Raw genomic sequence first — 72,089 nt, forward strand, 5'->3', positions numbered from 1 at the left:
CAATCTTTGCTTACCTGTGAAAACTTCTGCTGGCAGGGGAATCCAGGCGACCTTCCAATTGGTTCAGAAGGTGTCCTTCCACCCTCCTCAGTCAGCAAGGTGACTGGATCTTCTTTTTTTGGGTCTTCTCCCTACCAGCACCTTGAACAGATGTATCTTGCCAACTGCACCCATACATCTTGCAGCAATAGGAAAAGCATGTGCAGTCTAAAGTAAAGAAGAAAAAAAAAAAGTCATCATTTACACATCAAGGGAACTCTCATTCCCTCCTAAACCTTTCCCAAGTGAATTGCTCCCTCATGTTTGAGGAGATTTATTTTTATTTTGCATATCAACTGGTAGTGGTTCCAGAGGACCTGATTTCTTTCATAAGTTAATTTGTAGTGAGAATTTATGATCTTCTGACTGCATCAGTAATACACGCAGTAGGGCACTGCTATAATTTTAGGACAGAAAGGAATTAAAAATACAGACTTGTTTGAGCTGAATGGTGCATTTCAGTTCAAACAGTAGAAAAGAGCACATCCTCAGTGAAAAACACTTAGCTTGCAAGCTCATGTTAGTAGCAAAAAGGAGAGAAAAACATACCAGTGTTCAAAGTCAAGTGACATTCATACATACTTCTGCTCCCCTCTTTTCTCCAGAGTGTGAAAACATCATACTGGGAATACTGATATACTAATATTAATAAATCTGAATGTGAAGCAACACTCCTTTCATAAAGCATTTTATGCATCAAATACCATTCCATTGCTGGAAGTATGGCTGTGAAACAAAAAAAAAACCCCAAACCCTCCCCCAAAGCAGTTTTGATTTATTACTAAGAAAATCAGACTCTTAAAAGGGTTGACAGAGCTCAGCTGGTGAGCAGCTGTCTGGGTTTAGACAGAACAGTTCAGAATCTGTAAGGTTTGCCAATATCCAAAGATATTTAAGGGGACCTAACAAGAAACAAAAACTCCACGTCCTTCAGAGTGAAGTGCCATTCAATGTGAACAGGACACACCTGCTCATCTATAGGGAAAGGAGCCCACACAGACAGCAGGGATTTAAACTAGGTAGATCCCAGATGATACTTCTATGGCAGCCTGGAGTTACAGTGGAGAGACAACAGCACCAACATGAAGAAAAATGTAACTATCTTCCCAAAGCTCAGTTGTGCAGGCAGGTTCATTTAGGTAAAGAACAATATGTCAGCAAGCCTGATGGAAGATTTACACTGCATGCCTCCAACAGACTCCATTTCCTCTCCTCCACAGCCCAGCTGAGCTGTTTAAGAAGCTGAAGTGCATCTCTTCTGGCTAAACAGGCTCTTACAACAAAGCACAGAGCTGCTCACTTGGTCCCATTTCTTACTGTCACTTTGGTGACTTCCCCTGCATAGTATATGAATTCCCGGAGAAACATGCACCCAAGTTCAAAGCAACTTTCTGAACCCAAAGTCTCAGCTCTTAATTTTCTACCTGTCTCGATGGCTAAGTTTATGGTAAGAATTATTATTATGACAGGAGCGGGGCCTCTCCCAGAGCCTGACACTGCTTTCTCCCAATGCGTGGACATTTGGAGAAGACTGCATTGCCCAAAACCACACAAAATTTCAAATGAGCTTCCAGTCCAAAAACCTGCTGGTACCCCTTACCATGGCTACTCCTGGATTCTGCCAAATAGCTTTGAATTTGCAAGTTTATCCAACTCTTCAAAGCCCCTTCTGCTGAAGGGATATTGACACTGGGCAGAATCACCAGATTACTGGGTTGTTTTCTAAACTCGGCATTTGGCAAAAAGCTGAAGATCAGAATTTGAGGAGGAATATTTTGTGACATCTGTCACAATGCTGCCATATTACTGAAGGACCTTTCATGTTCAGGAATCGTCTAGGAAAAAATGCTGTCAAACAGCAGCAAACACGGTCACATAACGCCTTGACAATACTCCCTGAAATCATACACCATGTATTCCTTAGATTAGACCTCAAAAGGGTTGTTTACAGTTCAAAGTTTATAAAGAAAGGTTAAGAACTAGACAATGCTGTAAGTTGATCTCAGTTTCAATACCCTAAAACAAAAACATTCCCACCTGGAATATTTTACAAAATTGTCATCAATGGAAGGCATTCCTGCTAGTTCTCAGAGATGAGAGGCAAAAGAAAGGCTTCGCAGCAGCATCTTCAGGAACTTCGCATAGTTGGAGAAATATCAACTTTTTCCAAGAAACTGAGTTGGCCTTTAAGTGCCTGGTATGGACCAATTTCTTCATTGTCCTATAGGAATCCTCATCTAGAGCTGCTGCAAAGGAAAAATGTCTGAAAACAGAGAACAAAGTAAGTTATTTGATACACATAATAATTACTTCAAATTCCATCATGAAGAACGAAATTTGGTTAACTCTTCATTTCCTATTCTAGGTAATAGCTACAGAATTTTATTGTGAGCAAATGCTTAAAGCAGGGGCTTTTAAAATCTCTTCAAAGATTTACCATGACCAAGTGAAGTCAAAAAATATGCAACACTTCACAGGTGACAGTTCAGTCAACCAAAGAGTAAGTTCACTTCCAATTTGTTTTAGAATTTTATTTTATTAGAAGTTTACTTTTAAGTTTTTAGTTTACTTTCATTTTTTTTTTTCTGCTCTCCATGCTTCGCCTAGATTTCAAAGAAGTGGACAGAACTGCTGAAATTTGGTATCACAATTTGAAAGCTCCTTTCAGGCTTTTGCTGCCTTTTTTTTTTTTTTTTTGCTTTTTCACATCCTTTGTTTTGTTTCTGCTTTTCTGGAGAGGCAGCAGGAAATTAAATACCCGTTTTCCCTAGAGAAAGCAAGAACAAGCCAAAAGACTAAAGAGGGTAATCTTTGAAACAAGAGAAATCTTGATGAACCTCAGACATCACCTGAATTTTCAACAACTTTTTAAGCTTTCCTTTTTGGTCCAGACTTGACCCTTTTGGGGATCCCTCCTCTTTGCGCCCCAGTTTTTCCAAGGTACGGTCATTAAATTCCTAACACATCAGTGTCAGTTTAGTAATGTTTGCCATAACACTATCTAGAATGTGCAAGACCCTGTTGTCAACCAGGAAAGCAAGCAGTAGCATCCAGGAATGGGCTCTCACTAGACAGATGTTAAGTCGCTGTGGATCATTTATGTAAGTCCTGTATAGGAAACCTGATGGAACTAATCAGAAGGCTAATTTTGCCCTTTCTGGTCTTCCCTGGTCTGTAAAACATGTAGCCTGTGTTCTCATTCTTAAGCTTTTCCTCTGTTACCAGCACAAATCTGTTTGCATAGGCTGGATGTGACTGGGCTGGCTAATAACAAATCAGGGAGGTGGGCTGGGGCACAACACACATCATGTGGCTGGTGAGTGTTAGCACAACAATCAGGAATCTGAGGAAGACTAAACTCACTTTACTAAATATTTTGCCAATACAGGTAAAAAAAGCCCACCGTCAGTGGGCATCATTTACAGCAAGCACTAAAGTTACTTTGAAAATTCATATTTTTAACGTAACTGAGTTGTGGCAATAAAAATGGATCCTGCAGCTGTTTGCAATGAATATGCAACAAACACTTCAAGACAGAAGTAGTTTAACCAGAAAGTCTCTGAGGTCATAACTTCACAGAAAACATGAACTGTTGAACAGGGAAGACAGGCAGCTTGAAGGGTACAACTGAACTGGATCGGATCCATTAGAGTAGTGCCAGTGTTAATCAAGGACAAGAAAAAAAGAACAACAGTCTGCCACCACGCTTTTTCTTGTTGTATTGTGTAAGATGGCACAAAGCACAGAGAGCAGCAGGAAAGAAGTGTTCCATTTGAGTTATCTCCACCTTCCTTCTGACACAACAGGCTGCTACTTGCATTTGTAAAAGTTAACACCAAACTTTTGAGACAGAGACATCACGAAGTGGTGGACTAGCTTCCAGGACTATTTAATTTTTTTTTTGTTGGAGAATATTGTATTTCATAAGTGCTGGCAAATAGCCCTGTTGTACCAGCAGCTGGATGACCTGCAGAAGCTTTTATCAGTAGAACATTTATATAAACACTTGAAACGAGGAACACATTCCACTCAAAGCAAAAGAAATGCATGTGTTGTACGAAGCAAGGGTCCTACTACTTAAATAATTTAGTAAGAGTTGCTTCAAATTAAAAGTCTTTGTAAAGTATGCAGCATTTATAATCAATACCCTCGTCAGCAGTTGTAGTAACTTTCCTTAGAGTATTACAGGGCCACTAAAAATGTCATGTTGACTTAAATTCACTTATGTACATGAGTCACATGCTGAAGACTAGTATATAAAATATGAAATCAGATGTTTTATTAGCTTTCTGCATTTTTGCTTGCTTTTTAGAGTGGCCTTACAAGTATAAAAAGTTCTCCTTGTCTCCATTCAGGTCTCAGAGCAGGATGTTAGTCAAAACCAGAAAATAGCAGAGTACTTACAAGGTAACACAGTGACGCACCAGACTTCATAGCATAAAGTTAGGCAACCTCTTAACCCACTGGAGTAACTCACGTTGCTTTGAAGATAGCTGAAAGTTTAAATTGCTTCCTTTATTTTAGTCATAGTTAGTAGGAGTATGGGCAACAAGTCGAGCTTTTCAGATTAAAACTTCCCTTCACCCCAAGAGCAGACTTCCCACACAGTATCACAGTGTACCTGTTCCACCTCCTCCCACCAAAAGACCTAATCTCTCCTCCCCCAGCTTTGTTTTAAGCTGGTTGGCCCAGATGACCTCTCATGTGCCAGCACATCTGCTGGCCCAAAGCATTAGTCATCACAGCAGTGGTTTTGTTGGCAGGTGCCCCTACAGCAAAGTCTAATTAGGAATTTTTCAGTGTAAGAACAGGTGCATTCTTCTTGAAGATGCACATATTGAAATGCTGAAGTCCAAACACCACAACCAGGCAGACCTAGGCCCAATGTAAAGGAAGGTGCAAGCACAGCTGGATCAACAGTGCTGACAGGGATGCAATAGCATAACCCCCAGCTATTATTTTACTCATGATGGGAGTGTATCTGAAATTGTGTTCATTTCTCAAACTGTTACAGAAAAAAAACCCCAAGATACTCTCCGCTAGTCTTAAAATAAAGCTACAAATTATTTGATAGTAAGTCCCAATTAGTTGTTGCTTCTCAAGATTTAACTCAAGTCAGCATTCCTATATGTTTAATCACCTTCATGCAGTGTTTGAAATGACAATACAAAGGGAAATAGATTTTAAGCATCAAGTCAGGCCTGCTCAGCACTACAGGTAAGAGTACCCCACTTACTAATACTTGATGACCCCTATAATACACAGTGAATACACACCACATACAACCCCAAAAGACAGCCACCCCATCCACTCTAAAAAAAATTGCACCTTTTTCCTTTTACACTGGGAGGACACTCTCTTGCCAAAGGCAGGCTCTTCTAGATGCAGGTAGGATGTTCACCTGTTGTGATTGATTTCACTGCATACAGCTTTCACAGAAGAGGCTACACAAACCTCAGTCATCTTCCTGCACTAACGAACCCCTTCCGCAAGTGCTAACTCTCATGTTCCCCAGTTACAGCTCACCCTCTGCCAGGGTCACACTTCCAGCTTGTCTGATCTACCACTGTTAGTCTCACACAGGTTTATAGACGGTCCTGGAACTCTTATTATTTAGGTACAAAAGGAACTAGACCACCTCCACCTTATCACATGAAGCAGTTTCCCATTTTCTCCCTTAGCTTTATCATAAAACTTTAATATAGTAAGAAAAGTACTATCTCTGTATAAATTTGCACAAGGTTCCCTTACTTGTGAGCTCTGACTACCTAGGGGTGCTCAGCTACATATAATCACATTTGTATTCTTCAGCACTAACCTCTCCTCTGGGCAGCTGCACTCATGACTGATAATTCTGAGTGTTGCTCCTCGACTGCCTGCTTATCTGCAGCTAATCCTCAAAATAGAAGCAGTTCTGATTTTAAACTGAAGGCAATTACATAAATACATATCGTCCTCATTTCCATATAACAAATTAATTCAACCATGGCCAGTTACACTATACTCAAACTGGTATAGGTTGAGGACTAAAACTATCCTTCCGTGAAAGAGTGCAAGCTGAACACACAGATGTCCCCGCTGGAATAGGAACTCCAAATATAGCTCTTCAATTGCTGCCAAGCACTGTCTTGCATCCTTTCATTACTCCAGCTGCCAAAGAACATAACTACATAAAAAGTCATCAGTACACACCGTAAGCAAATATAAGGAGTCAGTTTGTTAACACTGGTTATGACTGGCATCTTGAGATACTGCTATCTCTGTGTGTTGTTCACAGACTTATGACCCCATCATCCAAGTAAACTCAAGACCATCACGCTGCAGTCATTGGAAATGCTCCAAACCACAACACATCCTAAAGTTTTCTATCAAAAAAATCTCACATTAAAGACGTATGAGATAAGGTGAAAGAAAACAATTAGAAATAAAAGCTATACTGCAGAAGCCACACCTAGAATTGTATCCTCATGGATGGAAATTCACTCTCATTCAATTGAGCAAAGCAAACAAATTTAGGAGTATATGTTCTTTAAAAAGGGCAAGAGACAGTTGACTAATTTTTAAAGAACTTCTTCAAGAGCCGCTAAGGGAAAAGAACAACAAACTAAGGTTAACTGAATATCCACTCAATTAACTGAGTCAAGAAACTAATGCAGTAATTAAACAGCAAATGGACATTCCAATAAAGAGTAAATCCTTCCCTCTCCTCTGTTATTTACCCTAACACACTAGGACATTAACTTAGCTACAATGGATAGCAGTCTGCTAGACAGACAGCATATTAATTTTTACTGAATGTTTTAATGACCCTCATTTATTATATCACCTTAAGTACTGAGTGGTTCATATAAAACCAAAGTGGAAAAATTCGACGCTAATTCTAACATAGCAGAACTGGTACACAGCTCCACTGCCTTACCTCCTTCTTGGTAACTAAGACCCCACACTAAGTTAAAAGGAGCTCAAGAACTTTGAGGAAACCTTTCACTCAGGTGGCTTATCCATGAAAGAGACAACAATATGGTAAAGGACCTGCTCATGACACTATTTTCCCTTCAACTTTGTTTATTGATGTACTGAACATGAAAAAGTACAAAGGATCCAAACACAAAAGAAAACATGTACAACCTCTTAAATACTCAACAGAATATATTTTCTATTCCAACAGATGTGAATTAAGTCATACTATACAACTTCAAATAAATACGAGCCTTATATTTTACTAAGTGCTCTGATAAACACTGTAAAGTGAAGCCCAATTTACATGCCTTCTCATCAATGCTGTTAGTTGCTACAGTAGTATAGGAAAGAAGCATGTAGCTACTGTTTTCCCCACATTGGAAAGTTTGTGATTTCTATAGTATATACAATTTTTAATGCAGAGGATTAGCTTTAACAATCTAAATGCACCTAAGAATGAGGAAGTGCTCAGGAAGCCAATTGATTTTTGAATAGCATTGAGTGGGTCAGCATGAAAACTCGCTTATTCACTTTAGCACGCGCTTCACTGTATATGTACTGTACTATACTGAAAAATTTATAACTACAGTTTTAAAAGAATAAGAACCAAAAGCAACTGCAAAGATAGTGTACAACTATGTTATGCATAGAACATTGCTTTTTCTAAGGGGAAGCATATGAGCATCTCAGTTTATACAAAAAGCAGGACGTAACTACGTAGTTGTCAGTGCATCCTGGTGAAGGCATCAAACCCTCAGCTTTTTTTTAAAAATTTAATTATAAGCTAGATGCTAATCAGAAAATATTCTGTATTTTTTCCTTAAATTTCTTCAATACATGGTAAAGACTTTTCTATTTCCCCAAATAGTGATTTAAGCATCATACAAAGTTAAATTTCAATAGCATACAGGTATTTATGGTTTTTGTATGAAAAATGTAAGGAAATTTGTTCAAAACCTATGATTATACTTGTTTTTTACCACAAACATATTTATAAACAAAAATGTAGCATCACCATAAACAGCTGAAGCTAGACTATCTACAGACAAAAATAGCAACAGATCTGATGCACTGTAAATTCAAGTCCCCCGGACAACAAAAATGAATAAGCAGACCTCAAGTAACAATGTTAATGCCATTTACAAAGAAAAAACTCATACAAAAACATTCAAAATTTAACATCACTTGGCATGTAACTTAAAAAATAAACTGAAATCAAAATTAGCTGAAAGGTTCGTAACTCAAGGTCTTATTTACATTACACAAAGCTCAGGTGTTAGCCTTGAACATAACTTTCAAAATACCTCCAAATATACCCAACTCAGGCCACTTCTGCTGATTTGCTACTGCGCAAACCATGCTCAATGTCTTTTATTAAGACAAAACAATTCTTCAAACAATAGCAAGTACATCACTAAACACCATGAGCTCTATCTGAAGGGAATTCTTTAGGAAGAACAGATTTTTTTTTTCCCCCATCTCAGTATTTTAAGTTTCCTGCTTGCTCTTATATTCTTTTTTTTTTAAATTTTCATTTGTTTCAAAATCACAAATTAATGTGAGCCACCCATCACTTAATAACCAGGATGATCAAAGACTCCACTGATGATTACAGAAATGAAACCAACAGTGCATCCCATTGACTCTACCTCTTAATACAAAGGTCTCAAAAGTATTTCTACATCATAAATCTTTCTAAATTTTCCCCAACAACTGCAAATTTCCTGGTAAGTTTTAAAAGCTCACTAGGTGTCATATGAAGAGATTTCTCAAAGTATTCAAGTCAAAATATTTGTTCCAGGACCAGTAAAAAGTTTCTCCAAATTTTTTTTTTTTTTTTATAAAAATAGATGCTTTTTTTTAAACCCACATCAAAGAGGCTCTTATCTCTTTGGCAAGGTACTGCTTTACGAAAAGTTCTCCAGTATTCTTACAATAAGCTTTTATAATGTGTTCCCATTCCCCAACCCAAATGATAATTATAAAATAAATACTGCTTATAACTTCATAAATTAAATGTAAACTTCAAATACTTTTCTTGAACAACAAAACAACAATGCATTCAAATGTAAATAAAGCACAAGGCAAATCAAGAAGTAACATAAAAAACCCAACTTAGAATATAACACAAAGCCTCAATATTTACTCATAGGATAAAGGCAGTCACGTAAAAAGAAAAAACTTCTTCCCTTAGCTGAAACATTTTAAAAGGTCCACCTTCTTCAAAGAAGGCAATAGAATATGTATTGTGACAGGTAAAAACCCTGTACCTCTTGTCAATATTCAAACACAAAAGATATTTAAGAAGTTTTAATTCAAATATTAGCAATAAAAAATCTCACATATTCTTAGGATGCTAAGTAGTCATTTTATCCCCATTTCCACACTGTCATACAACAAAGGCATTTACTAATGAATAAAGCTTCTTGTAAATTGCCTTTGTTGTATAATTTTCATGTATTAATGCACTGAGAATAACTTGTTAGGCCTTGTGCGTTTTGTTTGTTTTGAAAGAGACCTGCAATACTCTGTCCCCAAGGCGGTATCCATTCAGGCTGGCTATTGCCATCGCTGCCTCATCGTAGTTTGTCATAGTCACAAATCCAAACCCTTTGCACTTGTTGGTGTTAAAGTCACGGATGACCTTCACATTGGTTACTGCTCCAAAGGGTCCAAACATTTGCCAGAGGATACTCTCATCAGCATCAGGGGCCAAGTTGTACACAAAAATGCACCATCCAGTTCCTGCATGTCCGGGGATATTAATTCCAGCCAAACTGGTCATTCCATCAATGGTCATTGGAGGAAACCTACTAAAGAATGAGGGAGATGGAATCATGAAGTAGCTGTTCACAGCAAAGAAATTTCAAAATGAAAAAGAAAGTGATACAGGGCTTTCCACAGCATGAACATGTTGGCAAGACTAATAAGGTAATATCACAAATACTTTTTTTCTTCAACTGCCCAAATACTATGTACAATACTATACACAAGTAGGGGGAACAGTGCTAGGTCTGTCTGAAATGAAGTAACAGAAAAACAGAACAAAAACATGCTATAAAATCACTGCGGTCATTTGAAACATAATTCCATGGAATTGCTACAAAATGTATGTCTTTCATGCACAGTGCACCAAAATGAGCAATTTCAGCTGGTCTCATCATGCAAAAATCCAAAGTCTTACTGAAAAAGTAAGAATACGCAAAATATTTAAAAATAATTTGGTTATCATGAACCTCATAGTCCTTTATTACCTCTTTACTCCATAAGCCATGTTGAGCAGATTGTCCAACCTGCAAAACATTTAGCAAGGTATTTAGTCTTCAGACTTTTCCACCCTTTAATCTTAAGGAAACTTGGTGTATTACTGCCACGTCCCTTGCACTGTACAGAACCTTATGCAAAGTTAGTGTCACCACTGAAAGAGCTATGGCTCCTTATTACACCTGATACAGTCAGTGAATACAAAATAGAGCTTCTTGTGTAGTATCCACAACATTAATAGTTCAGTTCACAAAGTGCACCGCTTCCACAAGTTTAGCCTAAGTCAAATACTTAGCATAAATTTACAGTCAGTGACCACCTCAGTGAAATTTTCAAGATTACTAACTTGCTTTGTTTGAATTTATTGCCATTTTTAGCAGTTTCCTGACACGAATACTCAGAATCACTCAGGATTCTGGAGCCGTAACAAACGTCAGAAGAGCAACTGCAAAAAAGATTTTTCAATTTCCTACTCTTTCCCAGAATAAAATGTTTTTAGAATATACACACAGATATAATAAGTAGACTGCAAGCTTTCTCCATGCATTTCTTTGCTCACTTTTTCCCCAAACTGCTAGCATGTAGTATGTGAACACAATTCTAAGTTTATGCTGATTCTGTTCTCAGCCTTTAACAGAGACAGGGAAACTGCATCAGGAAATCTTGTCTGAAATATCAGCAGCTAAGATTTCTTGCATGTAAAAGACATGAAAGATATGATGCATCAGTGAAATCTGAACTACGAAATCTGAGCTTGAATGCTGCAACAACAGCAAAGACCTAAAAACTAAAAAAAAAAAAGACAGATTTCCCTTTAGAGTTATTAAAATTTGAAATTTGGCAGGGTGTCTTTTAGAGAAGAAACTGAAGCCTGAAGGCTTTCCCCAAAAAATTCTATATTACAAAAATTTAATTTTGTCAGCAACCCCAGATTACTTTTTTTTAATAGTCCATTCAACCTTCTTCTTCCTTCCACATGGATAGAAGTAAGAAACATTTTACTCTCCCTGCTATTCACTAAAGACTTAGTACCTTAGTGCTTTTTGTTACCATTACAGGTTTAAGTGCAGCAAATCACAACATTCTCTTATTGTTGTTTCAGTCATCACTTCACACTTAGTATCTCAGAAAAGTAACAACTTTCTGGTGAAATTTAAGTGAGCATTCATAAAAATACACTTCCCTTTTAAGCAAATCACAGTCAATCAAAATTTTTAAGGTTCAAAGCCTGATGTTGCAGGACCGGGTAGTCTATTTAAATTACTCTACTGCAAAGAACTTCAGGTCCTATCCAAATAAAAAACTCCAGAAGTTCAAGATTTTTTTACAAATCATGGCAGATCTAGCTGGAGTTCTATCCCAGCCAGTATCAGAGTAACACTGAACACTGCTGAGTATCTGAGAACAAGTGCACTCAGAAGAACTCAAGGTGTCAGCAGGCCAGACTGGCCAGAATACGCTGAATGTCCTAACACAGGCTACACAGTAACTCCTCATGATCATATTTCATGTAATTCACTTGGGTCCACCCTGCAAGTGCAACTTCTGCCCCTATGGTCTGCCTATGGAACAATGGCAAGCCAAGTTTTATTCAATATTCAGCATGCTGTTTACATTAACCCTTTTATTCCCTAAGAAATGGTAAGAAAATCCACTAAAAAAAAATAAGATTGGTTATCCCTTCCTTCAGGGCAGAAAACCTACTCTAGTGCTGACCTTCACACCTTCAAGACCCTTGCAGCACATAAGGCTGAAACGTGGAAGAAAAGAATTCAGAAGTTCTGCCAGAAATGCAGTCCATGAACTCTGAATGTTTGGCCTAAAAGCAAGGGTGGCCAATGCAGAGCTTTTGAAATTTGGTAATTATCTTTGAAGGAAACTGCCAGTTATTTTATTTCTTGAAAAATAAAATAGAAACTGTTTAAGTATATTACTGTTTAACACATTCCAGTCACACAGACCAGGGGCACAGGGTGGGAAGAAACAATCAAAATCACTGAAAAAAATCCGAGGTACTTATGAATGTAGATAATACAATATTTGTTTCCCTTTGTTCTCACCATCTGTCCTCTGTATTGAAGATCCCATATCACAGGGAACTATATGGCTGTAGTTTCAATATGATGGACAAAAATACACACGCAAAAAGTATCTGAATAACCTTAATTACACAAGTTCATAATAAGCAAAGACAAAGTGTGGTATGCAGGATTTAGACAACTAACTAGGAAAAAAACTGAAAGCCAGAAAACAGGGAGGAAAGCTAGGGGGTAGGGAAGAAGAGGCTGGCTGTGGCATGCCATATGGCTAAAAAGAAAATTGAATTTCCTAGATCAATGTTAACTGAATCAACTGGCACATTAATCAACAATAATATAGGAAATTAAAAATAACCTTTAAAAAAGGAATTTTTTCAATGACTGTGTAGAATAAAAAGATGTCATCTTGGTTTAAGTAGATTTATTAGATACTAAAATGCTGTGAATAAGACAAAATGCTCTTTCGCTTTTGGCTGCACTGTAGGAGTATAGCTGTAGTTCAACATTTTCATGTGTTTCCTTCATACACAGAAATCAGACAAGCTGGGATGGTAAAGAGTGGAAGGACACAAACAGGTCCCATGGGAAATGTGGCTTCCAGCACAGTTGCACACGGTTATATATTTGACTTACCTAAAACGTTGAGCCTGCTGAGCTAGAGGTGCCGGATACCTTCTGTTTGGAGAATGGTACAGCTGGGAAAGGATGGCCTGATTGGTTTTTTGGCTTGGATTGTTTGCAAACTTTACAGTGATGGGCTCTGTTGCACTTGGAGGTTTTTGGCCATTCAAGCCCTTGATAGCCTCTTCTGCTTCAATTCGCTTGTCAAACCGGATAAACCCCACGCCCCTTGATACTCCTGCAAAGGGTGAAGAAAGTATATAATTCAGAGACTCTGGAATATTAGATGTTAACATTTGGTTTTCATAGCCAATTGCTAGTTAATGGCCAATTGCTGTGAACACATCATTTTGAGCTTATTAGAACTGAACTCATACTTTGATACTGTAAATGTTTTTTGGGTTTTTTTGTTTGTTTTGTTTTTTTTTTTAATTTTTAACTGACATAAGATACATTCTGTAGAAAGCTTGGCAGGTTGAGAGAAAACCACAGTGGAGACTACTTAAACATAGTGAGCCAGTGGGTAATTCTGAAACAATGCAACTTGTGGTAAGGGTGGAACTGAACCCAGAACCAGGCACACTATAACCTCTTTTCAGTTTGTGCTACTCTGCAGAAATTCTGTAAGTAGCTTAGTCATCTGCTCCCTAGCAGCAAGAAATGGTGTATGCTCTCCTGCATACACCATGAATGTTCCCTTTGGAGTAAATATACTGAGAGGACAAAGAATGGAGTGCAAGTTCTAGATTGACGGAATGGGAATTATAGGCTTGTTTTAACAGTCCGTAGTTATCACTAAGTAAGAGACTCAGTTTAAGCATACCACCACACTTTCATAGGTATTAAAGTAAACTTTTCTTGGGCCATAGATTCTTCCTTGGTATAGAAAAAACAAAGATAACATGCAAAGGGATCAGAAAGTGTTTATGGAAGGTCTCAGGAACATCCCACCTCAAATGTTTGTACTGTGGCTTAAACACATTGAGGTGTCAAATCTTGAACCAATTAACACCAATTAACACAAGTTAGCTGCATGCTTTGCTGTAATATTCTTAAATCCATTTAGAGGCCCTTTATTTTTTGGTTCAGAAATAAACAGACACTTACAGGCACTTGTCCTCACTTGAGAAAGACATCAGCAACAAGGAAGGTATTCTGTTCATAAACAATGACAATTTAAACCATCGAGTGCCAATAAGCAGGCATAAGAGATCTTTAAAGAAGCAAGTGTCACAGGCTCAACTTTGCATTTTTCGTCTGTCCGTGTGACAACCTTATTATTCATACCATTTTGATTCTACCTCTTCCAAATTACTAAGGAGAAGGGGGGAAGCAACCTTAAACCTGAAGAACAGCCTATGCCTGAGAACTACTGTGCACTTACTAGGATCTATGAGTACTTTAACTTTTACATGTGTACTGTAATTCTACTTACATTTACTTCTTTGGCCCATTTGTAAAATCCCACCATTTCTATGTACATAGAAATGTACATACTGAACATACTGAAAACAGCTATTTATTGCACAGAGACTGGAAATTCGACCTGCAAATTTGCTGCTTCTACAAGTCACTTTAGCTTTCCTTCCCTTCCTCTCCACACTCTCACCAGCTCACACTATAAAAACGCTTTTAGTATTACATGTCAATATTGAGATTTCTGCTAACAAAATGGAATTGCAATATAGTACATAGGAGATCCACTACAGGTCAGCCAAGTGCCAAACACTGGCATGCATAATCCTTTCCAAGTAAGGCCATTTGAAAACTTTATGACCTCCTACAGCTGAAAGCGTTGTGTCACCCACAATGATATGTGCCTTTGAAAAGGTACAACTATGAAAGAACCCAAGCTAGCTTATTATTCAGGGAATAATTATGTGAGTACATGAATTCTTCTGCCTCACACCCCTAGTTTGTTTTTGTTTTTTTTTTTTTTTTTTGAAAGATCAGAGCCATGCTGCTTTGTATTTTCCTTTGCACGTTCAATATTTCTGTCATGTACTTGGCATTTCAATTGATTGCTTATTTTTGGAACAGGCCTGTTAGAAGCAGGTGAGGCAAATTACAAAGCTGCCAAATTATAAAAGCAGGAAGTTATGAAGATCAGCCATTTGAGCCAGCAAAAACACATGCACTGCTGCCCAAGTCCAAAGAGTTACTACACAGTGTGACTGACACTCACTAGTTTAGACACTAACACCACCAACTAACCTGCTAGAGCTTAGCTCTTCAGGGCACTGCTGAGCACAGAACCTATCTGGCTCCCAAGGAACTCAAAGTTCATGTTCTTCAGAGTGCCCAAAGTTAATGAGGCAACCTTGAAAACAGTCTTACCAGCAATTACCACTCTGGGTCCTTTGTAATCCTAGCCTCAGAGAACCAGCTGTGCATTTCTGCATAAAATTTTATTTTTATAAAAAAAGTGTTTAATAGCATTTCATAAGGCACATAGGGACTATTTTCGTGCAGCAGCTTGGAAAGGAAGATTATAGCAGCTGTAAATTTATTACAAGCCATGAAACAGGCTTCAAACCTGCACCTTCAGGGTGGAAATGACTCAAGCTGGCTCAGTACACTCCACAATCTATTTTTGTCCATGCATATTTATGAACAATTCCAGCAGAAAATTGCATTTTCTGGCCTACATACACCTTTCATACATTCTAGAGACAAGACTATTGTACTGAACGATGAAATATTTCTTAAACTGCCAGTCCAAAAATGAGATGAAGTACAAAACTGCCTACTTACCAGTGACTTGGTCAACCAAAATACGAGAAGTAATAATGCGTCCGTATTGGGAAAAGAGCTGTTCCAATTCCTTCTGGGTCATTGTTTTCGGAAGTCCACTAACATACAAATTTGCATCTCTAATAGAAGCTGAACTTGGTCGCGCATAGGAAACCTTAGGAAAAAGAAAGTAAAAAAAACCCTAGGAATCAAACACTTTAAAAACAGCTGGAATAGCACAGTGCAATTTGTTCTGCAACACTGAAATGTTTTTGAGGGCCATCAGAAAAGTGACCTAGCAAAGCCAGTTAAGTGGGCTTTTTGGTGTAAAAACACTGAAGGAACACAACATAGACCACACAGCGCAGGCTGACTACATAAACTCATATATAATTAAGGACAGCTTCAAATAAAGGAAAAAAGCTAGCAAACCTTGGTGGAGAAAAAGTTCTCAGTTTACTGTAAGATTAAGAAGACAAATTTAAGAAGATCCAAGCATGTTTTTATTACCATTTTAAAAAAAGCACTAAAAAGCATTAAAAATACAAAAAATAAAGATTCCACTTTGATTCCTAGGTGAAAAACACAAAGACAAACCAGAGCACATAGAGGTTTGCAAGTGTTTTTCAAGTGCTGTGCCCTTTGTACGTGTGTTGAGTTTGCTATCAAATTATCCCCTATCCTTCTTGAGGTCAAGATAAATTCTGCTACATCACTTTTATAGGCGGAAGAATGAATGGCAGAAGTAGGAATGCAACTTGCATTTTGGCTGTCCAGCAGCTTGCCAATTTCTGCAACAGAGGTCTTACAACCAAGAGCCTAGTAACACTGAGCTTCTCAGGTCCTCTTGGACAGAAGTTTTTACCTGTTGCCTCAAAATGTCCATCAAAAATATTTTACGATTATCAATTAGATTCTTCAATCCTTACATGCATGCTACAAAAACAGCATGTTGAAGAGCTCAGTACTTTCCACTGAAGTCTGTGCAAGTGGCTTATCCTTATTACAGGAAAGATTAGAACAGATTAGATTCCATGTCTGTGGAACAGGACAAGACAAAAAACTTTGAGGTTTTCACTGTAGAAAATATAAAGGTAAAAAGGAGCCTCAGGAAGTGGTTAGATTTATACTTTTTCCTTCCCTTCCTGCAATGCAGGAATCAACCAGCTCTGGGCAGCTGGAACTTAACTCTGTAAATGTATATTTTGCCTAATCCTTTGACATTTATTTTCATATTGTCCCCCCTCCCCATCTCATTTCCATGCAGATCAGCAGACTCTTAAGGGTCCTGTGGAAGCCAAACAAAAAAGGCAATTGAAATAGAGCACTCTGGACACTAAACAAGGAGTACCCTGAACACTAATGTGATCATTTGATGTTCTACCCAGAGGCTTTGTACAAGCTGTCTTCCAAAGCTGGCTGACCTACAAAACCTGTAGCTGTCCACGATAACACACTGTCCAGAGAGTTCTGGGAGCCACAGTGCCTTGCTCTTTTAACACAAGGACTAGAGACCTGTGTTCAAAGCACTTGTTCTCCTGATCTCCTACACAGGCAAGCTGGGAATAACATCAGTCTTTTCTACTAATTTACTTTTTTGTGTGAAGATGCACAAATTTAGTTGTGACAGAAAAGCTGGCAGTGTCCAGTTTTATCACAGGCATGACATAAATTCCCAGTTTCCATACCATTTGAATTTCAAAGCTGCACTGAAGAACAGTTTGTTTTCCAGTAGAGCTGAGTCCGCTGAACTACAGATTACTTGTGTTCTTTCTTGTACATTCCCTGTCATTTTTTATATTATTAGAAATATGCACTAGGGAACCGTCCAGAGGAACTAATGAAAATTGCCACCATCAAGGTGCCAGGTAGAAAGTCGCAGACACTTTAGTAAAAATGGATTCAGTGTCTATGATGCTAAGTGTTAAAAAGCAACCAACCAAAAAAAGACTGCACCAGATACTAGAACATATTCCTAACATCTAGTCACAACAGGAAACCTGCTATGTGACGGAAGAAATATTTCCACTTCAGCTTCTTCCATCACAGGGACCTCTTCTATAATACAATCACATAACACTGACAATGGGTATTTTCCAATCAGTTAATAGTTTTCTTTTTATTTAAAGAGATATGTTTGATATCTTTCAACTTTTCAAGATACAGTTTGAACAGGAAGTAGTAGTTAATTTTGTAGACTGTGAATTGATAGATTAGATTTTCTATTTTGTCTTGATTCTTGTAATTTAGAATAGTCAACATAGGATTACTCCTAGAAGACAGTGTCAACTACTAGCTAGAGTCAGATTCACACAGTAGGAGTGTTTAGGATTTAAGTGCCTGTAACCTGCCACAGAAAGTCCCTCTGATTATCAGAGCTGTAGAAGTAAAAAGTGATTATGGCCATTTTGCAGCACCATTAAGTAATTTATCCATATACTATTCAGCACCACTTTAAATTATAGGAATGATGAAATCTTGTAAACTACTGGAAACAGGACACTGGACAAAAGATGTCACAAGGACAGCAGTCATGTTCCTGCACATGACAGAATACTTCATTTCCAAGAGCCTTTAACAAGGTAGATGATAAATTTAACAGGTCCTTCAGTAAAGATAAATACGTAATTCTGATTTCTTAAAACTTGCTGGAGTAGATTCAATACTCAAGTCCAAATCTCATCAGCAACATTAGCCCTTTCAGAGGAAGAAAGGAAAGGAGAGGCACTACTATGGTATCATTTTGCTCTTACTGTTTAATTAACCATGCTTTTCTCTAGATGAGGATTTGGAAAGGACAATGAGCACCAGTGGAACTACAGAAATAAAGATGAGCAGAAAGCACAGTCTTTCAAGTCAAACAAAAAGAAGAGGAATCAGACTTCAGCTAGCAGCTGTATAGCCGATTCTGAAACATCTGGGTCAAGTGACTGATTTTGCCAGTTCTGTGCTGAAGAGTTTAACACTACAGTTTTGTAAAAACAGGGTTTTTTCTCCTGAAGTGGTAAATCTGCTACCATTACATGGCTGTGCAGCCAAATCCCACTTGCAACTTGTGTTTAAAATGGAAATATTTTTTTATTCTGTATATTCAACCCTCACAATACATATAACCATATTTGAAAAAACAGCTTCTAGACCTTGAGTCATTTTCCTACTTTTCTATAGGAAAAAGTATACACTAATGATATTCCCAAGTGCAAAGAGAGCCTAAGAGGTAAGCTACACCAGAGACAGGGAAACGGAGAGTAAAGCTTGCCTGCATCCAGCCAAAGCAGCAGTACCAATAGTGATGGCTACACAAGAGGCAGAAAAATACAACAGCTACGAAATGAAAGAACTCGCCCTACTTGCCTACTTATCTATGCACTTCTGTAAGAAATAAAGCTCCATGCCACATTTGACAGGATGACCTTAAGGAGACCCGAGGCCAGAGAATGGAGATAAGACTGCAGACTGCCTGAAGGACAGGGCTAGACAACAAAATCCTGAATTCTCAAAACCAAGCAGTTCTGAACAGCAGAGTAAACGTTTGGTTTCTGAAAGAAACCCTTCCACCCACCCAGATTTAACTCTACTTGGTAAGAGGGCACAGCAACAAATTCCATTTTCTGACTGATCACAATGAACCATTATTAATGTAAATTTTGACACCAACGGAAGTAGGTGAGGACAGGCACTACTTATACATAAACTACATGTAAAACTACATGCATTTCTGACACATCTCAATTTTATCTGCCAGTTTTTAATTCTGTCTGGAATTGAGATACACTGAAAACTGTCCTATCTTATTTAAGGATACTATTATCTTATACTATTAAGGATACCACTATTTTAGGTGTCAGACAAGATTTTCTTCCATATGCACTGGGTCATATGGATAAAAGTCAGAATTCCTGGTAGTGACCATCAGCTAAGGAAGGAAGGAAAACAGTGCCTTAGCTTTCTTGTTAAATATTAAGATATGCAACTGCTGGTCAAACAACATTTCACTGAGAAACTCAAAAAGACCCACCCCCCATGGCTTCCTGAAAATTAAGGCAGTATTGTGGGCTTTATGTTAGCTTTGAACTGAGATAAATAGCTGTTACTAATCTGTTTTCTAAGCATGCATACTTGCAAGCATTCAGAACAGAGGTTGCAGAATGTGAGCTTCACAAACTCCTTTCAAACAGGATAAAAGAAATCTGTATGAACAGAAGATACTGAAGGCCTGCCAAAACCCCTAAGCCATACTTTATGATGCTACATTTTCCCAGTTTCCAAACTATCTAGACTTTGCTCTAGAAGTAGTTCTATACATGTCAATAAATAGATCCATTTTCCAAGCAATCTAATGCAGTAATTGGACTTTGCCTCCAGCCACCCACTGCTAACTGTCAAAGTCATTCTGACTGGACACATTAGATAGCATAAAACCAAGGAAGTACAATGTAAGCAGAAATAAGAGACTTGTGTTCTTTATGAAGATAGGAGGACACACACATAAAAAGCAAAGAAAAAACAAAGAAAAAACCTTAAATCAAATAAGTGACCTGCAAGGCAATGCTTAATACCTAAAACTTCTTTTCTTCTTGGTCAGTGACACTAAGGTAGGCTAGAAGAAAATAACTCACTCACATGATCTGCCTGATCTGCAGTTCAAGTTCAGCAGCGCTGAGAATTGACTTGACACTCTTTTCCATAATATCCTCACAAAGTACACGTTAAATACACCTATGTGTATTTAAGTGCTGATTAATATTAAGTATAGTGGACTTACATGTATTAAGGACATCGACTGAAAACTGGCTGAACTGCTAGGGGCAGTGGGCTGCGATCAGTGGCAAGTCCAGTTGGAGGCCAATCACCAGCATCCACTGATACTGGATCCAATATTGGTTAAGATCTTCACTAGCGACCTGGGTGACGGGGTAGAGCGTTCCCTCAGAAACTTTACAGATCACACGAAACTTGGAGGAGTGGTTGTTAGGTCATTGCTGTTGTGCTGTCACCCAGAGGGACCTCAACAAACTGGAGAAACGAGCAAACCAGAACCTCAAAGAAGTTCAGTATCAGGAAAAGCAGAGTCCTCTCCCTGGGGAAGAATAATCCCATGTACATGCTGGGACCCAACTAGCTGAAAAGCATCTTGATAGACACCAAGCTGATCATAAGTCAGCAGAATGTACCCTTGCAACACAGATGGCCAACAACCACCTGGACTACATTAGTGGAAGCATTACTAGCAGGTCAAGGGAGGTGATCATCATTCTCAGCACTGGCGAGACACTGGGAGGGCTGTCTCCAGATCTGGGCTCCCCAGTATAAGACAGACATTTACAATTAGAATGAGTCCAGTAAAAGGCCACAAAAGTGATTAAGGGACTAGAGCATCTCAGCAGGATCTCAGCCGTAAAAATCTGATGAAGGGAGTAAAAAAGATAGAGCCAGACTCTATTATCAAGTGAAAGGACAAGAGGCAATGAACATAAACTGAAACACAGAAAAGTTATTTTGGAAATTCCATACAGACTTCACTCCAAAAAAAAACCAAAAAACACCTTTCCATGGCACAGAGTAGTCAAGTATTAGAAGAAGTGACTGAGATTGTAGGGTCTAACCCTTGAGATGTTCAAGACCCCATTGGACATAGGCCTGAGCAACCTGTTAATGGCAAACCTGCTCTGAGCAGGTGGTTGTACTGGAGGCCTCCAGAGGTGTGACAAACTTCAGCCATTCTATGATTCTGTAACAACACATAACAAACCTTAAGGAAATTCTTTGAAATGGACTTCTACCCAGACTCTGGAAGTAACTTGAAACAAGTGAGGGTAATAAAGACAAGACTGAGGTTTCCCACTCACCTTTATGCATAAAATCAGTGATAAAGTCACTTCCCCTTTACTCCTTCCAAGAGGAACTCAAAAGAGACACATTGTCTTCCAAAGAGGAATTCACACTGGACACATGCTGTCACGTATCAAGGATATGAACCCACTCTGAGCCCCTCAGAAGAGGGCAAAATAAAAAGAAAATATGTTTACTAACCTACGGCAAGTTTGCCTTATGCTACAGAACTGGTATCTGTCAAGAAATAAAACACTATCTGGAAAACTCCTCTCACTTTTCCTCTGTCAAATGAGTACGAGTTCTTTCATGGTGACAACTGATCCAGTAACATTCATTGCCCATGCTCCAGCTGGTAAATGCTACTCGGAATAGAGCTTGACATAGCAGTGAAGGCCTATATTGAATGCAATTTAAAGAAAGCAAGTAAATGAAAGCAGTAAGCTCTAACCAGCTCTAACCATTATAAGTTCAGTTTCAGTATCATTCCCTTTAAATTCTTGAACTGTGTTTACAAAGTATTTTTAACATCTAAGAACATATGCTGATCACAGATTACCCTACATGGAAAGTATCACAGTGACAACCACTGTATCCTGGCTGATGCATACTGGAATCTTAGCAGATCAGTCACAGGACTAACATACATCAAACTAAAAATCAGTACTTCACTATTAATATCCAAACTCTAACTCTAGTCATCTTGCTAAGCATCCGAAGTTCTGACCAGGCAAGAAATCTGAAATAAACATAGAACTTCAGAAAACCAACTGTAATCGAAGTTTTACTTTCTTTGGCAAAACATTACTAGTGATCTGTGATTATTGCAAGTCAGCATCACTAGAGACAAGCAAGGACACCACAAAATGTTATGGGGATAAGGCAAGTCATCCTCATGCAGAAGCAGCTTGGCTGGATATGGGGATATACAGTTTCTATTCGTTACTGATGTCAAAGTCCAGATATCTCACTTCTGATGCAGATTTAAAGCAGAGATGCTCCAGACTAATCTCCCTACCTGTATCCTGTCAGTTTGCTCCTTCAGTAATTACTTGGCAATAGGTCTAGATTCAATCTCTTCAAACAACATACATATGCACTGGATTAATAGCTGTGCTAAAACATTACTTCTACAGTCACTTCAACAGGTGAATATTTAATAGATAAACATTAAGGTTATGCAATGTCAAAACCATTGAACACAATGCAAGTTTTAAGTGTCCAGAAAGCCTACAGTTTTAAATATTTAATGATGACACACACTGTACAACACTGAACACAGCTACTCAGGAAACACCAATTTAGAAACAGTTTTACTGGAATTTTCCACTGCAGTTAATAGGAAAGACACTTGTTTCTAGAAATGCAAACATTACACCACCAAATCCAAGTATTTTCACTGCTTTAATATTTCATTTCTGAACAACAAGATTAACTGATTTAAAATTTTCAAGTCAAAACTGTAACAGTTAATAGGTTAAACAAAGAAATTGCCAAAAAGAATAGAGACCCAGTCCCTAAAACCTGACTATTTCAGTTTCTTACTATCTGGTACTATCTTTAGACACCTCAGCACCATTCATCCACATTTTCATCTTACAGCTGCTTAGCAGCATAGAGCGCAAACAGTGTTTGTATAACCTGCAAGAACTTCAGGAAAAAAGTTGCATTAAATTCTAAACACCTCTACTTAAGGTTTTCTTGCAAGTCTTTAAATCTGAAGTCTTTGAATGTTAAAATCAGGATTTTAGTAAGTGTTTGCATTCAGTAACTTCCAGTGTAAACTTTCAGCTTAGAACATTAACACTGTCTTATGGACAGTATCTGGTTCTTTTAAAATGCATGTTTCAGTGTAGGGGGGGGAAATCCAACAAAAAATCCCAAGTAAATTACCACCCAGTCTGTGCAGATCAAATTAGGTTAAACCTTCCTGCAAACAAGGCAGATTTATATTGGGAAGAGACATACATTAGGAATGTGTAAGCCTCCTTGGCAAGCACAATAGGAAGAAGGATGTGTTTCTTTGTTTTCACTACAGAGATGTTCTGAGACCATTGTGCCAGGCAAGCGTTCTTAACTTGTACTTAAATTAGTATATGAGACACCATGACTCAAGAACTGTTCTTCTTAATTTGATTTCGAGTAACAAGATGCTGCAGCACACAGCAGAGACCGGGTCTCAGCTGTCACTAGCCAGTGATAGGTTACTGTCTGGAACAGGAGAGTGCATTGCTGTATATTCAAAGTTTACTTTCTGTCTCCCCTCAAATGAAAGATAGTTCCCTTCCAAACAAAGCTTGACGGTCACTTTTCCCAGTATACACAAGACTGCCTTGTTAAACATGTACATGCTGTGCTGACTTTAACTTTGCAGTGCAAGCTTGCAACTGCATTTCTGTGGGCCCAGCAAATTGGAAACACGGTAGACTTCCCTCTGTGAAGGCAATTTAGACTCAACTCCGTGGATCTACAGAAACATACTACTCAACACAGCTTCACTTGTGTGTGCACATCAAGCTAATACATAGAAATGTATCCCATACAGACTTTGCTTCTGCAGCCTGCCCTGCAATAGGTAACACATTCCAAAAAACGGACACAGAAGCAGCAGCCTCTCAGCACCACCATCAGCAAAGCTTTTGCTATTTCAGTCCACGTCCCATGAAGAATGCCAGCTCTGACAGCTAGTGCCAGAGTTGCAGCCCTGCAACAAAGCTAAGAAAACTGACCTAGTTGCTCAGGTTATTTGGATCAGCATTAAATCTCAGGAAAAATCTGGTTTCAATTCTGGCTTTACGCCATAGGCTCAGCATTTTACTCCAATCCCTCTCACCTTTGGCATTTCCTCAGAATGGGACACTACCTAATCATTATTAAAGCGTAAGAATCAGCAAGTTCAGCAAAGCAAAGCAAGTTTTAAGAGGAACTCAGACCATGAGCAGGTCTCATCTGGATGGGCAGGACTGATGAAGGCCTAGAACAGCAAGTGAGACATTAAAGACAAGCAGACTTAGAAGCTGAGAAAACTCATAATTAATTCTTCTTGAGAAGAAACATTATGTAAGCAAGCATGGGATTCTCCAGACTGTGAAGCATTTTTCCCCAGTATTATTCCCAAGGTTATCTTAAGATGAAGTACCAAATTACCTCTTTGTGAAGACATTTTCCCATTTGCTGAAAACTCACTATGTAAAGCACCTGAGCGTCCATGTTGAGACAGTTGAGATGAGACATTGGCCTTTCATCAGTAAGTCATCAACTTACCTTCCCTGTCATCATCAAGCCAGCCATTATGCCATGCATTTTCTAATAAAATACAGCCAGTTCTTGTCACCAGGCAGGAGTGATACTGATCAATAACGGTATCAGATCCAACACACATAGCAGTAACAGGCCTGACCAGAGCTACAGTTTTAAAGGAGAATTTAATGGGCCCTTCCCCTGCTTCACCCTATGCTGAGAGTACCCAGCTAGATGGGTGCCCTTTGCTTTGGATTCAAGGACCCTTGATTCTAACTCAGTCTTACACCTTTGGATAACACTGCATTATCTAAAAGAACCATCTTTCATTTGGAAAAGCAGCAGTCATAATGTTGGAAAGTGACATCCTTATGGGATTTCAGGCATCACTGTGTAGTAGTTCCAAGCAGCTAAACCTGCTCCAGAAGGATTTATACCATCGTTTGTCTTACAAGCTACAGAAAACTAGCAACCAGAGTTCACTGCATGTCTGACAAGGCTGTCTGTGAAGAACAGAAGGTTTCTTTAGGTACTGAGGGTGCTTCAATTAGATCAGCAGGCCTGTTCTGACTTTCAGTAGCTACCAGAAAACAATCCCTTGGTTCCGCAGTGCTCAGGAGTAACATGGCTACTAAAAGAAGTTTCTTCAGATTTGTACAAGAATTTTCTGCAGGCAACTATTTCACAGGTATCTGAATTTATTTCATGTAAGAGTGATAAGTTTGTGACTCAGCAAGCAAGGACAGATCAAGCCAATCTTGCTCTTAAGAAATGCACTGTCTTGGTATGTTGTATGTTTGTATGGTTCTACTAGCTCTCTGAAAAGATTCCTCAAACATCAGGGGCACAGATTAAGAATATGCCCTGAGAGTCTTAAAACACAGTATCTCTAAAGTCCTTACAATTTTTCATGGCTAGACTTTAAAAAAAAAGCCAAAGGCATGACCAAAGTTAGCAAAAAGATCATTACAGATTACATCACAGTACCAGATGAGGACTTTCCAATGTTACAGAAAAAAGCAGTCGTCTTAAATTTGGTTTTGGCCTTGCTTATGCAACTGTAAAATGGTAGCACAATGTATTTCAAATACGGCCAGCTTATCCAAAAAGCTGCATTTGTGTTCTCAGAGAGGCAGTGAGAGACAGAAAGAGCAACCAAGCCAGAGGACACCTCTAAGCAATGATTACCATGTTCTGCAAGGATGGTTCGATGAATTTTAAATTTAAGTGGCCACCTTGCAAAGGGTGAACTACCTTTCCTTCTGTGTTTCCTGCTATAGGCACTCATGAGGACAAAAGCGGCTGCTTGCTGCAAAGGTTAAGAACAGACAGGACAAGTACAATGACTAGGTTGGATAGGCTCTAAACAGCATTGTTTCTACTAGAATGGTATTGTTTCTATTAGAATTTAAATTAATTCTGTCATCTTCGGGAAATTCCAAACACATTTTCTACTATAAGAAGAGAGTGGATGAGGAGAATAACTGAAATATAGAATTCACCACATTTGTTAGTTAGTGCTTCTCCAACTTTAATTTGAAATTGCACTGCATCCCCAGTTGGTAGCTTAAGTTCCTAGCTCTCGTTTGTGTTCTTTTCCTGTATTTTGTTTCTGTTTAAGTGTGGTTTTTTTCTCTTCTATTTCTCTTTACTAGATTTAAGGTCTACATGTTTCCAATATGCTAGCAATCTCTTATGACAGCTTTCTTCCAGGAAGAATTTAGACTTAAGACCAGTCTCTACATGACTGAGAGAAAGAGGACCGTAAGTCTTCCTTAGGATATAACTGTTTAAAGGACAGCAAACTAGTGAAAGAGGAAGACCTTGTAAAACTGCTGCCAAACATAACACAAAATAACAGCAGAAATAGGATTTCACAAGATTCAGTTTTAAGCTGATACATGAGACCTGAATTTGGGAAACAGAAGCAAATGTAATAGTACATACATGATAACCACAGCAACCAACTGGAAATCCTGCTACAGATGAAAACACAACCAGAGGTTTCCTCAGAAATGTTGGAGATAGTACAGCAGTTTACCAATATTATCAGAAGTTTACCATACTACTTTAAGACAAAAATTAAGTTCAGTGGCCTCTTTCTACACTAAAACAGGAGACTGAATTATGCATTACAATCACAGAATAGCAATTCTTCTGTTTTGCCTTTAAAAGGACTAATATAGAAGAACATTTTAAAATTTACAGCCACAACTATCAACATCTCTTTAAAAATAAGACATATTTAGAATTTAAATACAAAGAAAAGAAACAAAAGGAGATCCAGTCTCCAACCATTTCCAGTTTCTTACTTCAGATAGTCCCAAAGTCCTTCTGCCATACTTTGCGTTCCTGATTCTGTTCTGACGAACGCTCAACCAGTGAGCATGAGTACCTCAAATTTCAGACACTTCCAATTAAAAAAATTATACCATTTCATACTTTAGAGGATAAGAGTACACAGGATAATGTCCAGCCCTCCACAGGAATAATACAAACAAGAACAAAGTCTCAAAACAGCAGACCCCAATTCTTCTGTTTTTGGAGTTGAGGTGAATCTGTTCACTAGTTTCCCTTCTTTTGAACTAAAAAAAGTATATCCCAGCTTCCCCATCCTTGCATCTAGGGAGCTACTGCTGCTGACAGAGACAATGGCAAGCACATCCCTTGGGTCTCTCTTGTATTATTCATTCCACAGACACATCTTATGGAAATGCACAAAACACCCATTGCCACTTACAGTTATCACTTCACTGCAATATCTTGCAACCTTTCAGGAAAAACAACTGCTGCACAGATGAAAGACACCCAGAGTCAATACTTAATTAATCTGTCAAAAAACTTCAAAGCCACTAGCTTAGAGGTCAATTTATCTCAAGACTTCCATAATTTGAAGACTATGTGCAGCCATATTTTACAACAGTAAAAGCATTTTTACGGAGAAAAGAACTATTTGAATTTAAAAAAAAACAACACAACAAACCAGACAGATCTCCACACCTAGCATTTGCAGCATTTTAGACCCATGCACAGGACAGGAAGATGCATCATCAGTCTCAGTAGTAACAAGCAATTTTTTGTTGGTATCCTTTGCTTTTTTTCCACCTGCTTAGAGCTTGGATTTTGAGGAATGCTCGCAGTCTTCCTTCAACTCTATACGGTACTGTTGGCCCCTTCTAACATCTCCGTGTCTGTCAGAAAGCAGCTATGCAGCTTGAGAAAGGACCTTACTGCAGCCACTGAAGTTTCTGGCTGCAAACCTGCTCAGCAGCCTTAGGGTGAGCTGCATCAGTCTAAGGATCCTCTGCCCCAGAGAAAGGAGGGAGGGACTCCCACAAGCAACCCTAATCAGCTGCAACGCAGCAGCTTGGGGTCCGATGAGAAAAAAAAGCTACTATTGCAGTTACTGAAGGTGAGATTAGCACAATTTATAGCTCAGGCTGACACGCTTCGTTATTTTCCTCACTAATGAACAACCATGTGGCTGTAATGTGTTTTACAGGAAGTGACAGCAATATGCATTTAGAAGTGAATCTTCTTCTCAATATTATTCAGCAACATGAAAAACAAGCAGCCAGCTTAAGCTGGTTAAGTAACATTCAAAGTCTGAGGGGATTTGAATTTCAGTGAAGAACAAATTTTACCCGGGGGTGAAAAGGCATGTGTGGGGTGGGGAGGGGGTTTAAAATGGAAATGCTGTCAAAGCTTTAAATGTAACATAGCTAAAAGATTGTATAATTACCATTTATATAACTCCTGCAGAAATTTAAGGAAAAAAACCACCACCCTTACCTTTGTTCCAAGACAAATTGTTCTTCTGCTTCCGATCTGCTAGAGCACTTCAATTTTACCTTGAGAATACAATCCTGAGGTATTTAATTACCCTGTCAAGACCACTAAATGGTCTGGCACCATTCCCCCCTCTCTCAATCTCTGCTGATTGATAGCACCAGTAAAACTCACTAGCTTTAATTAAACCTCCAAATAGGATCCCCTTTTGCTACTCACTAGATCAATGTTCTTTAGTGCTGGAAGAAAAAAAATCCAGAAGGTAAGGAGGGTTTCTCTCACCTTCACAGCTCACTTGCCTCTGGTATTTTAATAGGCTTTTTACACAACTCATATTCCATTGCTCCCCAGGGACATTAGTTAATGAAAAGATTACTATAAAAACTGACACTACCAGAATATTCCTCTACAAGTATCAACGGTGAAGACAGGAAGAATCTCTATCTTGTACCTGCTGCACAAACCCAGAAATCAAACTAGATTTTTTCTGTTTTCAGCATTGTTATTTTCCATTAAGTTTACACAGTGTTTTCAAGAGTACTATCAGTTTCATAAGGGTGGAGATCTTGAGCAGTTAGGTTAAAGGTTAATTCCTTTAAAATTCACCTCATTGTAAATCTCAGTAATGGTTCAAGGCACCAGGGGAAACTGCATTGCCAAGTTTTACGGACACTGTGTCTCAGAGGCCACTAATGAAGTGGTGGCACATCCCTTGCTTCCAGTCTTCCCTTGCTGTACTGCGCTTCTTTAGGCATTTGTAAAGCTGATAGTTCAGTATCCACCCTTCAGTTGAAGTCAGAACTAGCTCTGCTCATTACACAGCTTTCTACAGTAGGGCAGTTAACTAGGTGATGATGGCAAAGGAGGACATCTGTGCTTGTAGCCAAAGAATTTGTCAAACTTCATTCCAACAGGAAGTTGGCAGAATGTTACACGTTAAGCCTGATTTTTTTTAAAATATGCAAAGCTATAGAGTGGGAAGAAAACCCACAGATTTAATACTTTAGATAAAATATTTCTTAAATGTCTATTCCCCTGACAGGTGATAATTACCCATGTAAACACCCTGATAGTCCAAAGAATTTAAAAGAGGAAGAAACCTTACTAAATCTGATTTTTAAGCAGCACTTGTTAGGTAAAATACAACTAAATAATCGATGCTATTTATACAGAAGGATAACTCCTGGGCCTCTAAGCTGGACAACCTATTTTCATCCCCCTTTCCAATGCATATTTGCATACACGTCTATGCATGCATCACCAGCATTAATGACTAATAAAACCCATCTGCCAGCTCCTGCATGCACAGGCTCTGCCAGTTCAGGCCCTCTCACAGTGGAGGGCTGGGGACAGGACAGCAGGAAGCTCCTCAGCCTCAGTTCACCTGGCAATGGAGGAAGGAGCACTCCAGTACTGCCATCTGCAGTGTCCCCTTGGCAGCTACAGCCTGCAAAAGACCATGTCCATCATTCAAGCAGTCTAGCATCCAGAGAAAAGCCATTCCTGTGTCCTCCTGCTACCCCTGACAACCCAGGTAAAAAGCTGCCTCCTATTCAGGATCTTAAAAAAAACTCTACACCACTTCAAGGACAGACCATTTGTTTGCCCACTTCTCTTTAGATAGAGAATCTTACTACACTTTCTTGTTAATGGGGAAGTCTTTTACACCACACTGAAAGATATTCCTATTCAAATAATCTGTTTGTTTGTTTTTGAAGCAGTTTTCCCAGGAGCAATGGGAGGGTAAGCCTGTCCCCTTAGGGGGGTTCTCCCCTGTCCTAAGCAGAAGCCAAGCCAGCAAAACACACACTGAATTTTCTTACTGCTGTGTGCAAATCAATGACTCGTACATGCTGTTTGCTCCTCTGCATTTTCCACATTTGGCAATAACTTTCCAGGACAACTCAAATGAAAGAAACCATGGACAAAGAAGTGGATAAAGCAGAAAAGTCACCCCAGGCACAGAAATACACATTTTTTCACTGGCTCTTAAATAGAACTGATCCAAAGTGTTTCCCAGGAGCAGCTTCTTCCAAAAGAGAAGCCACAGAAAATTGTAAAATACAACTGGTTTTCATGAAGTTGCATAATTAAATTAATCCCAAACTTCAGAGGCTACCTACAATAGAGGTAAGCCTGTTTACATTGCAAATAAACCATAACTTTTGCCACAGAGGGCACCATCTAATATATGTAGTTATATATTGCCTAGCAGAGTGGGCTTCAGGTATCCAACACACCTAGACATGTTTTCAATATCAATGCATACCTCCCCCCCTCAAGTTTTAATGTTCTGGTCTAATCAGAAGGCACAACTGACACCAGGTTAGACAAGACCAAGACTGCCATCTTATTTTTGTCTCAGTCATCTTAAAGTGATCAGCTAGCAAACCCTGCCGATTGGAACATGGATTGCCTTCAGGAACCAACACATGTGAAACGTGCAAATATCTGCATTCTCCCAAAAAAAATTACTTCATTTCCACTCTGAATACTTCAGAGCTGAAACAATGAATATCCTTACTCTTCTGATAATGGATTAAGACAGAAGATGAGAAAAAGTAACTCAAAATTTCTGCTTCTAGACATTTAAGAAACTGAATTTAGTAAACAAGAGGTGCAGGATTTAAAACACAAACAAAACTAACAGGAATCCCAAACAGTAGAGACCTAGAGACTAAAGCCCTAGGGGTCCAGTAATTCATAGACAGCCAAAATAGTTATTTCAGCATTTCATTTTAAGAATTCGTAAAAGAAACAAGACACTAGCAACCTGAAAAAAGGAATATTAATAAGCAAGTTATACTAGCTTCTTTGAGAAAATAAGAAGGAAGCACACAGTGCAGTGTTTAGACTATATGCAATATTGCATTTCTGCAGCTAGAGCATACCACAATTTCTCAGTTAAAACAATTCAAGCTCACATCTAAAATGTTATCAAGTGCATAAAAATATAAAAATTTTCTATACTTAATAATAATCTAACTCTCTAAATCTAAACAGACCACGAAGGACTACCCATCTGCTACATGGTGAAATCCTGCTCTATTCTATTGACAATAGTAGAACATTTAAGTTACACTTGGAAAGGGAAAACAAATCACACATCTGATCAACATGTAAAAATACTTCGTTTTCTTTAAATCATAATTAGCACTACGTACTTTTATGGTTTTAGTTTGAAGTCTCAATCCGTTCAGAGTGTTGATAGCTTTTTCGGCATCCTTGGGCTCAACATAGTTCACAAAACCATAACCCAAGCTCTGTCCTGATTAAAGAGAAAAAGAAGAGGGATCATTAGTACTGCAGTGCTATGCAATGGATAACTTATCACACTATGAAAAAATTGCTTCAAGAACAGTATCTGCCCCAGATAAAGCTTCAAAGGCTCACACCACCTATTTTTTTCCAGTAAGGTGTTTTTTAACTAGCTTCCTCTACTCCCATGGACTGCCCTAAGTTCAGTGCAGAAATGGCTACAGTCAGTTTAATTAAAGACTTAAAAAATTGCTATGAAAAATAAGTTCAGGCATTTGTTATGATCTGTTAGAGACTAGCGGAAGCGCAGGAGCTTCAAGGTTGAAATGACATCAAAAATCTAGTACTCACTCTGGAACTTTTTAATTTAACAGAGAAAATATAGTGGCAAAATTGTGGACCAGTGCTTGAAAATAAGTGTGTTTCAGATACTTCAAAATCAGAATTTGAGTAAAATTCAAAGCAAAACATTTCTACAAGTGTTATTCACACACTAAATAGAGCTCCTCAGCAACAAGGAGTTTGAAGGTTCATTTTGTTCCTATACGCGTAACAATTGGTACAAGTAACTGGTCATTAGCTAAATACCATTCAAAAATGCAGCATTTTCAGATTCTTTTAGCACTGGTAATTCAGATGACAGATGGACATGAAGCATTTTTAATTAGCTCTTAATCACTGAACCACAGCCCATTTTAACAGTGTATTTTGTCTAAGCATTTATTAAACACAGAACGTAGCATAGTCATCTCTTGACAACTTCAAACCTGAAGTATACCATCCTTAACTAGCATACCCCTTTAAAAATATTTAAGTGCATAAGAATCCAAACAGGTACAAAAATGTAACATTAGCAAAAGGACACCACTTAGTAATAATACCATCCTTCACTAGCACAGACCTTTTCAGAAACTCTCCCATACTTCTTGGCCATTCTTTTTTCAGAGTCAGGGACGCTCAAAAACCAGTCAACAAGCCAAAGGGAAGCATCCAGTATTATCTAATTCACAAAATGCTAGCTTGAAGGATTAGCTTGGAGATACAAACTTATAAAAGGATAAACAATACTACATAAAGCACAAATGGCAAATTCATTTATTGCCAAAGACATAAAAGAACCTATGCTTTTAATTCTTGCACGGTATCTATACAGCACGTATTAAATGGTATATAAAGCAAAAAACTGACGGAAAGGTTCTAACTGGTTAAATAAGACAAAAGAGGGTTTAGCAACAAGCCCACCACTGCTGGCATTCATAATTTTGTACAAATTAGCCCATCGTCGCACCAGAAGTTAGAGGACACTCCCAGCCCTGACCCACCAAAGCTAACCCCCACTCTTCCCAAGCTCCTCCTCAAAACAGCACACACAAAAGACAAACTGGCTAGCTGAAGCCATGAACAGGTTAATATATGCAAAACTATTAACAAAAACATCCAAACCCCAACTGGAGAAAGTCCAGAGCAACCTGCTCTAGACAGCCGTGCTCTGAACAGAAAGTTGGACTACATGATCTCTAGAAGTGCCTCCAACCCCAGCGACTCTGCGTTTTTGCAACAAACAATATGGAGATATGCAGAAGAATTTCTGTATTCTTTTACAGCTTTACCTAGATATAGACACATTCCTTATCCTAGAAGCACCTTTTTCTGTATTAGTTTGATACAGTAGAGTGATTTCTGTGCTTGTCACTTCCATCACTCCCACTGTCTGCAGAAACTCTTCCCAGCAATGTCTCCAAAAAAGAGCAACTTAAAGAAATGTCTCTTTGTGCAGGGCTTTTGTTTTAGTCTTATCTCCTAATACAAAAATTCTGATTTTTGGTGTTATTATTAATCTCCTAGGAAGGAACCTACTTAAACCACAACCTTAAAATATGTTAGAATCTCAAAGAGAAAGCCATTTCATCTATGACATTCCCAATACACTACTCACTAATTCCAGAATGAAAAGGAAAAGATAGGCAGAAATTATTTCTAGTCTGTTCATGTGATCTGTTTTTCTCATTATGAATACTTAGACCAGGCACAGAGCATACCCAGCTGTTATGAAGAATATTGTTCATGATCAGTTCATCTGGAAACATTATATTAAGTTTGAGGAGTACTAGTAGACTAGCCAAGGAAGTTGCACAAACAAAATCCAATAATTTATTCAGGGCGAGCTTGAACTCATTCCTGCAGGTTTATTCTGCAATTTTGCAATTAAAAAGAGCTTTCACTGGGAGAGTGGCAAAATACTAAAGCAGGCCACCTGGAGAGGTTGTGAAGTCCTGGAGATACTCGAAGTCTGACTGGACACAGTCTCAAATAACCTGCTAAGTGAACATGCTTGAGGAAGGGGATTTGACTAGATTACCTCCAGAAGTATGTTCAGCCCTCAATGATTCTGTGAATGATTCCTTTCATTTAATTCAGTTTTGTTTCATTTGGGCTATCATCTAGAATTCAAAAGGTGTTCAGATCTGACATTCCAGAGGCCTTATATATTTGAAAAGGTTAAGAAAAGGTAAAAACTTCTTAAGAGATCAAAATTTTGCCTGAAGATTAGTGGTTCAGTTACACATTATCAATAATTCAGAGCCAAAAACCACTTTCTTCACAGAAGGACATAAGAAAGATGAATCTTGGCTCTCAACAAGCAATATAAATAATTGGAAGTTGAACCTGATTTCTGGAGTCAGGCGCTCAAGGGACCACTTTTAAGTTTTCCTGCTTGTGTTAAGGGAAGATGCTTGTTTAAGAGGTTTGCTAGTTCATATAGAGATAGTTTGGTTAAATCCAGGCAACAATTTCACAAAATGCAGTAGAAGCAGCTATTTCAACAACCCATCAGACACTCCAATTATTGCAAAATATGTTTGACAGCTGATGGTATTTCTCACTCAGTGAGAAAGCATCAACTGGGTTACAAGAACTTAGAAGCTCAGTTCTTCCTAAGAGCAGAATAAGGAAATTACATGCTCAAACTATCACTTGAGGAGCTTCTCCTTAATAGTGCTCGTAGCTATCTCCTAGCCCTGTTTAAAACTGTTTCTGTACACTTTCTACTAGATTTTATGCTTAGGATACTATGAAAATTAGACAGTATAGAATAAAACAGCAGTTAAATAAATGATTGGTAAGAGAAGAATTCACCCGAAGTAGAGAAAGGCAAAGTGATAAAGTGATCTAGAAGGAATGACAAAATGACTGAGGAAAAGCAGTTTGACTTGCATTTTTGTTCAACAAAATCTGATAAAAAACAAACCCCACATAGCAGTAGCAGTGCCATCTTGCAAGCCTGTAAGACAGCAAAGGACTTAAAGCAAAGGTTATAATTTGAAAACTCATCTTCATTAATTACATTCTGTGTTTTATGTAACTGACACTTGCAACAAAGTCAAATTCAAGCACAAGTGGAAAAAATCCAGTCAGGCATCTCTTTCAACCTAGATATATTATATCCACCACTAAGTGGGTCCCTGACAAATGCTCAATCTCTAAGGATGTGGCCTTTGAGAAGACATGAATGTGAAAGCACTATACTACTCACTTTAATATCGGAAACTGTTCCACTTAGGTTTCAAGTTTATGAGCTTCATAAATATCACTTGACCACCACATACCATGATGATGTAAATTAAATAGTAATTTATTAGATAATGGCAAGTTACTTTTTGGCATTACAGTCAATATACAGAATGGATTTTGAGAAGAGAGAGGCAAAAAGTAATTTAAAACAATTTGATTCTAATCAGTACTTGAAAGGACTGCTCAAGAGACTGAGTAGATATCCACATGCACACTAGAGAAGTGTAAGCAAAGTAATTTAACATTAAATAAGAAGCAAGTATAGAACATATTGATTCTGTATTTAGGAAAGTCAAGTAGAAAGACTTCACAGGCACCGGTCAGCAAAAGACCAAAAAAAGTCGTAAGAGGGAAATAAACAAGTAGGAAGGCAGTCATGGTCACAGTGCTCCTGAATTTACTACTGTGCCTTGAAAAATGTAACTTTTTTTTTCTTTAAAAAGACACAAGCTCCAGTTCACAATACCTACCAGAGGAAGAATCACATAGAAACTAGCTCTATCCTGCCTCGGTTGTTTCACAAGTGTTTATTCATTTCCTGTAAACAAAGCCAATTTAAATACTGCACACACCTATAAAAGCCCAAAGAAAAACCTCTGCTACAAAACATTCAGAGAAGGACCTAAATGGATGCTATCTCCACAGAGGAAGTGGTCATACAAAGATGTGCGAATGATGCCTGTTTGACATTTTGTGTTTAAAGGTAACAGTGATATTCTGTAAAGCAGAATAGAGCCCTTTTAATAGAATTGGTTAAACAACATTTTCTTCCTTCTGACAACAAAAAAAATCCAACTTTCTGAATAGGAATAATCTCACTCTAGAACTCTATTTATGTGAAAGGACTCCTTGGTTATAACTGCTGTAACATTTTTAAGTAGACAGGTTGCTGTACAAACTTTATTTTGGAAGTAAAAATCACAATGAAGACCTAGGTTGGACTACCAGAGATGTTACACAACTGAAATGACAAAGATCAAGAAACTTAACGGGTTGTTTAGCACAATCCAAGACGAGTCTATTTTTCCCTTGGTAACTCAGAACGATTGTGGGATTAAAAAAACCGCATCACAACACTGTACTGTGTATTTCCATGAGGCACAGCTATTTACACCAACTAAAAGAGGGTATTGCTGAATTACTGAATCCTCAAAAAGCAATTACAAGCCAGATCATTTGATCACCATTAATTGCTTTTGCAAAGCTCTTATGAACTTGGGGAGCAAAAAGAGATCGAGAGACAATGCGATTTTTCCTATTGCCCTGTTACTACCCAGATTATTCATAATGGAAAGAGAAGTAATACAGTTGGTAACATGAAAAAGAAGTGCTGACGCATGAGACACTTGGTTGCATGAAAGAGCCTAGGTGTCCTGAGGCATCTCCCAGTTCAGTGTTGGGAGACTAGGTAGCGCGACTGGTCACATAAGACTAGAGATTGCTCTAGTTAGGGCAATTAATAGGACATTATCAAGGAAGGGTGTGGAGCAACAGGTCACATTTTCCTGCGAGTTGCTTTAGTCTAAAGGTTTCAAAGTTTCAAGTCCACTTCCCCAGTAAATACAGTTCATGTCCCCTACTTGAGTGGGGAACCTAGCATCACTTTTTTTTTTGCAGTGTCTGCTGACATTCTCAGTTGCATACACATTCCTCTCTATTTTGTTATCAATTTAGAGGTCACATATTCTGATTATAATCTGAGACAACTCTTTTTCTAGATTCAAACAAAGTGTTTGCACTCTAAAAGCTGCTTGTGCCTCCTTGCTATTGTCTGTCTAATGACTGACAGTTTTAAGGGCTGGACTGCTAGTGCCTGTCCAAGGCAGCAATTTATGCCTCAATTGGGATGGAGGGCAGCACCTGTACATAGTAATGAACAGTTAAAGACAAGTGCATAGTAACATGACAAGGGTTTTACTCTCCCTAGATAATCTATACATAATTACCATCTCTGAGGAGTTTGTTGTTCTCAATTTTTACCGTGTCTAAGCTTCCTGTTTCTCTGGAAAATGCAGAGCTTATTTACAAACACTAATTCAACTACATTAGTAAGAAAAACTGAAAGACATTCCAAACTAAGTTATCTACCTTCACCAAGCATGTTTTCTTCTTTTGAAAAAAACTGCATTACAAGTCTACTGTTAAGGAGTTACACACACAGCTGAATCTGGGCCATTTAACCCACCCACATCAGGCCAACAATTAAGATGTTTTACAGCCTCTCCTCTCAACCTCCTTGGGAAGTGGCCTGCCTGACAACTTCTCGTGCAAGAAAAAGCACTCGCCAGCATTCATTTCCTTCCATTTTCTCTTTGGAAGCAGCTACAGCAGCCACAGGCAGTGGCTTCTTGTCTATAGCTTTAATATACTTGCCACATAACAGCTAAATTCCTCCATGCTGCACTTCCAAACATGACATGAACCTTCCGATCAGAGAGCATCCTTGAAGGCCAAGCTAAAGAGATCCTCTCCCTTTAACTATTATACTCAAACCTGGAAAACCAGTGAAAGTACATAAAGTGGGACTATGGCATGTAACATGAGAAAGTTTCTGTAACTAGATCAATATGCAGGAACATCTCTATGTGGCTGCTCCCTTCTGCAGTGACCAAAGGATGTTAATCTATTTTATAACAGTTGTAGGGGTGCTGAATTGCTGCAAAATGCTTCTGTTTCATTTTCAACCTACGAGTTACCATTCAGTTTCAGGCAAAACATTCCCCAAAGCCTGTAGGCACCTCAGAACCAAGAAGAAATACTATTTTAGACACAAGCGCCAAAGGCAGCATCTTGAACACCTCTTTACTCAATGCTAGATGCATAGTAAGAGAGAGTTCAGTCACCTGAACTACACAGTCCTGTTAGCAAGAGTTTGCCTGAAAATGCTCAAGTGTCATTTACCATCTGTTACACCTTAAAGGGAAGGCTTGAAAGGTAGACAAGTATAAGCTTTAATTTAACTGATGTTAAGTACGCTCTTGCAAAAGGTACTTCTGAAATATTGTGAGAGCTGTATCACCCAGGAAAAGCCCCTGTGATGTTACAAATGCACAGTGAACTCAAGTGCTGCATTTACAGTAGTCTTGCAACATTTTATCACTCCTGAAAAAGAAGGTATATTTTTTTCTACATAACATCATGATTAGAGAGCAACTGATTAATATAGTAGTTTTATTTCATAACTGATTAAAGCATCTTGGCAATTTACTCAGTCTTCTCCAAGTGTTTTTTAGGCAGCAACATTAAGACTGACCCCAGAAATTTTTGGCCAATATCAAGCTTACTTATCTTCTGTTCTTGAAGCCTCATGCTGCCCAGTTGTTTACTGAAACCATGTCCTCACAATTCTCCTCTCTAAAGAGCTACTACTGAAGACAGATTGTGAGAAGCCTGACTTACAAGACAAAATCCAGAGCCAACACTGTAGAACTTTATCTTTGCTTGAGCACACAGCTGGCATTTTTTTTTCCCAGCACTGCTCCATTACTATACGACAGTATTATTTCCAGATGGCTAACAGATGCCGAAAAAAACCGGCAGCTTTGGTACCAGAAGAGTTTCCATTGCTGTGTTTCTTCCTGGGGTCAACTACTTGAATTACTTCATCGTGTCCTCCCTGCTCATGTGAACATGTGGCCAGATGCCTCTGCAAGCCCGGCACACCCACCACACGGGGGAGCCCTTGGCTGCCGTTTGCCGTCACGGCCACTGAGCACCCAGACGCCAGGGCTGACCGAGCAAGCTTCCTTTTGGAAATAATTGTTGATTAAATTACTAGAATAACCAGCTATTCCTGCACCTTGCCTGGAATTCTTAAACGTTCCTGTAAGGTCTGCAGACTGAACAGAATAGAAAGCCAACAGTTTCAAATATATATTTTTTCTTTTGGAAAAAGCGGTTAATTCAAGCCAAAGCAAACACTAAGAATCAGCTGAGCTCTCAAAACCTTTTCAGTATGTATTCAGCTTCTGGTAAGGTAAGACTGAGCGAATTCTGTGAAAAATGGGTTCATATTATGGTGCAACCTGAGCTAGCTTGTAAGTTCCACCTTTCCTCCCTCACTTACTGATCTCCTCAACAGGTAAAAATAATATAAGAAAAGTAGCCCCACTAATTGAAGTGTTGTCAATACTAAATATTTATATAACTCTATATATAATTTATGTATATTTATAAACTGTAATTCTGAATTCTCATTCTGACATGCATATTAAATAAAAACCAAAAAAAGCCAGAAAAATAATTGTTATGTGTAATAATACATCTGAAAACTAACACTGTGCTAAGCTATAAAACTAGTTTCATGGTCTAGTACAAAAATTACCACAAGCACACACTAATGACACTCTTAAATATTAGAGGTCTCAATAGCAAAGAATATATATTCACGCATTTACTTTCCACAGAGGGCAGTTAGAAAAATGTTTAAGATAAGCAGGCACTTAAAAAAAATAGAGTATATCTACAATACAGTCATTGATTTCAGTATAGTGACATATCAGACCCTTCAGGCCATTTCAACTTGTGCAAAAATTATCTTATTGCAAAATAAAGGAATATAATCATCATGAACTATATCATCACACAGAAGAAACGCTAAAAAAGCCTATCTTCCAAAAAATCACATACTATTTGCATAAATGTATGACAGTGAAGAATACACTTCTGAAGACCAGTAATAAAGTCTAGGAGCTGGAACTCGATGTCTTTAAATCTAAATTCTAGCAAACTGGGGACTTTCTTTTATAATTTAACTTCAGCTATATATGCTGCTTTCCGTGCTTTACCCCTCGAAGATCTGTCAGCCAGTCCTTGACTAAAAGGGAATAGTCTGTTTTCTAGTGAGTATTAATATATTTTCTGCTACCAGTCATTTTACATCAAACACTATTTTCAATGAACTAAGCATAACTTTGTTTAAAGCAATAAATTTCTGTCTCTGTGTGCAAAGTTAGTGGGTAAAGAGCCACTGAAGTACTGTAAGAACAAGTCAGCTTCATATCTCTGTAAACAGGACCAAGTCAAGTTCACAGTGTTAGGCTATGTTCTGCCTTTCGTCACTCCTGACCTTGCACATACTGGTGAAGAATGCTGTTAAAATAAACACATATGACCATATTACAAGCCTATATACAAAGGCTCTCGTTTGAATTCAGCTCATGGAGTCATAATATTTCACAACTCTCCTAAAATTTCAGAGTGGACATGTGTTGGACAAGATGATCTTTAAGGTCCCTTCCAACCTAGAAGATTCTGTGATTCTGTGTTCCCTGACAAGCACACAAAAGCAGAAGAGGCAATGCATAAAAGACACAGCATCAAAATCAACCTAAAAACTGCAAGTATTGACAGCCTATGACATCCTGAAGGCAAGCCACTGTGGTCACAGGCAAAATCAACAGCACTTCTGGCCTATAGTCCAATTTTAGGAGCGTGTGAAGTTAGTTGGTAAAGAGTTTCAGACATAGGAGTTAGAATCAGTCAAACTTTTTGTTTGTCTGGATTTGTAAATTGAGACATCAGGATGCTCCAAAACATGCTAGGGTGACCTTCCTGAGAGGCAAGCCCACAGAGCACTCTCTCGTGCCAGCATAGAGGGATCATTCAGCTGGTACCAGCTTTTTTCAAAAGAGTTACTGCATCTTCATAAATCACCATTGTCAACTGCACCTGATTCAAGCCACTGAGATCACCACAGTGTCATTGACACTGAATAAGCCTAGAGGCACACACCCAGACTGTAGCATTGTTCCTAAAATTACCCACATACCTATGGTCTCTAACAAGAAGGGCTGAAGGAACAAGCGAAGAACAGCAGTGTTGCTTTCTTCCCATTTACTTCTAATGTAAATAATTGTTCAAATTTCACAATCCTTTGAACTTTGCATTAAGGCTTGAACTGCATTTTTAAAAGCAGCTTCAGCAAAATGAGGGAAACCACGAGCCACTGAGTGATGCCCAATTTAACTGCAGTTTGCTCATAGTTCCAGTAGATGGATTCTATTTACTGAACACTCATAACTCACACACCACTGCGCTAGCCAGATGATCAGCTTGCAAGAAAATGCCTATAAACCATGACCATTACTAGATTTCTGTATTTGATAATTTGATGCCTTTCTCCTAAACCCATTTTCTCAGCTATTGCTTTGAATCAGAAAAATAGAAGTTGAAGACTGCATGAAAAAGATCAAACAGTGATCAAAGTACTAGACAGTTTATCCTGCCATACAGTAAGATTATATCTGTAATTAAACAGCTATTAACAGAGCTGCCTTAAGAGTCAGATTTTTTCAGAATGAGAAATATAGTTTCATCTCAGTCAGGCACAACTCTACCCTTTTACCAATTCAGTGCCATTCTCTTGTCCTTCATATGTGAGGAACATCATGTGCTGCTTCACCAACACAAGCATGTTGATGTCAGACACAAAAATGAGGATGCAGCTGTGGTTCTTTCCCACAAGCAGGCAGAGAAAGCCAAGGGTAGGGGTTATTGTGCATATTAAGATTTACATGAACCTGACCAAAGATGTTCAGTAAGCCAGAACAGACATTAACTGAAGGTTACCAACAGACATGACACGTTCAAATAGAAAATCTCAACCCCATAAACACAACTAGAAGCAGGAACTGCATGGGAAGGTACATGCTTTCACACACGCAAAAGCAATAGGGCATTTGCTTATGGACACTGCAGGAGGTTGAACACGAAGTCTTGCCTGTTATGGCCTCTGATGTTCAAAGATAACTAGTGACAACCATGAACTGCTTGAAATAACGACTGACCTAAGGACCACATTTTATTACAAACTAGCTTGTCATATTACAAGTATAAGCTCCTTACTATGCTAAGGTGAAAGCTACCACAGAATTTGCCAAGTCAGTTCCTTTTTTGAAAGCTGGCTTTACCTTTTAATTTTTACCACTATTAGTAGTAACATGTTCTATGCAGCTGAGAAGTTTTGTCTTTCACAGTCAATTTGTTCCTTGTCAGGAATATGGCCAGCAGTGTTAAATATTCTGCCTATTGTACCACTTAGTCACACCGAATAATAAGCAGGTGGATAAAGCACCTTGCTGTACACGCTGAGGTGTTTGAAGCATGCAGTAATTCGTGCAGCCAACTGCAAAAACAGCATGACACTTGGAATGTAAATTCTTTTCACAAACTTCACACTAACACATACTATCATTGAGGTTTTGTTTTTCTTTCAGACTATCTACTACTTAATCTCAGAGTTTTGAAAGACATCCTGAAACATACCATGATGAAAAGTATAAAAACTATTTTTCCCCTCTAGGGCATATTATGCAAAAGTGAACTTGCAGTGTTGCTTTCAACCATGTAGGGCTTTTTCTAGTCTTTACCAATGACTGAAAAACAGTAACAAAATTATAAATTGTTGTCAAAAGACAAATTCTTTTCCTAGCCTAAGTGTTAACTGTCAACTCAAAAAATATGTCCTTGAAAGTGTGTCAAAAGAGAACACCCTTCTTTCAGTTGTAATAGCTGTGATTAACAAACAAGAAAAACTATTAATCTGCAATGCACAGTAGTAGAAAACAAGCCATTTCTCATTGTAGTTAGTAAATACACATAGGAAAAGGATGTGCTGAGAAAAGCTCAAAAGCTCAGTTTTTCATTACCTGAAACTGAAACATGTCCACACAAAGTAAATCTTACTGAATTAAGAAGCTCAACATGAGCCGGCAGTGCGCGCTGGCAGCCCAGAAAGCCAACCGTGTCCTGGGCTCCATCAGGAGAAGTGTGGCCAGCAGGTCTTGGGAGGTGATTCTGCCCCTCTACTCTGCACTCGTGAGACCCCACCTGGAGTACTGTGTCCAGCTTTGGAGTCCTCAACACAGAAAGGACATGGACCAGCTGGAACAGGTGCAGCAGAGGGCCACGAAGATGATCAGAGGGATGGAGCACCTCTCCTATGAAGACAGGCTGAGAGAGCTGGGATTGTTCAGCCTGGAGAAGAGAAGGCTCCAGGGAGACCTTATAGCAGCCTAACAATATCTGAAGGGAGCTTACAGGAGAGCCAGAGAGGGACTCTTTGTCAGGAAATGTAGTGACAGAACAAGGGGCAACAGTTTTAAATTGGGAGAGAAGAGATTTAGATTAGATATCAGGAAGAAATCTTTTACTATGAGGGTGGTGAGACACTGGAACAGGTTGCCCAGGGAAGTTGTGGATGCCCCATCCCTGGAGGTGTTCAAGGCCAGGCTGGATGGGGCTTTGAGCAACCTGCTCTAGTGGGAGGTGTCCCTGCCCAGGGCAGGGGGATTGGAACTCGATCTTTAAGGTCCTTTCCAATTCTAACCGTTCTATGATTCTATGATTACTGGAACATGGCAAAATTCTTCCAGAAGGAAGATTTTATTGTTAAAAAAAAGCGGGGGTAGTGGGGGGAAATAATCAATGTATCTTGCCATAGATGCAAGACTTCATAACCATTGAGCAGCAACATTACACTGTGACTTAACCTGCATGAAGCCATAGGTACCAGAAAGACTAAGAGATAAAAAGCAACTTTTACCTTCAACGGATCCAGAAACTCAGAATACAGGAAAGAATTCAGATTACAAGTTTCCTTCTGCTTCAGTCAGTTCTACCAAATTTCTCAGATAAGAAAAGGTAGAAACAAAGCAACTGAAACAACTGGTTAGTGGGATAGAAAGCTTGAAGGTAACATGGCTGTGCCTTTGCCAAGTTTGGTAGTTGACAGATGTAAAAAAAATTGTTTAAGGAATCAAAATGAATTGCAGGATCTGAGATGTATTTGTGTCACTTATTTTCCCTTTACATATGGATTAAAGTATTATGCCACTAAAACCAGAGGGTTGCACATTTTTCTTCTGTCACCTTCCACAACTTCCTGCCTGTTTCTGCTCACACTAATGACCAAAAAACGCATTAAAAGTAGTATAATAAATCCCTTTCTGCAGTTTTGCATGAAGAAAGATGATGTCAGGCAAGTTTGTATTTTAAGAACTGCCAGCTGAAGTGTACCATGATGAAAGTAAATAAAATGTAGAAACAAAGTACTTTCGTAGACTAGGTGTAAATACATGAAGCTAAGAAAGTTTCTTGCATGTAATTTAAGGTCTTGTTTCTATAATGCAATATACCAGCTGCTTCAATACATAATGCACCAATCACAAACCAGTTAGGACCACCTGCAGCTTGAAGTCTTATTACTAACTCCTCTGCTTGTGGTGGCTGAGAGGAAGTACCCACTTCCTGTAGAGATATCCAGGTCCTTAAAATCCACATGATATCCTTGGAGTGAAAGGGCATCAGGGTGTGCAGGTCAGTAACATTACCACCCAGAGTTAGACTTCACTGAAACACATCTCAATTATTTAAGTACTTCACACTAATCTCACAGCACAGTTACCCTGAAAGGCAGTGAGACGCCTATAGAAACTTCACACATTATTTGAGGTCTCTTAACATACACTAGAATTAGCATTTATTTAAACAGCTAGCCAGAATCACTATAGCAATATATACCTACAAGTACCTATGGAATAGTAAACAGTGATAAAACATGCAAAACAGGCAGCGTGGGGGCTCCCAAGGAGGAAGCAAAGAGTACTACCTCTGCTAACAGCACAGAAGATATCCCACATCATTAGAGGATCAGTGCCAATTCGCAAGACCCAATGCTTTCACAGGCTTCTTAAAGGTTACTGCAATCACTGACAAGAGTGAATTTTAATTTGAATGCAGAAAAGTGCAACAGTATGTATATTGCATTAATTCCCACCAAAAAGCACAGTGCTTAGTGAAAAGCAGAGCGATTTAATGAAAATGATGTTCTGATTCACTGTGTTCAGAGAGGTCCCTATATTTAGCCTTAGAAAAAGAGTTCCAGTTTTGAAACATCAAGTCCTTCCTTATGTTGTGTATTGAGATCACCTCATTAATTCAGGTTAATGTATGGATGAATAAACTGTTTTAACCATTTTAAAAAATCCCATGTTGCCACAACGTCAGTAGTAAGAACTGACTAACTAGGCACCTTAACTGAATCCCTGTAACAGGCTATGCAGGTTGAGCAAAATAGGTGTTTTTTTATCCTTTTTATTTTTAAAAACAAAGCCTATAAACTTCTTAAAAGTCAAAACATTGTGGTGCCTGCAAAAGAGTGAAAAGATACTGGATGCAAGTGCAAAGACAATCAAGTGCTATCTTGATTAACGTAAGATGAAACAAGTTCCTTCATCTCCACCTGCCTGCATGACTCATTTCCAGGAGATGTGCAAAGTGCAATATATTATGCAGTTTACAACGAAAAAGCACAGTTAACACCCCCAAGTCCTTTTCAATAACATTAAATAGCAATATGCAGAATCAGATAAGAGTAACTATAGAATACAGTATTAACAGGCTTAAGACAAATCTCCATTAATAGTGCTCTGGATCCACACACAAGGCTTTCTTGAAAACGTAACTCCTTCAAGATTATTCCAGCAATCCAGACAATAGGACAGTACTACAACCACCAGCTAAGTAGACCAATGCTCTCATGTTGTACGTCTTCCAACAAGCTCACAAAGTTCAAAATTACTTGTGCTACAACACACTGAGTCCCTAGACCACATCAGAGACTGCATTTTAACAGCCACAGAGTTCAAAACATGGCCCATCTTGAAAATTAAAAAGCTGATGTTAAGAACAACCATCCCCTTCAGGCCCATGCCCAGAAAAACTGTGCTTCAAGGTCTTAAGCAAGTTGCTCCAGAGAAGAGATCAAACAGTCGTCATATATAAAGATAAATTTGCCTCCAACCCCATTGGGTTTTTACTCTTGATTTCATATTTCAGTCAAGTTCTGCACAAGGGAGACTGTCAGCAAGGTAACAGTTTGCCTGGCAACACCTTTTGTCCACATCCCTGCCCAAACCAGAAACTGTCAGGCTGCTAGAATTCATTCCTAGCTAGCTCCTCCTTTAGCTACCAAACTACTCTCACACTGCGAGTGCCCTCAAAGCATTGCAGAAACACCTGATGGATTAGAGTAGTATAGGACTGAGTGTATATTGAGAGTAAAGGCTGAGAAGGAAGAAGAGCTGAGGAGTTTCACAAAAATAGCAAATCTCTTTCGGAAAGCCGCACAATTATAGTTGCCTGTTCATTCATGTGCTCTTCCCTGTATCACACACTTATGCTATATAAGCAAATACCTGGAATTCCAGCTACTCGCTGCCCTACCATCCTCAAAATTTTCATATTTTGCCATGGGAATGTTTAAAACTTCCTACACTGTAAATAAATAGTCGCTTTGCAGATTAAGCCACTCCTCAGATATGCCATACTATCTGTCTCTTCTTGCTTTCTCTGAACATGAAGGAAAACAATGTGCCTAGTTTGTCTCCTAACTTATCTCCACATAAATTACTTCAAGGTGGCAACAAGTCTAGTCTCAGATTAAGGCATAAACCTGTGACCATACTTTCTTCCCATACTCCAAGGTTAGGTTAGATGACCTAGAACTAGTCTTACATTAAAATAAGTGAAAGATTTAGGGCTGAAGAGTAAGCTAACGCTGTTCAAAGACTTGAAAGAAACTGCCAGCCTAGGCTCAACTGAACAATGAGATCACTCTGGAACTTAGAAGTTCACATACAGAACAAGTCAGGAGCTTTGCATTGACAAGAGATAAGATTTCCAACAGTTCTGCTCTTGCCAGACACTAACACGGGCTAGGAGTTTTTGCATTGTTATGACAGAAAACTACAGAAGTTAGCAAGTTTCCCATGTTCTAGATTCAAGCAGCCAGTCAGACAACACATTTCACTGCTTCACTGAATTTCTAGAGTTGGAAGGGACCATAGAGATCATCTAGTCCAACTCCCCTGCTGAAGCAGGATTGCCTAGAGCTAGAGCATGTTACTCAGGACTGCATCCAGGCGGGTTTTGAAAATCTCCAAAGAAGGGGACTCCACAACCTCCCTGGGCAGCCTGTTCCAGGGTTCCGTCACCCTCACTGTGAAGAAGTTTCTCCTCATATTTGAGTGGAACCCCTTATGTTCCAACTTGTGCCCGTTGCCCCTCGTCCTCTCGGTGGGAACCACTGAAAAGAGTCTGGCTCCCTCCTCCTTCAACCCTCCCTTGAGATACTTGTAGGCGTTGATAAGGTCTCCCCTCAGCCTTCTCTTCTCCAGACTAAAGAGTCCCAGCATAGAGATCATCTAGTCCAACTCCCCTGCTGAAGCAGGATTGCCTAGAGCTAGAGCATGTTACTCAGGACTGCATCCAGGCGGGTTTTGAAAATCTCCAAAGAAGGGGACTCCACAACCTCCCTGGGCAGCCTGTTCCAGGGCTCCGTCACCCTCACTGTGAAGAAGTTTCTCCTCATATTTGAGTGGAACCCCTTATGTTCCAACTTGTGCCCGTTGCCCCTCGTCCTCTCAGTGGGAACCACTGAAAAAAGTCTGGCTCCCTCCTCCTTCAACCCTCCCTTGAGATACTTGTAGGCGTTGATAAGGTCTCCCCTCAGCCTTCTCTTCTCCAGACTAAAAAGTCCCAGTCCCAGTAACTTCCACCGAGGACACACAGTATCTTTCCCCTGATTACTAGAAGATTGCTGTGGAAGTCACAGAAAGCATAAGAGCTATCAGCAAGAGATTAGCATTCCACCCATGCTCCACTGAGACAGAGCGCCTACCCCACAGAAATACACATCCGTCTCCATCTCACAGCCTCAGTTGTTCAGGCAGACAATTCAGCACTGTCACCAGGTGTTTCCTCAGATTCTGCACCAAAAGAGAGCTCTACAATCAAGGATCTAACAGCATGGAGTCCCTCCTAATATTGCACTGACTATACGCATGTATATTGCACACACTGAGTTATGACTACTGTTACTAGAACTATTACTGCTGTTAACCACATAAGGTCAACTCTGATCCGTGTCCAATTCCATACATGTCTTATTTTCTTCTGTGACCAGCACATTACCATTGTCCTTCAACAAAAGCAGAGAAAGTGCATGAGAAACATCAGTAATAACAACTAAAAACTAGGGCTTCACAGCTACACAAGTTTATGAAGTGAACCATTGTTCCAGGCTAGATCTCCACATGCATTCTGCCTCATTTTCTAGGTAGTACAAGCAGGTATGCTAAACTGAAAAGTCTACATATATGCATTTTTAAGAACTTAAACACAGTCAAAAAGACAAGAAAAACTGACCTATCAACAAACCAGTTCTCTTTTAGAAAGAGCTATTAATTTTATGAGCATATGATTATTGTAACAGGAGAACAGTACCACAGCTCTGAAGCCATGAAAACTAAAAATTCTTACAAATTTATGACATCTGATTTCAGCTGCTCTCTGAAATTACTCAGAATTCCACAAAGTTTCAGTTTAGCTAAGAATTCTGCAAGTACTACTGGGTAAATAATCAAAACGCAAAGGCCTGAAATCATGGTGATTATTCTACAACATAAAAACTAAGCATTTATCTTCCACACGTGCAACCAAATTTGCACTAAAGACAGTGGCCATTCTTTTTTGTAAGACACAACATTCATTGCCATTTTTAACTATATTCAAATTTCAGAAAAGTAGGTCTAGAAAATGTAGTTTGCCATATTAAAATAAGCGTTCATCTTCTGTTCCTTCACAGCAACCTGGTAGCAATCCCTGTTCTGAAACGCAGAAAGAAAAGGAAAATTTGCTTTTCAAGAACTCTGTAGAAAACCTGAAAATGAGTAAGAACAGGACGGGAACTAGAGCATCTCCCCAGCATCCACTAACACAAGGTAATCTTGCTCCAGGCTACTTAAATCAGAAGTATTGCTCCCAATGCAGTTATAAGGTCAGACACCATATTTCTCAATCTCATTTATACTAAAGCCTTTTGGAACATGACTGATGCAATGTTTTTGCTGGCAGCTGAAAGTATGCCTCAAAGCTGAGAAACTGCTCTCTGATAAAGGAGAAATATGAACTATATCTCCAGTAATCCCAACCCTAATTTAAATGCCTTCTTAGACACCTTATGCTATATAGAAGACATCACACCTTCAAACAAAAGGTCTGCATTGAAGTCCCAGGCAAGGAGTCTTTTGACACTAAGTAGCAGCAATGTGAGCTTCTAGCATATAAAACATCAAAACCATCATTCAAGGATGTGGACAATTTGCACACCCATCATTAAGAACTTGAGGCTCACTTCTGTGTGCCTGCAGCAGCCTCTTAATTGGGAGAGGCATGTAGTCCTTCAGCAACTTTAATAAGGAATGCTAAATGTGTGAACTCAAATTTGCAAGACAGAGATAAACACTTCGAATAAGCCATCTCACTAACTGATCAAGTACCAGTTACATCTTTCCACTCCTGGAACAAAAGGTCAGAAAACAGCAAAGTGACTTCTTATTTCAAAGCACTGAAGCCATGATCTACAGAGAACAGAGGTTTGTTTTCTTCATCAACCAGCCTTCAGCTGAAGACAGAAAAGTGTGGCATGAGCACAGTCTACTTTCTTTGGCATCCCCAAGTGCGTTAGGCATTCTCCACAGTGAAGAGCAGAGATTGCTTTGAGGTTTGGCTAGCCTAGAAGAACTTAAAGCAGCGGTTTCAAGAGCCAAGCCTACTATGCTGAAGCAGGGTACTTAACAGATTTAACCACTCCACTACCTGATGTCTTAAGAGCAAGCCACCTGCTCCAGAAAGAAGAGCTAGTCAGAGCCACAGCAGCATTCATTCAAGGGCACAGAACTCAAGAGACTACTCAATGAGAAGGCAGCCAAAGGATCAGTGTTGGGCTTTAAGCGGTCTCTTAGCTTGACAAAGTTTGTGCCACTAAATGCCCCTTACCTCAGGGAGGGTATGCTATCAGCAACCACTAACTGAAATGAGGAACAGCCATGAAGCATGGCCTAGTGAATTCACCAAGACAGAAGTGTATGTTTTGGCAGTTGTCCTTTAAAAGTCACACTCTTCAGGCAGGATTCTTTTGTTTTAGGGCAATTTGTTTTCAAACTAACAAACTCTGTATAGAATAGTCAATAGAAGAAATCAAGACTTTAAAAAAGAAAAATCCCATTCTTGCAGCCTCAGAAGTACAGCATCTCCTCTCTCCATTATAGACATTGCTCCTTCTATTCAGTTTCCACTTTGTAAAGTACCTGAAGTCAAGCAGAAAATTGACTGATGCTGTATAAAGCTGAACTGCAGGAAGTCCAAGAAGTAGGGCCTGAGAATATACTTTGTGACTGGGGACATAGAAGTGTAGGGTAACAAAACTGCCTAGAGGACAGTAGCCAAGACCTACAATCAAGAGTGACCAATTCTAAAAACATCCCTTTATATGCAACAGGTTATTCTCTCCCACCATGCACAAGTGAAAAACTTATTACACATGCTCACAAATGCTCTCTCCAGCATGCAGAGAATAATGGCAGAAAAAAAAAGCAGGCTCAAAAAAGATGGTGATTATTCAGTGTCACAGTGTTTTCACTAATTGTGTATTAGCAGAAAGCAGGTATGAACAGTGGCAATAAACTACTTTGCATTATTCAAAACAAGTCTCACTGTGCAGCAGTCTACATGATCAGATTTAGAAGAAGAGATCCCTGACTTAGCTCACTCTGATCACTCTCAGCAAGTGCAGATGTAGATGAACTAAACACTTGGGAAATATTCGCCTTAGTATCTTTTTGCTGCCAGATTCGTGTTTAAACATCATCCTTGTACTGATGACACAGAAGTGTCTGCATCAATGTGGGAAAAGGTGGCGTAACTTCCTTCTGCCACACTAAAGGAGCAAATACGTCATCACAGAAAGAGAGGAAAGCACATGCTGCATGTCAGAGGCAAGTCCTGGGTTTGGTGCCAGAGCTGCCTGAAGGTTTCTAGGCCTTGTCCTCCACTGTTCATGTACACAGTTGGGGAACATATCTGTCCAGCATACCCAAGCCATCAACACAAACATGTGTAGTAGGGGTTGAAGCCATAAGCAATCTGTGTCAACTAAAGCTTTTGCCTTCCCACTATTGCTGCTCAGGGAGCCCTGAATCATAAAAATGTTTTTGCTCAGAGTAAGAAAAAAGTTCATGTTCTGCCACTACTTTTCAGTGATAAGAAAGTATTTTATTCCATCCCTTAAACCAAAGCAGAAAGAACATGCAGCCCCAAAGAGGTGTAGTTGTAAGCACACAGAAACTAGCTAGCACATTCAAGAGCTGCAATCAAGAACATAAATTATAGGTGTATTTTCAAATGCTGGATATTTGAGGACTCTGGAAAAAAAAGTGCCAGGAAATAAAGTACTAAAGTCAACATTTCTGAACAAAACTAATGAAATGTCAACGTTAAGTGGTACATCAATGTTTTTTAATTTGAAAGCTCAGAGTTGAGAAATGGAGATGAGACAAACTGAACTTTGCCAACTATTCTTTTATTCTTGTTTTAAAGTGCAGGCATCCATCTGGTTGTTCTTCCAAAGTTAAACAACTGATCTAAACACATGCGACATGTGCACCAGCTGTTACTAAACCCAGATACTAACAGAATACATCACACAGCAGTTCACACTTGCACTCTCAGACATTAGATACTGATTCAAATGTCCATCCTAAAGAAATTGCTGAAGTGCTGCATTGCAAAAGTGGCTTTACCTAGAAAGCTGAATAAATGAATGAAGTCCACCCTTTTCCCAAGGCACAAGTTTAACTATCTGCATCCCTGAAAAAGGAAGTTTTGCATCAACCAGGGCTGATACAGTCATGACTCCAATGGACTTAAATAAAAACCTCAAGTAAACCTTGTATAAATATCTGCTTTCCCACATCTGAATCTTCTTTCCAAAGATTCCAAAGCTCAGAAGACTTAAATGCCCTGTTAGCATTCATAGCACTCATACAAACCTGGATGAAATGCAAATACCTAAATTCTACACCCCAAAATTAAATGTAACGATGAACCTTAGCTCATTCTGACTAGCAGTATCAGCATTGGTTTCTTCTGCCTTTATTCCATGATTTAAAAGAATTGCAAAACACCATCTGACAGCTCACTGCTTGGAAAACAAAAAGATGCAGAAAATTTCCAAACTAACATACCTGTTATTTTGTCCCTGACAAGCTTGCAGGATTCTATCTCACCAATGCTGCCAAACAGACTCTTCAGCTCCTCTTGTGTCATGTTCTGTGGAAGATAGTTGACTATTAAATTGGTCTTGCTGTCTTCTGTGTTTCCAGAATCAACTGGTGATGAGCAATTGTTTATGGTATTTGAACCATGGGCTGTGTTATTGCAAGTTGGTCCATTAGACAGTTGTGTTTCCATGGCAGCAACCACCTGCTGAAAAACACAGAAAACAAGAACCATCAAAATTCACATTTCACCATCAATTAGGACAGTCCAGACAACAATCTAAAAGCCCTGTCACTATGCAGAAGTAGTATTGCCAGGGCTATATACTGCCTCTATATGCAAAAATATCCCACCAGTAGAGAAGCATTTTAACTGTTAGTTAAGATAATGCTTTAAAAACTTATAGGCAAAGTTGTCACCAGAATTTTCTAGGAGCTCTCTCAATGAAGTCAACACTCAAAGCTTAGTTTCCATGCTCCCCCATTCCCTTCATTTAGGGGTATCACAGCCTTTCTACCATAGAAATTACAAAGCAGAACTGACCTGTTGCAACAGTAATCAGTTCTACTAACAACTGATAACTGAAGTGATATGAAATGTATTTTAAAGTGATAATATTTGGTTATTTTTGAGAAGTGGGTGTTAATTGTATCCCAAGCCCATTTCTCATAAGCAATAGCAGAAAGCAAGATTAGTAATTTAATGGAATACTTAGAGATATATGAATGCGCTGGGATGGAAAACAACCTCTTCCTTGATAACCTCTAGGTCAACCTTCTGTCACCAAAGGTTGGAAGCAGGTTTCTAAATGCTTTTGTTTGACTAAACTGACAATTCCTGGCTCTCATTTCTTCCCTACCCTGTACCCTGAAAACAGTTAAATTTGATACTTGAAATTCATTTACTTTTAGACATCAAAAGGGGAGTGATCACCACTCCAGGAACTACTGTGTTTCACCTCAAAGTAACTGACTGTATGACCAGCAGATACAGCAGCCGTCATTTGGAGAAGTGTCAGTATTTGCTCACAAGCTACCACATAAACAAAAAGCTCTGCCACCTCAGTCAGTCACTGAATGGTAACAGTTGGTAAATATAGTGAATTTTTAATGGCAGCCTAATACAAACACGGTAGGCTGCCCAAGTCTTGGGTAAGCAACTATACAACAACATCCAACAGAAAATTCAATAGATTAGTTTTCCAGGAATAAACATGTCAACAAAGAAGCAAGACTCATCAAGAAATTTCACTAAAAAAATCCAGCAATCACTGAAATCCAACTTCATACTTAAATTTCTAGGAGTTCTCACACAAAAAAGCCTACTGTAAAATCACAGTGTAGTGTCAGGACCTCTGGAGGTTCTGTCCTGTTCAAAACAGTATCTGCCATCAATGCATACCCAAATAGCTGAGCAGGTCACCTATACTCAGAAAGTGCAATTCTGAATGTCCTGAAAACATGAAAAGGGTTGAGTGCCTTAAGCTGCAATTCATGTGTTCCTAGGAACACATTTCTATGCTCTGTATGCATAAGTATTTTCCAAGAGATTAGTTCAGCAAAATACAAAAAAGGGAAGATTCATCTCTTAAGAACATTTAATATAAAAATGTGATCTAGTTTTCCTGAGGAGCTACAATTGGAACAGCATTTTCCTCCCTTGTGACAAACTTGAAGGGGTAACCTGGCTTCTAGCCCTGTGATGAAACAAGCCTGCTGAAAAGATGACAAAGTAGATAATCCCAATTAAGACAAATTACTTCTCAAAGCACTAGTATATCTGTCAGGGTTAGCAGCCACAAATGCTGTGCTCTGACTGAGGGGAAAAAAAAAAATCAATCCTAGAGAGCCTCCTCTTTTTCTTTTTTCTCAAATTTGAAGTGTTCATTGATCAAAATTAGCAGGATTTAGCAAAGACAACAAACAATCCTCACTTAATTGCACATTTATTTTCATGTTCAGGTGGCAAGAATAAGATCCTAAGCCAACATTCAAGTGAACAGCTGCAGTAGCCTGTGTGCACTGAAATTACAGCATTTCTCAGCTATAGAACCATCTGCTCTGAATAAAGTGATACTAATATGTTTTACAAATAATGCATATTCTATTGATAGGTTGAATACAACTGTTCATAAAACACAAAGCACTTCTTCAGCAGTTACTAAATATTTTCCACCCAGAAAAATAGTTTAAGAGATAAATTTACAGTTTTCAAACAGTTTCTTAGAATAAGACTTGTAAATATACTTTTAAAATAGTAATCATAAATACACAGTATACAAGTTTTTAAAGTTACTGTAATTTAGTATTCAGACCATACCAAAACCATTTTAGTACAATGCTACTCTTCAATTATCCACCGGGTATTTTGAATTAGTACTAAAATCTAATTGACATTAGAAGAAAGGCAAGCCACTGCAGTATAATTTCTACAGGAGATCACCATATTATAGTAAAAGTTGTCATGGTACGCCACTGTGCTCTAGGATCTCTCAGAATAAGGACACAACCTACAGCCTATAATGAAACATAGAAAAGAGTTAACGTTCCAAATGGGAGATTAAAGAGTTTGGTATGGCCTCAGCACTATTAACATGTTAAAAAGTAGCCTACATAATTTAAGAAAAATCCCACAGACCCCAGTCCAAGGCTCTGCTGCCCACGAACCACTTCTAAGCAGAGAAGCCACATCACACAGTCTGACTGCCATGTTAGTTTGGAGTTGCCGTCTGCAATATGGACACAAAAAGTACCGTATGTTAGATTAGCAAGATAATGCAACAAATCAATTTGTACAAATTTACAGTAATTGCATTTATATTCCCAGCACGTCCATGCAGTATGGCTTAATTGGATTTGAGGCAATTCCAATCTAATCTTTCCAAAAGTTGAATCTTACTAAAAAGAAATATCTTATTTTATGTAAGAAAAATAAAAGATAACAGTCTAGTTACCCCTGCATCTACCTGGAAACTACCTCCAGAACCACATCACACCTAAAAGGAACTATATCACAAAAATTATTAAATCTTCAAGACCAAAAGAAGAGGAAAGCAAGAAAATGCAGTGAGTCAGTTTTCCATTAGCACGTAGGATGACCATGCACAATTGAAAAACAGCTCCCCTTACATGCCTTTACCAGCCCACAAAAAAATACACAAGACGATAAACTACTTTACTAGAACAGTCTGTTCTTAAAATCCCAGGTTTTAAAAATCAAGTAAATTAAAATCTTGCACTGATGGTATTTATTAAGTTTCCTCACAATAGCTGTTTAAGTGGACATACAAGTGGCAGGCGAGTCAAGGATTTCTCAAGTGAAGTAACTAGAGCAAAATATGCACAAAATAGTTCCTCATAAGGGTATTTTTGTCCCCAAGCACATTGTTGTTTGCTTTTAAATAGAACATCATTGCAAACCCAGTTAGATTTTAATTGAACAGTGCTAGGAGGATACCAAAAAAGCTAATGGGCCATTTACAGACGATTACAAGTAGTCCAGATGTTAAATGTAACCACAATACTGGCACAAATAGGAAGACTCCTGACTGTTTGCCACAGCTTGAGACTGGTGTAAATACAAGAGCTCCTTCTTGCCCCTGGCTAGCAGATGAGGTTAAGTCTAAACTTGATGAAAAAACACCAAGGAGCTAGGTTTTGGAAAGCTTCTGCATCCAGGGTTTATGAACACATAGTTCAAAACAACTTTTCCCGTTTTAAAACAGTGTAAATTAGTCCTCATTTCAGTTTGCTACTGAAGTCCATAAGACTGATTGACTTCGTGTCTGGTCTTTATTTCTAATTTAGGTTGATGAAGACCTTCAATCACCTCTTTTTATGCGAAATAGTGAGGCTTTTGTATCACCAGCAAGCTTGCAAGCCATTCTCTCTGTTCTCAAGCCAAAACCAATGCTAACAACTTCACTTCTGAAGCTCTCCATTGTATACAGGCAAGTATGTTTGATGAACTGCTTGTTACATGAAGAAAAACTGGAAGTCTCAACTGACTTAAATCCAAACCAGCTTTTTTAAGGAGACTGCATTAAAGCAGCAGTCTACAAAATTCTTTATCCTACAGAGACTGTAGTGATGTGAGTAAAATCATATATTTGGATTTCTATGGCTCTCAATGAAGCATGACCTGATGGATTATTTGCTTCCTGTAAACCATAGGCTACAGATGGAAGATTCCTAATAGGACAGCTTACTTGTGTGTACAGGACTTCAGTATACTCGATGGACACACTTCATTGTGCCCTTGATCATTACAGCACTCCTCAAAATGGCAAAGAACATCTCTATTTGAAGTATTTCCAGTTTGCATAACACATCTATCTTCAGTTAAGTGTTCTACAAGGTACTTGCATCAATATACAAGTCAGTTCTCTAATTACTACACCATTATGTTCTAAAACCAAGTTTTGCTCTACTGAATCTTTTTACCATTTTTATTACTTTCAAAGCCGTAAAGAATGCTCTTTTACATCTAGTTTGAAAAACTAGACTTTTCCATAAAGTTACTTTTAGTTCACCAAGCACAGTACTCTTAAACATTGCTTGTGGCATTAACTGAATTCCAGTTTCTAAATAGCTTTATTTCAAGTCATGAGTAAGGTTGGCCCAGCAGAGAAGTGATTAGGCTTTTTTTTTTGCCAAAGACTAAACATATCAGGAATTAAAAAGCCATATCGTTTATGTGATTAGTTCTGGTTACCATAGAAAAATTTCAATTATATTAACAGCAGATTTTTGAGAGCTTTAGAAAATAAAAGCGGAGCTAGCAAGATGCAGACTAGCAAATCAATCACAGTGGTCTACTAATTTTCCCTGCAAAACAGGATTTTGGTAAGTAACAATTTACTGCTCATGTTCAGTTGAAAAATGGAAGCTGAGACTGGTTCCCAGCAATGCTGAAACAGAACCAAGGTGAGCTGACAAAACAAAGAGCCTTCAACCACTCACCACCTCAGGTGTGTACATACACTAGTGAGAAACACTTAGTGCATCACACTTTTGGCTAAAAACTTTCTACCACCTGTTTTTATTCATACATGTGCACCCCACCATTGAGGGAAAAAAAAGTTATTTCACATAGGCTTTATACACAGAATTTACTTCTATTTATAAACACCCGTGAAAAAAATCACTGGACAGATGCCTGCCCTTGTTAAGCCATATACTTCTAAATGTTACTATTACATAAAGGTGATTACAGAAAAAAATAGCACCCAGAATCTAAGTGGCCAGACACCAAATATTAAGCACCTCTGCCTTCTCCAACTGTTCAGAAGCAATTGAAGCTGCACCCTGAGATGCTTCCAGCCTCAAAGGTCACTGCTCATACAATGCTCTTGATAAAAACCTAAGAGGTCCTAAAAATGGTCCTGAAGACCATCCTGAAGAGTTACACACCAGGAGACTTTTCAGAACACGCTTCAGAACTCAGCATTTGTCTTTTGACCACATGGGTACAGCCAGTGCAATGGAAGCATGTGACAATTATCACATCACCATTTAGGTAAGCAGATGTTAGATTTCGTTTTCATAATACCATATAGCAGAACAATCAGAACACCATGGCTGAGTTCAAGGTCCTTTGTGTCTTCCAGATATAAAGGTCTAGACCAAAATTTTAGTCTGAGCTTGTAAAAAAGTTGTTCTTTTTTAAATTTAAATGCTCAGTGTTTTACAGATGATTTATACCACCTAGTTTGACTCACAACAGGTAATGACGGTCATTTAGCAAGAATAAGCTGTTTGTTGTCTGTGTCAAGTGTTGCTGAACACCTTAAACAAGGAGAAAAAAATTTGAGGGCTCAGTAAGAGACAACAGCCCTGACATAACCTAGATGCTGAATTTCGCTTTAAAAAAAACAGAATTCAGCAAAAAATTTTATCAGTTCTGAAAAATTATTTAAATGAACAGTTATTTGTACTTTGAATAGCTGTAATTCTTAATGCTTCCTCTTTACTGATTTTTATCTTTACTGGAGTGTTAATCTGAAAGGCTCATTTTTATTCTTCAAATAGTCAAATATCTTGTACGCCTGCATGAAAGCACAACACTATTTGCACATTTTCAAAAGAGCTATGCCAGTAAGAGATAGCAGAGGCTGTTGAACCCAACACATGCAAAAATTACATAGGCTGCTAGAAGACCCCAAAATTCTTTACAGATGAAGGCACATACAAACCTAAAGGGCATCTCTTCAAGTCAACAACCTTGTTTGTCAGAACAACACACTACTCACTCTTTCAGTTTCCTAGTAGGAAGGATAGTTGTCAAGGAGAGCTTGATGGTTGCTCTGATGTCCACACATTTACAGCACATATTGTGCTCGTTGAGTCTGCACAAACAGGCTAAACAATCCTAATTTCTTAGTCTGTATTTTCACTGTTATTTTAAACCAGCATTTCTCCATTAGCATTTGTATGTCAATTCATTTGTGCCATTCTGTTCATTACACAATTGAAAAAAAGCTGTAGCACAGACTAGATTAGTGTACTGCTCCAGCAGAAAACTCACTCATCCCAAGAGAACCAACCAATAGAGCATCTCTTGATTTACGCAGAGCAATGAGGAAGAATTCTGTGATACAATACTGTTCAAAGACTGGGGGGAAAAAAACACAACCTCACAAAAACTTAAAACTACTTTCCGATAATAAAATGGTCTCAACAAAGTAACTTACAAAGTTACTAATGTAAACACCAGCAATTCTAAGACCAGAAAGCAGAGGAATCCTATGCAGCAATAACTCAACTATACAGTCTCCCAAAGGTGACAGGTTAGGAAGGAAACCATTTCACTCCGGCTCTTGTATGAATAACTAAACAGTACTACTTAATACTTCTACCTTTAATACTTTAATACCTCAAAGGCAGGGTGAGAAAGTGAGTGAAGAGATGGAAGATATGAAAAAAAAGTCATATGGGATGTAAGCAAAGGCATTTTAACTCATCCTTGTGACTGGCACCACAAAAGATAATCTGCAGAAGCTTTCAACGAGGATGAAGAGGCAGCCAGACAAACTTGCCCATTCCAGGTAGGCAATAAAAAGACAAGTGGACAACTGCAGACAACTAAACAAGAAACGGCCATCAGTATAGGCATGAATTCTGCTACCATGAAAAAAAGTTTGGTAGTCCTGGTAACTGCATTAAAAGGACATTAGGAAGAAAGGGCAAGTTACCCACTGAACGTAAACATTTATAGGGAACACTAAAAATGCATACACAGATTTTAAAAAGTCTCCACACAGTACACAATGCTTTTGTAAACTCCTGGCATTCCTCTAAAACACCTAAGAACATGTGGGATGCTCTAAACAATGCCACACTAATGCTACTAGCATATTAGGAAAGAAACCAGCATAAAAACTTACAAGCAGTTCTGAAAAAATAATGCATGAACAAGGTGAGGACACTGCTTGACAACGGAGTAATCCAGAGACCATGCAGGAGCTCTTCTAACTGACTGCAATTACTAACTACCTTGTCAGCTCAGGTAAAGGGAGGTAAATGTACAGGGTAGTTTATTTTTGAAATCATACTAGAAATATCAACCCCTTGTGTTTTCTTCTGTAAAAACAAAACACCTGCATTCTGTTAAGCAATCAGTTCAAGTGAGACCCTAATGAAGAAAAACCATTTTTATGTTCCTAATTATTCAGGTCAATTTAGACACAACTACTTCCACCAACATAAAAACTTATTCCCTGAGCAAGAGAGCATCAACGTCCAGCATTAATTAGCTCATACACACAATGAAAGAACTCAGTACAAAATTATATTCTTCCTTTTCATCGCTCTTTCATGTAAAAAAAGTTTATATCCAGCTGAGAGAAAATTACTACTTTTTTTATAATCAAAAGTCTAAGTAAATGTCAAGTTGGCCCTGTCTGAACACAGCCAATATTGCTGATGTTCAGCAAGAGATCCACCAAAACTACCACTGGACCATGCAGACAGCCATTCAGGCCCAAAACAAATAAGAAACCCCAAACAAGTTGTGAACAATTCCAGATGTGATTGATAGTTTAAATTAGACTGTTGTTTAAAGCACAGGATATGCTCGGACTGTTCAACTGCACCCTATCACTCACAAAATCTTGTAAATTACAGTGTTTGTTCTTATTTCTTTAAACACTTGTGTATGCTGTCCCAGCCTCATGTGCTAGCTCCCAGCCTTCTAGCAAGGTGCTCTCCTAAGGCAATACAATTCTGTCAAAATGCAGATGTATCCTGCAACAAGTAACAGAATCTTACTGCAGACATTTCTCTTCAACCTTATACATCGGCAGTCCTCTTGAGCCTACTGAGAATAACAGAAGAAAGATTCAAGGGTGAAAGGAGACAACTTGAAGACTCTTCAAATACAGTGTCTTGACAGCTTGAAGGGTTTCAAAGTCAACATCCACTTCTAGACATACAACGCCTGCTCCACTTGAACTGGCTGGGATGCCTACTTCAATTCTTCAGGTATTCCAGTTGGGCTGTGTGAAACTTTTTTCTCTTTCACACTGCAGTTATATCTTTCTGCCCCACTGACAATTTCAAAAGCTGAGGTTTTACCAGCTTTAGCCACAAAAAAGAAGCTAACCAGGTTAATCTGACTCTGAAGAGATGCCCAGATTTAAAAGCAAAAGTTAGAACAACTTTGTCCTGATCAAGAAAGCACATGTCAACTTCACACCCACCCACTACTCTATTTACTCTATTCAGTAATAGAGCAACCTCAGCAAGTTTGCTGAGGACACCAAACTCAGTGGTGCAATCAACATGGAGGGAACCAGAGGGACCTCAACGGGCTTGAGAGGTGGGCTTATGCAGATCACATGAAGTTTAACCAAGCCAAATGCAGGGTCCTACACCTGGGACATGGTAATCCCAAGCACAAATACAGGTTGGACGGAGAATGGCCGGAGTGCAGCCCTGAGGAGAAGGATTTGGGGGTGTTGGTGGATGACAAGCTTAACATTAGCTGGCAGTGTGCACTGGCAGCCCAGAAAGCCAACTGCATCCTGGGCTGCATCAAGAGAAGTGTGGCCAGCAGGCCATGGGAGGTGATTCTGCCCCTCTACTCTGTGCTCGTGAGACCCCACCTGGAGTACTGTGTCCAGCTCTGAAGTCCTCAACACAGGAAGGACATGGATCTGCTGGAGCGGGTCCAACGAAGGGCCACAAAGATGATCAGAGGGATGGAGCACGTCCCCTATGAGGACAGGCTGAGAGAGCTGGGGTTGTTCAGCCTGGAGAAGAGAAGGCTGCAGGGAGACCTTACAGTGGCCTTTCAATACCTGAAGGGAGCCTACAGGAGAGCTGGAGGGGGACTCTTTGTCTGGGAGTGTAGTGACAGGGAAAGGGGTAATGGTTTTAAATTGGGAGAGGGGAGATTTAAATCAGATACTAGAAAGAAATTCTTTACAGTGAGGGTGGTGAGGCACTAGAACAGGTTGCCCAGGGATGTCATAGATGCCCCATCCCTGTTCAAGGCCAGGCTGGATGGGGCCTTGAGCAACCTGCTGTAGTGGGAGGTGTCCCTGCCCATGGCAGGGGGGTTGGAACTCGAACTTTAAGGTCCCTTTGAACCCAAACCATTCTATGAAGAACTGCTATGGGAAGTTGTTTTTTTTTTTTTTTGCCACAGTAAACTTTGATCTCAGATGTAGATTAGGCAAGGAAAAAGCTGCCTAACTGAATGTCCCGACCCCCTAAACCTTCATGTACACAGCTAGCTAGCTAAGCAACTGACAACCTCAATCCCATATAAAAAGGGGAAAAAAGCAAGCAGCTGAAAATCAAAACCCAACAGCCTCCACACCTCTCCCTTCCTCTATACCCTTACTTTACAATTACTTTCGAAGTGGTGTCAGGCTGGGACAGCAACACAAAGGCTGCACACTGACATGTCTCCACTAGCCCAGATCACTAGTGGCCTGACACAGCAATGTCACAAGTTGGAGACAGCATCCTTCTTTTAGTTCTGAAACTGATGACAAAGCTTTCTTATGTGCTACATGAAAAAGTATTCCAACCAAACTGAAACATCCACCATTACACACACATAAAGTCATTATTGCAAATGAAAAATTAAACCTTCCATTATGCCTTCTGGGGAAGACGAGATCTTCAGTAAGACAAGGACTCAACTAGCAAGATGGGGCAAAAGGCATTGGAGTTTGCCATGAACTCAGTATTGCAGTAGATATGACAGCAGACTACATGAACAGTCCAGGACATGACGTCCAAGATTACTTCCATGACCTTGGATCACATCTTACAGATACAAACACTATACAAGCACTAAATACAGGCCTTCCCTCACAGGTGAAAGGCCTCAAATAAGCATCAGGCAAAAAAATAGGGATTTATGGCACCAACTGACTTGAGCTGCACATTTTTTTTTCCAGTTGGGCATGAGGGGTTGAAAGAGCAAAGGAACACTGTTTAAATGAAAACACTTCCATTTAGCATTTTCTGCTCTTTCAGTCAAGCGTATCTCAGGCTTCACTCATAGCCCTATGAGGCTTCTATTACTTCACATCTTAAAGATCTAAGCTTATCCAAGAAAGACCGAAGACATCAACAAGTCATCCTTTTCTGAAAATTCATAATTAACTACTATAAAAAAATATGGCCAGTTTACTCTGAATACCTATTACTGATAAAGACTATTCCAGTCTTTAAGTAGCATTCTTAATGATCTGAAGTTAAGAATTGTATCTTTTAGAAAAAACAAGCTTAAAGACAGCTATGACTCCACCCTGCCTGCCCCACCAGGGGTAGGAAGTCGCTGTGGTTCCATGAATGCAGCACAGACTTCCAGTAGCAGATGAAGAGAACTTCACTTCTTAATCCTGCTATACCATGAGTAATGAATAATTCAATAAAGACATAACATGACAGATCTATATGCTGTACTGAGATGACTTACGTGAAGAAATCTTTTTTTGTATAATCCAACTAAAAATGCAGAGAGATGGATACTTAAGAAGTTTCCTTCTTTTAAAATAATCTTGCTCTTGATTTCAGTCAGCGCAGAAATCTTACCCAAGTCTTAAGGTTTCTGACCTCTGTGGACAGGAACCCCTCCACAAACATAAATCGAAGAACAGAGAAACACAGCAGTCATGATGCTAGAAGCCCTCTGTTAAATCTCTAAAAATTAGATACCTGATAGTTACTGCTACTAATCATATCTTACCATTCTGTCCAGAAAATATGAAGGTTCTCAGGCCATTTGGCTTCCATACACTCTAGCTCTTTCTCATAACCTTTTATTCATAGAAAGCTGTATCCAATTTGTCTCCCATCTCCCGTGTTTTCCAGTAATACAATTTCCATTAAACCAAGTATCATTACATTGAAGATACCCTTGTTCCTTACATGGTTGCTAACCTACGTTTTCATTTGATTCTTATGCCATGTTATTTCACATACTACCCTATGCTAGGTGTTATACCCAAACCTATTGAAACTTAAACTTGATCTATTTATGCAGTAGGCACTTCTATTACCTACATCCAACCCACTAAACATTGTATATACATATGACTGAAATCTCAACCTTGTAACAAGAAATTTTAAATTAGGTAATTTTCTTTCAAACTAGTTTTAAAAAATTAACTTCACTGTATTAGAAGATTTATCATTGCATCAAAAAAACTGAAGCAATAACCCATTTCATTCTAAAACTAATTATATACCTAATCCAATAGTAAGAGAAACTAGTAGTCAGTAAACCACTGCAGCAGAGCTCCCAAAACTCAGAATCTTATCTTTCCCAGTTTATTTTATTCTCCTGAGCACATCTTCAAACTTCAATAAAAAAAGAAAATCAATAGAATTGTTTACAAAAGAAGTTGGTGCAAAGTCTCAATATAGCATGATAGCAAGAACAAAGTCAGTCTAACAGCACACAACTCTGAATATTACTTTCTTGCCCTGTATCAATGCATTTTAAGCACTAGGAGGTTCCCTACACCCCGAAAACCTCCCCATAACACACACTACAGGACAAAAAAGAACCTGGACAGATCAATCAGACATACAAACAGCAACCAAAAATTTACTTTGAGAACATCAACAGGTGGAAAATAAGATTCTGATATCTGACTTAAGATACCCTTGCTTCCTATATGAACTAAGATGCATATTTATTACCATTTCACTACAGCAATGCACTCAGGCATGGGAGAAGGGAAGAGAGGAATCCAAGTTTGGAAGTTTGTCTTTATTTCATAATTAATTAATTCCAAAATGGCAGCAAGTCCTCTTTCACAACATGAGTATTATGCTTAGGGAAGAAGGGGATGTCTTGTGAAACAAAATTAATAAAGGCTGTTCAGAAACATTATGCATCTTCCTGCCTGGCACTTCTGCCTTGCAAAAAGGTAACGGTGATTTACACTGAATCTCCCAAAGTACAGAATAAATATATATACAGTTTACCAGCATCAAGTAAAGAATGTGTTTTACTACAGCATAGGAAAAAAAATACCACCAAAAAAAAAAGCACTGGAGACATGCTGACAACAGGTCAAAAGGCATCAGTGCTATGGAGAAGTCTGAACAAACTGCTCCAGCAAGTATTAAAGTCCTTGCTGTATCAGGTACAGATTCTCACTGTCCTACATGACAGTGTAGTACACTGTCACACTAAGTATAGTCAGGAGACCCAACCAGTTAATAAGGTAGAAGTCACAATGCTTAAGTAGTTTATAGGAGCTGAACTTCTACAGATCCCGTTTTCAAAAAAGTGCCATCCAGCTTACATTGGAGTCGATTCTTCAAACTGTAATAGTAGCAGCTCCAAGTTTGAAAAAGTGTGTTTCGTTAGCCGTCAACACAATCTAGCCCTAAAAGGAAGTCTATCAGGAAGAAAACTATTTATTCCACACTATTCATTTAGACAGGCTGTTCATTTAAGCTCTGCTGCCCACATTTTAGATGTGGGCACTTAAAAGAACAGCGTAACTAAGGATATAGGCGTAAGATAAAACAATCGTCCACTTTTGGAAATTAACTCAGTCACAATAGCCAAAATTTGAAAGGAGTCAGTTATACAAAGCACTATATTGTCTCAGAGCCAGAAAGCAAGGATTTTTCCTTTTTTGCACTGCAGGTAACTATGTAAAGACATTACATTTTTCTAAAAGTAGTGCCATCATTACACTTCCTCTCCTGATACAAAAAAGAAGTCAAAATGTATTGGAACTATCTTCTACTTATCTCCTAATACACAGATCAGCACCTCTAAATCCTGAAGCCCTGATATCAATGACCCACACATCTCTGTCTAAAAGATCAAAACTGTGTATCGCTGTCCCATTATATAGGTACAACATAAAAGAACAAGAATATAGGCTTGTTAAGTTATTTTTAAACCAACTCGGAAGTCAAAAAGGATTTATTTCCCTCTGCAGGCACGTTACACAATTCTACATTAAATGGACCTTTCAGTCAATGCTCAACTTTTAACCTTGAGAAGTTTATTCATTGCTTTGTAGAAGTTTTGGGGCAAAGTAGTAGAAATATAGGTTCAAGTATGCTTCCTAGCAACAGCAATAATGAAAAAGGAATTTAAACCTCTCTTACTGCAAATCCTGCACAAATACTTTACAAAATACATGGTCAGTACAATTTACCTGCAAGCCACTTCTGCAAGACAGTGCCTCAACTGACAGATCTATCTGTCATTACCCATATGCCTATGCATAATGGTTAATGCAAAAGCTTTACAGCTCTTTTACTCCAGGCAGGCAAAGCACATCATGACTAGTTGTCCAAGGCTAGTAGCAGCTGCATCTGCAGTAAACTAATAATTTTTTTTCTATAAATTAACAAGAACATTGGTTTGAGACTCAAATGCAGAAGTTCATTTAAACATACCAGAGTTCTGCAACATCAGGCTCCAAAGACTTTCAAAAGGCCAGTGCATGGTAAGGCTAGAAAAGCTAAAGCCGCAGAGTTAGTATCACAAACCTACCTGTCACTTTAGAGAAAGCCCATGCCATCAGAAGAGACAGGGACAAAAGGAAGGTGAAATCAGGATATCGCACAAGTGAAATGTGAAGGGCAGCATCCTGACACTGAGAACCTGCCATCAAGCATCACTTGACTGATGATGAAAAGAGCTTGCAGTACAGTAATTATTTCCAATTTGCAAAAAGGAGACTACCAGTAACTTATCTCCAGAATGTACTACAAACTGCCAGCAGAAAAAATACCGGCTGTTTAATTACATACATTACTACAACCTGTGCCACACAAGAATGTGCAAGATCAGATTTTATTGTCTTTACTGTGCATCTTGAAAGGACATGTAACTGCTCTGTAAGGATTATTCTGTTTGTATACAATAGCTTACTGGAAAATGGACTCAGCACAGGCCAAGTATCAAGTGTTTTCTTACTTCTCAACAGTCCATGAACTCCCTACAGCAGCAAGAACAGCTATTGAAATAGGGTCTTTCAAGTACCTTCAACGGAGGTTGAGACGTGCTAGATGTAGGTTGCTAGAAGGCTAAACACCTGTATCTGTTTTAAGCCTATTACAAGTCAGGTGTTAAGATTAAAATCTGTTGCATTTTTCAGTGGTGTAAGATCAAAATTTTTTACATTTTGTTTTTAACCAAGCTCTAGAACAGACCCAGTAGAAAAAAGATCAAACACAGAATGCTGCCATATCCACCCCTTCTAGATCCAGAGAAAATGACTCCTTTTCCTCCTAGATCTGTGGACAATGACAGCATCTCTCATTCAAAGCCATATGACAACTTCATCTAGTTGAAGAAACAGCTAAAAATGTTTAGGCACAGAAAGTGCTTAAACACAGAAAGGTTCTCAAGTAGCAGAGACTGTCCTCACAATAAAGATATCCCATATGGTAACTATTTTTAGACTGTTAAGTATCAGAGGTTAGAGAAATCACATGGGTGTCTCCAAAGTACCAGCTCCTCAGCTGATTTTTTTTTCTCCTTTGCATATAGAAAGGCGAGTTGGGATAATTTTTAGAACTAACATAGCTCAAACCCAAAAACTGTGTCCCCTTCAAAGTGTATTTAGCTTCCATAACTAAACACTCTTTCTAGTAAGGACCTGAAGGAAAAGCAAGTCTAACTTTTGACAAAAAAAAACCCAGAGCATTCAAAGCAGATCAGCTGAGTTATATTTAAGCTGGTTCTAATTCACTGCAGCTGCAACTAATGAACAACAAAGAAAAGCTTATTACTACAATAAAAGCCACACAGCTTAGAGCTCAGCAGCTGAACACTCTCCAAGTTTCCAGCATCCTTCAGTTGGCTGTATCAGCTACTGAATGATCTCTGTACTGTGGCTAAAACCAACACAAACAACATCCCCCCATTTGTAATCTCTTGGATACATTAGCAAGGTGGTATCAGACAAGGTGTGCTAGCTGATATGTTCAGATAGCTGGTGGCAGATAGCACCTTTATTCCTTGATCCCTAAAGTAAACACAGAAAACCTGAAGTTCCTCTTGTAAAGATAACTCATACACAGACTTCAACACAGGAGCCTGTGATCAGCCACACTGAAATCTGATGAATGACCCAAGGTGCCTGAAGGAGCTTCCAGTTCACCTTTCCAATAGGAGACTATGAGTTATCTAAAAATATCAGGTCTTGATGCAACTTGGACAAATATTCTTAGGAATAAAACCATGCATTAGTTCCACACAAAAAAATCATTTAGGAATTCCCTGACAGAACTATGGAAAAGTTTTACTTGAAATGAACAGAAGTGTTACAGTGCATACTAAGTCTCAGTGACAGATTACTAAACTCAAACTCAAGACTTCGGAATAGTCTTGTCCACCAAGAACTTCTCAAACCTGAGTTTCAGTAGCATTGTAACAGCTGGGAGTCATCAGCTGGCCTTTGATATAGTAGTATGTCTTTATGAAGGTCATTGTTTAAGACCAGGGTTGTGTCAGCAACTTCATATCCTCCTCCAAAGTTTTGCTACCATTTTTCCAGTCCTACAAAACACTTCTGGTCTCTAGAGTGTCTCCTGACTGAGACATCTGACTTCATGTTTCCCAGACAGAATAGAACATAAAATAGTTTACTTGGCGTGTTTATGTAAGTATTCAAGATTAAGTTTAATGCATTTACTTCATCTTCTTTCACCTTCTACATCAGAAAGGGAGGGATATGATGCTGGAGAAGCTTCAGAAGTTACTCAGTGTTTTTTCAGCTTTGACAAAGCCTGATCACACCAGGTGCTTCAAAAAGCACTGTCTATGTGAAACAAAAAAAAAAAACCACCAAGATTAAAAGTCTCCCTTCCATCTCTGGTAACAGGAAAGTGACACTTATGCTGCTTATAAGAAACTTCAACAATTTACTCGACAGCTGCACTCCTTGTCTTGCAGTAGCACTGAGCACATAGGAAGATTCACAAATCCAATGGGGAGACACAGAATGAGGGATGGACAAAAAGCATTTTGCTCCAGAATGTTTAACAATAAACTACTATATTTTTTTTTTTGTGCTACAGAGAGTTTTGAGCTTTCTACTCCACTAGTCAAAGAAACAACACAATTAAGTCAGCATCCTTAAACTCTTCAGAAGGAAGTCATCACTACAGCCTAAACTGGGCTTCCCCACCCCTTCGACAAATTGTTCTTGTATTTCTCTTCCCTTTTGATTTTTCACACAGCACCAAAAACTTTTCATGTTCTGTACATCCAGAGTTTCAAAAAATAATCTGTGAGCAGTATCTGTTCAGTAAAGCACTTCCTCAAAACTGACTTACAACACAGGTAGCAAGTATTCTCCCCCTACCACCCCCGACAGGTTCCCAAAACCAGTAGAAAACAGTGTTGGATGAGAAACAGTCTTTAAACAGTAAACCAGAAACTAATACAAAATGGTAGAGAAAAAAACCAAACCCAAAGCCTATCCTTAGTTCCAATATTTTAAAAAGCAGTTAAGTAGTGCAGTCTCCCAACTGTCACACCAGTCTATTACATTCTAATTTGCTTATGCAAAGTACAGATTGTTATATTTCTCTACAGAATCCACTACAGTAAGTGGATTAGCTACACAGCCTAACATTATTAGCAAGACTCTTCTCTGAAGCACTAAGAGGTATGACTCCGGGGGTGGATTTTTGCATTTACTGAGACAGGTGGCAGAAAAGAAGCAGCAGGAATCTTTCAACAGACCTCAGAAAGGAGTAAGTGGTAGATGTGATTCAGCTGGCTGAGAGAGCCCACTTGACAAGCAAGTGGAGAAAAGTGGCATCAATTGTTTTGCAAGCCTATCACAATTAGATTACCTGACCCACAATAAACTGCACCAGTGTAAGCTGACCTAGCAAATTCTGTTCACCTCGGGGAGCAATCTGCTCCTGGGACTGCTTGTTCCTTCTCATTTCCAAAGTGTTTGTGATTCAGTTATTCAACAGCACAGTCATGGGATTTTGGGAGTCTGTTATGGAGGGAAACAGTCTTTCACCTCCATGGAACAAAATCCTTCACTTCCCCAAACACTGATGCTAAACAAGACTGCAAAACAAAAAGAGTATTAGTCAAATTTTTCTAGCTAAAAGCAGGTGTTCCTAAAAGCTTTAAAAAAGAAAAATGAACTGAAGGCTCAACCGTTTAGCTTTTATGATTAATATTTACAAGAAGCTTCAAGAAGAGAAGGATATCCCAAGTCAAAACTGCCAAAATGTTAAACCAGATCAGTAAAGGGCAAGTGATGACAGTAAGAAGTTCACAGAACTGTCATCAGGTGAGCTCTCAGGTGTTAGGAGCCCTTTAATTACCCAGAATCTTTATTTCCAAGCCTTGCATATTTGAATGTTTTGCTTACCAGTTACCAACCCTTACAGCCTGCTGTAGTCAGATGTGCCTCAACAGCTTTTAGGAAGTGCCTTTTAGACATATGCTAGCCATCCCAAGACTGTCAGTGGTACTGAGTGGTCAATCAAACCACTCCTACTAGAAATAGCATGCCTCCATCCTGTCTGGAAACCCAGACTGTCCACACCATACCTTCCCTAGCTAGAGGGCTTTGGGGGCTTTCTAAACTTAGACCATCAACTTTGTCCTGTTACTAAATGAAAAAAGACTAAAGTCCTAATAAGGGACATTAGTGCTTAATCCTGGTTTCTATCAAATGTATAGTCACCAACAGAAAGCAGAATTCAACAACAACACTCCAACAAAAAACCCAACAAACCTTGTTGACTGAATTTTAATTACTGGAAAAGATTTCAGAAACTATGCACAGAACACAGACAAGAGACCTTTCACCTGCAAGCTTGATTTTGCAGACTCTGTCATGTTTCAACTCACAGAGCTGCTCCATGAGTAACATCTTCTGTTTCCCAAAGGTTTTCCAAAGTTGAAATTCAGCTCAGTAACGCACCACATACACTATTCTTGGAAATACTGACCAACCACAGAATCAGTGTTTAAGGCTGGCAGTGAGATTGGAGATCATCTGATTAAACTTCCCTGCTCAAACAGGCCCACCTAGATAGAACCCATTGCCCAGGACCATGTCCAGCCAGCTTTTGAGCATCTTCAAGGTGGAACACTACCACCTCTCTCAGCAGCCTGTGTCAGTGCTCAGTCACTCTCACAATAAAGAGTGTTTTCTGATATTCAGGTGGAGCCTCCTGTGCTTCAGTTTGTGCCCATTGCCTCTGGTCCTGTCACTACACACCACTGGAAAGAGCCTGGCTCCATCCTCTATGCACCTCTATATTTATATCACATTTATTTTAAATACAATTTTTTTATTTTTATATATATACATATAATTATATGTATTAATGAGATCCCCCTGAGCCTTCTCTTCTCTAAGCTAAACAGTGCCAGGTCTCTCAGCCTTTCAAGGAGAGATGCTCCAGTCCCTTCACCGGGCTCTGTCCAATATGTCAATGTCTCTCCCGAACTCAGGAGACAAGAGTAGCAGCACAAGCCAGGCAGAGGTTTTGTTAAATAGAAAGTTTAATTATTTTCATTCATAATAACTAAACACAGAAACCTACCTCAAGAATTTGAACAAGAGGAAAAAAGGCTGGTGGTATATCAATGGATCAGAAACCTTACCCATATGAGACACCCCTGGCTGCTAACTTACTACTTCAGAGAAATCTAGAAGATGATGCAACAGACCTAACCCTCCACTATCACTCCCCAGCAAGTTCATGATGAGAGCATTCCAGTCAAGTTTTGAAGAGTTATTAACTGAAGGAGACTGTTTCTGTTTCTACATGAAAAGTAATTTTCTAATTCTCCACTGTGAGCAAAAGTCATTTGAAGCCTTCCTCTGTCACGACGGCTGGAGTATTTCCCATTTCAGTGGCTTGACAAGGAACCAAAAATCCAGAAGAACCAAGTTACAAAAATAACAGCACCCAAGATATATTTGCAAAGGTTTTCCTTAAAAGATGGGCTTAATTACAAAGATATCAGATTTCAGTTGTTAACAGTGCAAACCCCAGATACCATGACCCAGGAGGTTATGTTTGAATTTGGTTAAGACATTCATCCAAAAATCTCATTTCTCCCACTTCTGGCATGCTGTGAAAGCACTTTCACTAATGCCACATAGGAGATCCACCTGTACCTGGTCAT

The 72,089-nt window shown here is 38.9% G+C and overlaps 1 protein-coding gene across 4 annotated transcripts; it reads right to left on the reverse strand.

The window, feature by feature from the left end:
- Window positions 1-7,086: 7,086 nt before the first annotated feature.
- ELAVL2 (ELAV like neuron-specific RNA binding protein 2) lies at window positions 7,087-55,237 on the reverse strand. Of its 4 annotated transcripts, none has more exons than XM_014956449.1 (7): window positions 55,107-55,237; window positions 52,436-52,673; window positions 31,682-31,785; window positions 15,678-15,831; window positions 12,936-13,161; window positions 10,254-10,292; window positions 7,087-9,812 (listed from the first exon to the last, which is right to left on the reverse strand). In XM_014956449.1, exons 1-7 carry the CDS (start codon window positions 55,176-55,178, stop codon window positions 9,482-9,484), a joined length of 1,164 nt encoding a protein of 387 aa, XP_014811935.1. In that variant the 5' UTR covers window positions 55,179-55,237; the 3' UTR covers window positions 7,087-9,481. The 4 variants fall into 4 exon arrangements, with proteins under 4 accessions (XP_014811935.1, XP_014811936.1, XP_014811934.1 ...); XM_014956450.1 differs by having other exon boundaries at window positions 7,087-9,809; window positions 52,436-52,676; window positions 55,107-55,221; XM_014956448.1 differs by having other exon boundaries at window positions 52,436-52,676; window positions 55,107-55,221.
- Window positions 55,238-72,089: the final 16,852 nt, after the last annotated feature.

This window comes from Calidris pugnax, unplaced genomic scaffold (genome assembly GCF_001431845.1).
Source record: "Calidris pugnax isolate Ruff unplaced genomic scaffold, ASM143184v1 scaffold262, whole genome shotgun sequence".
Classification (NCBI taxonomy): Eukaryota; Metazoa; Chordata; class Aves; order Charadriiformes; family Scolopacidae; genus Calidris; species Calidris pugnax.

Bases quoted from the DNA above. Each gene is read 5' to 3' on its own strand.
- ELAVL2 (XM_014956448.1), bottom strand. From the start codon at position 55,178: ATGGCAGTCAGACTGTGTGATGTGGCTTCTCTGCTTAGAAGTGGTTCG. The intron at 15,832-31,681 runs GTACGTAGTGCT...CTTTTTCCTAAG, and splicing joins TTCAAACTAAAACCATAAAA to GTTTCCTATGCGCGACCAAG. The intron at 9,813-10,253 runs GTAATAAAGGAC...CTCATTCTTTAG, and splicing joins ATGGCTTATGGAGTAAAGAG to TAGGTTTCCTCCAATGACCA.